Source organism: Taurulus bubalis (genome assembly GCF_910589615.1).
Source record: "Taurulus bubalis genome assembly, chromosome: 5".
NCBI classification, from domain to species: Eukaryota; Metazoa; Chordata; class Actinopteri; order Perciformes; family Cottidae; genus Taurulus; species Taurulus bubalis.
The window spans coordinates 29,042,544-29,114,632 of record NC_136593.1 but is presented as its reverse complement, the minus strand read 5'-3'; the positions used below and the strand labels follow the sequence as shown (position 1 = coordinate 29,114,632).

Here is a 72,089-nt window from a genome sequence, read left to right as displayed (position 1 = left end):
CTCATTCTCTGGGAGTGAAAGGGAACACGGGATGCTTCTCATCAGAGAGAATCCAGACCACCTCACACATGAAGCCATGCTTTCATCTTTCTTCTTGAGCTTCTTCTTCTTCCACTCTGCAGGATTTAATGCATTCACTCATCTTAATGTCGTGTGACGGCAACACGAGGCTGATTCATCTCAGTGTTCTGACTACGGGGAAACATGTACAGAGGGAGATTGAATGGATCTGCAGGAGCACACATTCACGTGATTTACATATTATTCATCTGAGATTGGGAGGTATTGTTACAAACTCATACACAGCAGATGCATGGAGATCAGAAGCAGGTTTACATGTCAGAGTGATAAAATATGATCAAGGTTCTCACATGTCAGGGTGCTGCTGCAGACGGGTTTGAGTCTCCAAAACGCTCAAGTACAAGCGCAGATTAAGAAATGTATTGTTTCAATTTCCTTGAAATACAAATTGACACAATGAGACATAATGAGCTATTTCCCTCACTTGTTCCACGGCTGCAGGAGGCTGCTGCCTCTCAAGGCAATAATGAAATAACAGGAAAAAGCACGCAAACTACATGATCACTCAGCTACCACAGCATTGCAGTGTTGTTGTTATTTTGTCCGTTACGTGTTGTTAATAATGGTCATTGATACACACGCCAAGCTCAGTCTGCTGCCGTTAGCTTCATGTTCAGCGTACAGACGTGTGAGTGTCTCTCTCTTCTGATCAAACATGCATCATTAGTTTATATTCACAGGCTCTGGTTAAAAGGTGAATGCTGGGTAGATGTTGGAGCTTCTATTTGAGAAAGACAGATTCTCATCCTGAACAAATAAATTGCAGCCAGAGATTATTTTGTAACTTCAAGGCAATGCACGGCATCTCATTTTGTAGAGACTAAATATGATTGATGCAGTTTTGAGTGTGTTCTTGTTTTGTAATTGGAGAGCAGCCTGTTCAGGTTTAAACGCTCCACACGTGTGACTGCTGTACATATCTGGTGAATCAAAAGCTGCCCGTAAAGCTAAAGTGGTCACCAGCAAACTGCAGGACTGATGACAATCGGTAGAAGATTAAAAAGCAGTTGACTGAAATTTGCGCCCACTGTGTTGAAATGCCACGGGCTGCTGGGAGTGAGAGCCCAGAGGATTGCATCACCTCCGGTGCAAAAGGCTCTCAGTAATGAGGGTGTATTAACACTGCTCTGGTTCATAGCCAGAATGGATCTGGTGTCCAACACTAGAAAAGCCGGCACTGAGTCCAGAGGGCTGGGACTAATATGTGATCACAAAGCTATGGACTGCTGAGTCATTCATTCACTGATAAAGAGCATTTATCAAGTAGCTAACATTATGTAAAAGGTTCAAATACGTAATAACTCAAAAGTGTTTTCATAAGTTCTTAATGACCGGTCACAGCTGCTTCCATTGCTCCACACGTTCTGTACATGTGACACAAAGTCAGCATTCCCAATGAACATCCAGACATGTGAGGCACAATTCACTCGTCACCGCCGTGCCGTTTCTTTATTCACCGCATGTTTCTGTGGAGCCCCGTTAGCCTCTGGAGCAAGGCGGTAAACGGAGAGCTGGTTAACGTAGCGCGCCGGCTCCTGCAGCGATGCCCGTTGACGTCTTCAGCTGAAATTACACCTGAAATGAAACAGGAACAGATTTATTGGAGCGCCAAGCCGTGTCCAGTGAACCAGGAAATGGTGGCAAGGTTTTTGCCATCATGTATTTTTTCCTGAGCGGTCAGTGAGATGACAGGCGGAGACGGAGGAGACAGGCTGTGATGAATCCTGCGGCGTGTGAAGATACTTTCCTCCTGAGAACACGTGTCGTGGTGTAATGTTCATGATGGGTCCTGACATTGCTGCAGTAAATGACATTGCATCAGTTGGCGGCGCTGCAATAGCTTTTCCAAACGAGGGATACATTTGTGTTGCGTTTCATTTTGTAAATCTTTGCATAATTGTTTTCCCTGTTGAGCATCCTGTGGTTCTAAAGCCAAGGCAGTTGTTATTGCACACGGTTCTGCATTAGGAGAGGGATTAGGACAAGAATGCTTTAATTAAAGCACATCTCTTTCCCCGTGTGAAGCCTTGGCACACGTTCAATACACAACACTTACACACTCCGGATGAAGTGTGCTCACACTGCTCAAGTCTCCTCTGTTTGAACCTGGAGGGTCCCTCCTCAGAGTGTACGCCTGCACGTCTTCTCCAGGTGTGGAAACACCCTGGTACCTGCTCCATCAACATGCTTAAAGGCTCGGCCACTGCAAAGGAAGTGAGGCGGGGTGAGCCACCTCAGGGCTTCGGGAGTTAAATCCCTAAAGATCGTGTAAAGGATTCAAAACAGAAATGATTGAGCCTGCGAGCGACTGTGGACATATTTTAAGCCTCACCTTGTGCATTAAAGCAGTTTTGTGATTTCCAAAGCTTGGAGCTCGGTTTAATATTCATAAAGAGCTCAACATCCCAAGATCTCGATGCACTCCAGAGTCAAACGGTAAATTGTGATTGGATGTGGTAAACAGAGCGTTGGGGAAAGGAAGTGCTGAGAGGCAATTTGCCTCATCTTCCATTTGCTCAACCTTTTTGAAATAGCAATATATGTTTAGAGTTCACAGGAAGTGTTGATGGTCCGAGGTGCATTTCACTGACGGACAGTTCTGAGTACTGCTATTAGCTATTAGCCGTTATCGTTTGTTCACATTGTTTGGAAAGATCAACAAGCTGTTTACCTCCTCCCCTCTGGGGGGCGCTACAGAGCACTGTGCACCAGCACCACCAGACACAGGAACAGCTTCTTTCCACTGGAGTCACTCAGACTCCTCCATCTGCACTACTCTGACTACTTTGTTGTCTTTAATGTCTCTTTTATATGTATCTTGTTTATTGTATATAACATACGATGAGAGCTACGTGAAACCAGAGTCACGCACGCACGCGCACACACACACACACACACACACACACACACACACACTCTCTGTCCTGCTTCATGTGCCCGTCCCCCCACGTGAACCACACCTTCCAGACTAAACTATGCTTATCTTCTCACTTTCCCCCTAAATACACCTGAAACATCAAAGTAAGGGTTTCTTTCATGTTTCTTTCAAGTTTACTTTCAATATAAATCGTTATGACTCATTTGTCTTGATTTTGAGTGAGCGGGTCAATATGACCCTGAGGCGTCTCATCTCTATTTATCTGCATCACCCCATGAAAAAAAAAAATTAAAAATGCAAACAAAATTTAGAAAAAAATATATGTTATGGTAGACTAATGCAATTTATATTTAGGTTTTTCCAATGCACTTCAAAAATTGTTTGAACATGTATTTTTCTTTAAAAGGAGTGAGTTATCCTAATTGAACTATGATCTATGGAGGGGTGAATAACTCCATTCCACTAAAACTGATTGCATTGTTAGTAATGGTGTTGGTGATGAGGTACAAACTATATTTATTAGGATTTGTTGGTTTCTGACAAGGTTTGGATGATTCAACACACACCGGGTCACATTGACCCAGGAACATCATGGCTGTACCTAAGAAACCAACTTAACAGGAGGGTTCATGTTTTCTTAACGTTTTTTAATCCTGTTTTCTCTGCATTATGTTTTGATGTTTTTAATGGTTTTATGTGAACAGCGGTTTTAAGCTCTTTGTTGCTGCTATGTCTCATGAACACAGCGAGGCAGCTGGGATGAAAGTGGTCAGTGGTGTTGAATCACATGTGTTTCATATTGGAATAGTTTTAGCCACAGCAATTAGTTGCCATACAATGTGCAAGTTGCAATTATTCAAATTGAAATAAACACAAGGAATGATCCGGTATAATACCTATAAGTCCAAGTCAAGTCATATAAAGTGACAGCAATTATTACTCATTTGCTTCCATCATTAGCTGTTTGCATGATTTTATGACAATCTTGAATCTTCTGCGACAAACAATGATAATACATCATAAACATCCATTAAATTTAAAATGTAAATCGTGTAATAATATTTCCCGTATTGGCCTATCGAGAGCAACGAGTGTGCGCTACATCCTCTGCTGATGCATCAATCTGCTGGAGAGCAGCTCTGCTGTCTGAGAGGTACAGCAGCGGCTGAATGTGTCAAAGCGACCTCAATAAATAATGGATGTCATGAAGCTTCTCTGGAAGCTGTCGGCTTTGAAATCCACTCCCGGGTTGAGACCCGCTCCCGGCTCGCTTCTTTCATTTTACATTTACCGGGTCCTGCTGCATAACCATCATCTCCAACACACACGTGTGTGTGTTGGAGATGATGGTTATGCAGCAGGACCCACACACACATCCAATAAACACACACACACTTTCACAGCTCATCTCTGGTGGAGCTGTCTGAGGCAGTTAGTGCTGCGCTCAGACAGCAGGCAGGTGTTGTGTCCGTCTGCAGACATCAGCTTCAACCTGACCCTCAGTCGGGCTGGAGAGGAAGGAGCCACCTGCAGCACCAAGAGGAACAATGAACAGCCTCTTGGACCAGGCACACGGGGAGAAATGAAGCGTTTCTCAAGGACCTCTAAGGTTAACTGGTTTTCTTTTGTAGCTGCGAATTGATTTCCGAGCTCTTCAAACGGTGATATATGTGTCCGCGCTCTGATGCCGAGGGAGGGAGCAGGCTTTTAGCTGCGGATGTCCCAAATGTCCAAATGTCTGAAGCTCAAACAAATCATGTTCCAGTATTACTGACACTGACAGAAGACAGCAGGTGCCTCGGAATGAAATACCTCATTAACGTCAGAGCAAACAAATGGATTCCATGGCCCAACATGATTCCTAATTCAACTAATATAAACCCGGGAGATTCAAAAACTGTATAAATATGTTCAAACTTGAATAAGAAACTTTCAAAATCCCCAGAAAGTCTGAAATGCATGCTGGGAGCTCCACATGCCGGGCTCTTCCCAGATGGATCAAAGTCAGCGGGATAAATGTCTCTCTTCCCTTTGATAATAATTAATTACACACTCAAGCAAAAACAAATGCCTACAGGCACCTTACATGTGAGCGGGTTGCACCTCTCTTTAACCACCAGAGATATAGAGCAGCATTTTCTCACCGTGTATTTTACTTTGTCCAAAGAAAACAGCAGAATTGTCTTTTTGCATGATTAAAGGAATCAGCAGCATTTCTATAAAAGAAAGAGAATTGCATGAAATGTTTAGCTGTGGAGACGTAATTTGTGCAAAATATAGACCCACAGAGACGAGGACATGGCAGAGCATATTCTCACTGCTCCATAATGTAAGAGCATCGTCCTTCAGCTATTGTGTGAACCCTCTGCTGCAAGGAAAGAGCACTGACACATATCACCCACCTCTCTGTCATGGGAAGGGGAATTATAAAATACTTACACAGACATATTGGTTATGATGAGGATTGGCTGTCGATGACTGTAAGCAACCAGTTGTACCACACCTGTAGTCAATTATTCTGTAAGCCTTGTTGAGTGTCCGAGGAAAAATATGAAAGTAAAAAGGTCTAACTAGTATAACCATATAATCATTTTCTTTTTCTATATAACCATTTGAATATATATATATCTATATATATATATATATATATATAGATATATATATATATATATATATATCTATATATATATATATATATATATATATATATATAGATATATATATATATATATATATATATATATATATATATATATATATATATATATATTAGACCACATAAAATTCATAGGACGCTATAAGTTGCTATGTTATGTACTCTTTTTGAATGAGATGTGTTAAATGTTCTCTCCTTTGTTAAGAGCATGCATTGGCAGTATTACTTAATAAGGTAGTGAAACCTCCTCTGTCCAACTCTGGTGACAGGAAGACTTATGTACTCTGGTGTATAAAAGAGGGGGTAGGAATGCATGCTTTTTGGGGGGGTGCCTGACAATTCTGTGCAGGAGTAGAGAAGAGAGAAGAGGTGTTTATTCACCAGCTAAAAACTTAACCCTTTCTTTAAGTTACTTAATATGCATCTTTACTAGAAAAGGAGAAACATCAGATTGGACCTGTCCCAGCCCTTAGGGGTGGGACAGGTCTCCAGCTTTAGAGTCTGGAAGAAACTTCTGCTATCAGGAGGGGGGTCCCTGGCAATTCTGTGCAGGAGTAGACAAGAGAGAAGAGGTGTTCACTCACCAGCTCTAAAAACTTAACCCTTTCTCTTAGTTACTTGTGACTTTTAAACTGTTTGATAGAATTTAATTTTTTGTATCTAAGATAAACTTTGAATTAAAACTCAGCCTAACCCTTTGGAAGGGACTGAAACCAAACAAAAGGTTCTGGTTCTTTAAAACAATTTAAACCCTCTTTCCCTGTCCATCCACTGTGAGATACAGAAGTGACGACTGAATCTACCAAAGAGACTTAAGGTAAGTATCTTTGGGTGAAGACTTTTGCAGTGTTTGTCATAATGATGAGATGGTGTCAAAATAGGTAGAGAGAAGGTATAGACGATATACGTACTCGCTTGATAAGGGTTGAGAGAAGTTACAGCCTACCGCAGGGGACCTAGAGCGCAAGCTGTAAAACACCCTCGACAAAACCTATAACTTAATTCGAAAATAACACAAAAACCTAACGATATAGCACGGGGTGAGATAAAAGAGCGAAGGCGTTATGCCAATATCGGATGAGGATTATCATTTCCTCCGGGATCACTAGGATAATTAGCCGACGGAGTGCCACCGAGTTAGGTGCGAGGTCTTGCCTTTCCTACTCTCCCCCCTACCCTCCTCTTTCCACCGTTCACGCTACAGCCTACACACATTACTACTAAAAGATATTCTTCTCATCTTGATGACCATGAGGATGTTACCGGTTAGGCACGTCAAAGTACTCTCTACACGGCTAACATGTAGAATCATCAAAGCAGGAAGAGTAAACAATAACTAACAATGGCTCCGTTCCAGTAAGTGTATCATAAACGCTGCCAGTGACTGGAAAGCAGTCGTCAGTAATGTTTTTAATTCCCAGAGTGCTTTTCTTGCTTTGACAAGTCAAAATGTCTGCAGAGGGAACCAGTGCGATGCTAACTTTGTGCACACACACGCGCACACACCTACCAATTAATGGATTATCTAAATGGTTACAGGTTAATTTGATGTCAATCAACAAAGTGATTCATGAACAACTGTTTCAGCTCTGCTCTCACCACAAGCATCACACTTTTTTGTTTACCGTTTTCATCTTTTGGATGCACTCTGTAGCTCGTGGTCGTGGCTAATGGTACGGCTAAGTCCCGCTCGCACAGAAACACATTTGTTTGTTTATTTGACAGAAAATATGCGCGTCAAAACAACTGTTGATGAGGCTGTTTGGCCTTCACTCTGTTTGGACTTCACACAGCTTTTCCACACATTCAAAATAAATTAAAATTAACTTTTCTTGTGATTACCTCATCAGTAAATACTGAAAAACATTGTGCTTTGCAGAAAATTAAGCAGCACTCAATTCTGCTCACGACCCCAGAGTTTCTTCCTGTCATACGCCATCAGTTGTGAATGTTATATTCAGTTGGCTGTTTAATTTAATTTTCCTAAAAACCCAGAGTCTCCCCATATGGATGGACCTGTACTTGTATAGCGCTGTTCTAGTCTTCTAGCACTTTAACACTACATGACATCATTCACCTACGGGAGCAATTTAGGGTTAAGTGTCTTGCTCAAGGACACATCGACATGAGCTAGCGGAGCAAGGGATCGAGCCGGCGATCCTCTGATTGAAGGACGACCCTGAGCTACAGTCACCCCGTGGTTTGACCCAACCTGGTTTGAGCCAACCTGGCACACACTGCTGAAATCATGGAGGGACAAGTGCAAAACAAGTTGAAACCAGAGCTGGCAAAATAACAACACTCCGCTGCATAACAAATTCCCTTCAAAATAAAACCACAGGATTTTTTTATTTTTTTTTTTCAGGCGACCCACTGCGACCCACTGAAAACGGGTCCGCGAACCACTGATCTAAGTGGTTACTGATTAATTTGATGTCAAAAAAAGTCTTCTTCATGTAACATGGTGCCCACTAGAACTGTACCGCTATACTAATGTACAGCGATCCTCACATGAGTCCTGTACCAGCCTGACTGACTGAAGGACCCCAGAGCATCAGCCCAGGTTAGAACCCGGGCCTCCTGTGTTCCAGGGTTAACCCTAGCCCACTAGGCCACCATGTCAGACAATTACATACATATATGTACAGGTATATATTTATCTTAGTTTTATTGTTTTTTATGAATTAGTTAGAGATAGTTATTAGAGTGAGTTCTACTAGACAGGACAACGGGAGGGTAAGGACCAACAGACTCCACCCTTCAGACGCCACCCTTCAGACGCCACCCTTCAGACTCCAGACTCCACCCTCCAGACTCCAGACTCCACCCTCCCACCTCCAGACTCCACCCTTCAGACGCCAGACTTCAGATTCCACCTCCAGACTCCACCCTCCAGACTTCAGACTCCACCCTCCCACCTCCAGACTCCACCCTTCAGACTCCACCCTCCAGACTCCACCCTCCCACCTCCACCCTCCAGACTCCACTCTACCACCTCCAGGCTCCACCCTTCAGACTCCAGACTTCAGATTCCACCTCCAGACTCCACCCTCCAGACTTCAGATTCCACCCTCCCACCTCCAGACTCCACCCTTCAGCCTCCAGACTCCACCCTTCAGACTCCAGACTTCAGACTCCACCCTCCCACCTCCACCCTCTAGACTCCACCCTCCCACCTCCAGACTCCACCCTCCAGACTCCAGACACCACCCTCCAGACTCCAGACTCCACCCTCCCACCTCCAGACTCCACCCGTCAGACTCCACCCTCACACCTCCAGACACCACCCTCCAGACTCCAGACTCCACCCTCCCACCTCCACCCTCCAGACTCCAGACTCCACCCTCACACCTTCAGACTCCAGACTTCAGATTCCACCTCCAGACTCCAGATTTCAGACTCCACCCTCCAGACTTCAGACACCACCCTCCAGACTCCACCCTCCCACATCCACCCTTCAGACTCCAGACTTCAGACTCCACCTCCAGACTCCAGATTTCAGACTCCACCCTCCAGACTTCAGACTCCAGACTCCACCCTTCAGACTCCACCCTCCAGACTCCACCCTTCAGACTCCACCCTCCCACCTCCAGACTCCACCTCCAGACTCCAGACTTCAGACTCCACCCTCCAGACTTCAGACTCCACCCTCCAGACTCCACCTCCAGACTCCAGACTTCAGACTCCAGACACCAGACTTCAGACTCCACCCTCCAGACTCCACCCTCCACCCTCCAGACTCCACCCTCCCACCTCCAGACTCCACCCTTCAGACTCCACCTCCAGACTCCACCCTCCAGACTTCAGACTCCACCCTCCAGACTCCACCCTCCCACCTCCAGACTCCACCCATCAGACTCCAGACACCAGACTTCAGACTCCAGACACCAGACTTCAGACTCCACCCTCCCACCTCCAGACTCCACCCTTCAGACTCCACCCTCACACCTCCAGACACCACCCTCCAGACTCCAGACTCCACCCTCCCACCTCCAGACTCCAGACTCCACCCTCACACCTCCAGACTCCACCCTTCAGACTCCAGACTTCAGACTCCACCTCCAGACTCCAGATTTCAGACTCCACCCTCCAGACTTCAGACACCACCCTCCAGACTCCACCCTCCCACCTCCACCCTCCAGACTCCAGACTCCACCCTCACACCTCCAGACTCCACCCTTCAGACTCCACCCTTCAGACTCCACCTCCAGATTTCAGACTCCACCCTCCAGACTCCACCCTTCAGACTCCACCCTCCCACCTCCAGACTCCACCTCCAGACTCCAGACTTCAGACTCCACCCTCCAGACTTCAGACTCCACCCTCCAGACTCCACCCTCCCACCTCCAGACTCCACCCTTCAGACTCCACCTCCAGACTCCACCCTCCAGACTTCAGACTCCACCCTCCAGACTCCACCCTCCCACCTCCAGACTCCACCCATCAGACTCCAGACTCCACCTCCAGACTCCAGACACCAGACTTCAGACTCCACCCTCCAGACTCCACCCTCCAGACTTCAGACTCCACCCTCCAGACTCCACCCTCTCACCTCCAGACTCCACCCTTCAGACTCCAGACTTCAGACTCCACCTCCAGACTTCAGACTCCACCCTCCAGACTTCAGACTCCAGACTTCAGACTCCACCCTCCAGACTCCACCCTCCCACCTCCAGACTCCACCTTCCAGACTTCAGACTCCACCCTCCAGACTCCACCCTTCAGACTCCACCCTTCAGACTCCACCCTCCAGACTCCACCCTCCCACCTTCAGACTCCACCCTTCAGACTCCACCCTCCAGACTCCACCCTTCAGACTCCACCCTCCCACCTCCAGACTCCACCCTTCAGACTCCACCCTCCAGACTTCAGACACCACCCTCCAGACTCCACCCTCCCACCTCCACCCTCCAGACTCCAGACTCCACCCTCACACCTCCAGACTCCACCCTTCAGACTCCACCCTTCAGACTCCAGACTTCAGACTCCACCTCCAGATTTCAGACTCCACCCTCCAGACTCCACCCTCCAGACTCCACCCTTCAGACTCCACCCTCCCACCTCCAGACTCCACCTCCAGACTCCAGACTTCAGACTCCACCCTCCAGACTTCAGACTCCACCCTCCAGACTCCACCCTCCCACCTCCAGACTCCACCCTTCAGACTCCACCTCCAGACTCCACCCTCCAGACTTCAGACTCCACCCTCCAGACTCCACCCTCCCACCTCCAGACTCCACCCATCAGACTCCAGACTCCACCTCCAGACTCCAGACACCAGACTTCAGACTCCACCCTCCAGACTCCACCCTCCAGACTTCAGACTCCACCCTCCAGACTCCACCCTCTCACCTCCAGACTCCACCCTTCAGACTCCAGACTTCAGACTCCACCTCCAGACTTCAGACTCCACCCTCCAGACTTCAGACTCCAGACTTCAGACTCCACCCTCCAGACTCCACCCTCCCACCTCCAGACTCCACCTTCCAGACTTCAGACTCCACCCTCCAGACTCCACCCTTCAGACTCCACCCTTCAGACTCCACCCTCCAGACTCCACCCTCCCACCTTCAGACTCCACCCTTCAGACTCCACCCTCCAGACTCCACCCTTCAGACTCCACCCTCCCACCTCCAGACTCCACCCTTCAGACTCCACCCTCCAGACTTCAGACACCACCCTCCAGACTCCACCCTCCCACCTCCACCCTCCAGACTCCAGACTCCACCCTCACACCTCCAGACTCCACCCTTCAGACTCCACCCTTCAGACTCCACCCTTCAGACTCCAGACTTCAGACTCCACCCTCCAGACTCCACCCTCCAGACTCCACCCTTCAGACTCCACCCTCCCACCTCCAGACTCCACCTCCAGACTCCAGACTTCAGACTCCACCCTCCAGACTTCAGACTCCACCCTCCAGACTCCACCCTCCCACCTCCAGACTCCACCCTTCAGACTCCACCTCCAGACTCCACCCTCCAGACTTCAGACTCCACCCTCCAGACTCCACCCTCCCACCTCCAGACTCCACCCATCAGACTCCAGACTCCACCTCCAGACTCCAGACACCAGACTTCAGACTCCACCCTCCAGACTCCACCCTCCAGACTTCAGACTCCACCCTCCAGACTCCACCCTCTCACCTCCAGACTCCACCCTTCAGACTCCAGACTTCAGACTCCACCTCCAGACTTCAGACTCCACCCTCCAGACTTCAGACTCCAGACTTCAGACTCCACCCTCCAGACTCCACCCTCCCACCTCCAGACTCCACCTTCCAGACTTCAGACTCCACCCTCCAGACTCCACCCTTCAGACTCCACCCTCCAGACTCCACCCTCCCACCTTCAGACTCCACCCTTCAGACTCCACCCTCCAGACTCCACCCTTCAGACTCCACCCTCCCACCTCCAGACTCCACCCTTCAGACTCCACCCTCCCATCTCCAGACTCCACCCTTCAGACTCCATCCTCCAGACTCCACCCTCCCACTTCCACCCTCTAGTCTCCACCCTCCAGACTCCAGACAAAAGTGTTGCACAATGATAATTGGATCCGCTCCTTTCCTTCGTGTTGGGACACGCTGAGCTTAGTGACTTAAAACATGCAACAGAAACACACAGCAGCACCATTATATGTGACATGCATTTCAAATCCATTTACACATCCACCCTGCATGCCACAGGGCACCACACACACACACACACGCACGCACACACTCATTAAAAGAAACACACTATGTACTCCTAAATATGTCCTTGAATACACATAATAAGTCGGCAGTTCTCTGCCAGCTGAGTAAACAATTGTGAACATAAACAAAAAAAGGTGCAAAAAGTGGAACAACTCTGCGAGATCCCTCCGCCTAATTGAGTGTGCGAGAGCCGCAGCACCTGCCTCGCGCCGCCTCTCCCTCCGCGGGGCCGCATCGTCTCCCCCGCAGAGCGAGCGGCGCCGCCGCGCCTCCTCCTCCCGCGCAGAGCTGCTGTCTGCGGCGCGGAGCGTCCCCACGCCGGCTCGTGAGCACATCCACACTGCGCGAGACAGCTGGAGCGATGCGCGCCTTCCGAGCGATGCTGAGGATGTTACAGTACGCGGGACTTTATGTCCAACTCCACGCAGCTCTCAGCGGCGGAGCAGCCGCGCTGCGGCACCGCGTCTCTGGGGATGAAGGTGAGTAGTTCATGTCTGGAGGAAGACTGCTGAGTTATGGAGAGGAGTGACTGGGTGGGGCTCAGAGAACGGTATCGTGGTGTATTTAATAAGGGGACAGTGCACATTAATAACAACATGTATGTTAAAAGTGTCAGAGTTAGTCAAGAGGCTGTTTTCCACCCGGAGTCCCGAGAGGCACGTGTTCAAAAAGTAAAACAAACCTAAAAACAGAAGTAAAATACAATATATAAGGATTATAAAATGTGGACGCTTTTACAATACGTGCACACAGCTAAAAAACAATGAAAGAGATGCAGAGATGATGGTCGACCTCGTGTGTTATTAAAGTGTATTCTTGTTGTTATAGATGTGGACTATATTGCAGTTTGACTGTTAATCACTGGATGTGATTATCTTGATAAGATCATGATTCGGGGTTAATTCAACTTAAACTTATGAATATTCTATCATGAGTCCGCATGACAGTGGTTGACTATAGGCTAGTTTATTTTCATATTTCAAGTGATAGGAAAGATGACTTATAAAACTTATAAAGAGCAGTAAAACACATGAATGAGTTTCAACCTGTTAGTTGGACAAAAGGTTGTCTTCAAGGTTATATTGTGTTATTTCTGAAGAATCCTTTATGAAAAATAATTGCTGTATATCTGTTATAATCGTTATTATAACGCTTCACCTAATAACCGCAACCTCACAGATTTGATTCGGCAATAGCAATGTCCTAAACGTCAGCGCAAATAAACTAATAATGATATAATGACGTCATGATGTCATGATACAATAAACACACGATGCATCCCCAGTGTACTTTACCAGATCAACAGTTCAGTGGGACTACTTTAACACGCTGATCAGATCAATCAGATTAGTGCATGGCAACAAACATGAGGCCCAGGTTTGGCTGACGGACACAAAATGCAAGTCAAGATGAACTATGAAGCAAAACCAAGAAGCCAAGGTGTGAGCCTTCAGGGCTCCGGAGACAAATCACAGCTCCTGAGGGTGGGCTTTATGAGGAGGGGAGGGATGCTCCTAGAGCTGAGACCAGGTTTAATACTATGATGAGACCAGGTTTAATACTATGATGAGACCAGGTTTAATACTATGATGAGACCAGGTTTAATATATGCTCCTGTAGATCTGAGACCAGGTTTAATGTATGCTAATGTAGAGCTGAGACCAGGTTTAATACTATGCTCCTGTAGAGCTGAGACCAGGTTTAATACTATGATGAGACCAGGTTTAATACTATGCTCCTGTAGAGCTGAGACCAGGTTTAATATATGCTCCTGTAGATCTGAGACCAGGTTTAATACATGCTCCTGTAGATCTGAGACCAGGTTTAATACTATGATGAGACCAGGTTTAATACTATGCTCCTGTAGATCTGAGACCAGGTTTAATGTATGCTAATGTAGAGCTGAGACCAGGTTTAATACTATGATGAGACCAGGTTTAATATATGCTCCTGTAGATCTGAGACCAGGTTTAATGTATGCTAATGTAGAGCTGAGACCAGGTTTAATACTATGCTCCTGTAGAGCTGAGACCAGGTTTAATACTATGATGAGACCAGGTTTAATATATGCTCCTGTAGAGCTGAGACCAGGTTTAATATATGCTCCTGTAGATCTGAGACCAGGTTTAATACTATGATGAGACCAGGTTTAATACTATGCTCCTGTAGAGCTGAGACCAGGTTTAATATATGCTCCTGTAGATCTGAGACCAGGTTTAATACTATGATGAGACCAGGTTTAATACTATGCTGATGTAGAGCTGAGACCAGGTTTAATACTATGATGAGACCAGGTTTAATACTATGCTGATGTAGAGCTGAGACCAGGTTTAATACTATGATGAGACCAGGTTTAATACTATGCTCCTGTAGATCTGAGACCAGGTTTAATGTATGCTAATGTAGAGCTGAGACCAGGTTTAATACTATGATGAGACCAGGTTTAATATATGCTCCTGTAGATCTGAGACCAGGTTTAATGTATGCTAATGTAGAGCTGAGACCAGGTTTAATACTATGATGAGACCAGGTTTAATACTATGCTGATGTAGAGCTGAGACCAGGTTTAATACTATGATGAGACCAGGTTTAATACTATGATGAGACCAGGTTTAATACTATGATGAGACCAGGTTTAATACTATGATGAGACCAGGTTTAATACTATGATGAGACCAGGTTTAATATATGCTCCTGTAGATCTGAGACCAGGTTTAATGTATGCTAATGTAGAGCTGAGACCAGGTTTAATACTATGCTCCTGTAGAGCTGAGACCAGGTTTAATACTATGATGAGACCAGGTTTAATACTATGCTCCTGTAGAGCTGAGACCAGGTTTAATATATGCTCCTGTAGATCTGAGACCAGGTTTAATACATGCTCCTGTAGATCTGAGACCAGGTTTAATACTATGATGAGACCAGGTTTAATACTATGCTCCTGTAGATCTGAGACCAGGTTTAATGTATGCTAATGTAGAGCTGAGACCAGGTTTAATACTATGATGAGACCAGGTTTAATATATGCTCCTGTAGATCTGAGACCAGGTTTAATGTATGCTAATGTAGAGCTGAGACCAGGTTTAATACTATGCTCCTGTAGAGCTGAGACCAGGTTTAATACTATGATGAGACCAGGTTTAATATATGCTCCTGTAGAGCTGAGACCAGGTTTAATATATGCTCCTGTAGATCTGAGACCAGGTTTAATACTATGATGAGACCAGGTTTAATACTATGCTCCTGTAGAGCTGAGACCAGGTTTAATATATGCTCCTGTAGATCTGAGACCAGGTTTAATACTATGATGAGACCAGGTTTAATACTATGCTGATGTAGAGCTGAGACCAGGTTTAATACTATGATGAGACCAGGTTTAATACTATGCTGATGTAGAGCTGAGACCAGGTTTAATACTATGATGAGACCAGGTTTAATACTATGCTCCTGTAGATCTGAGACCAGGTTTAATGTATGCTAATGTAGAGCTGAGACCAGGTTTAATACTATGATGAGACCAGGTTTAATATATGCTCCTGTAGATCTGAGACCAGGTTTAATGTATGCTAATGTAGAGCTGAGACCAGGTTTAATACTATGATGAGACCAGGTTTAATACTATGCTGATGTAGAGCTGAGACCAGGTTTAATATATGCTCCTGTAGATCTGAGACCAGGTTTAATACATGCTCCTGTAGATCTGAGACCAGGTTTAATACTATGATGAGACCAGGTTTAATACTATGCTGATGTAGAGCTGAGACCAGGTTTAATACTATGATGAGACCAGGTTTAATACTATGCTCCTGTAGATCTGAGACCAGGTTTAATACTATGATGAGACCAGGTTTAATACTATGCTCCTGTAGATCTGAGACCAGGTTTAATACTATGCTGATGTAGAGCTGAGACCAGGTTTAATACTATGATGAGACCAGGTTTAATACTATGCTCCTGTAGATCTGAGACCAGGTTTAATGTATGCTAATGTAGAGCTGAGACCAGGTTTAATACTATGATGAGACCAGGTTTAATATATGCTCCTGTAGAGCTGAGACCAGGTTTAATATATGCTCCTGTAGATCTGAGACCAGGTTTAATACTATGATGAGACCAGGTTTAATACTATGCTCCTGTAGAGCTGAGACCAGGTTTAATATATGCTCCTGTAGATCTGAGACCAGGTTTAATACTATGATGAGACCAGGTTTAATACTATGCTGATGTAGAGCTGAGACCAGGTTTAATACTATGATGAGACCAGGTTTAATACTATGCTGATGTAGAGCTGAGACCAGGTTTAATACTATGATGAGACCAGGTTTAATACTATGCTCCTGTAGATCTGAGACCAGATTTAATGTATGCTAATGTAGAGCTGAGACCAGGTTTAATACTATGATGAGACCAGGTTTAATATATGCTCCTGTAGATCTGAGACCAGGTTTAATGTATGCTAATGTAGAGCTGAGACCAGGTTTAATACTATGATGAGACCAGGTTTAATACTATGCTGATGTAGAGCTGAGACCAGGTTTAATATATGCTCCTGTAGATCTGAGACCAGGTTTAATACATGCTCCTGTAGATCTGAGACCAGGTTTAATACTATGATGAGACCAGGTTTAATACTATGCTGATGTAGAGCTGAGACCAGGTTTAATACTATGATGAGACCAGGTTTAATACTATGCTCCTGTAGATCTGAGACCAGGTTTAATACTATGATGAGACCAGGTTTAATACTATGCTCCTGTAGATCTGAGACCAGGTTTAATGTATGCTAATGTAGAGCTGAGACCAGGTTTAATACTATGATGAGACCAGGTTTAATACTATGCTGATGTAGAGCTGAGACCAGGTTTAATATATGCTCCTGTAGATCTGAGACCAGGTTTAATACATGCTCCTGTAGATCTGAGACCAGGTTTAATACTATGATGAGACCAGGTTTAATACTATGCTGATGTAGAGCTGGGACCAGGTTTAATACTATGATGAGACCAGGTTTAATACTATGCTCCTGTAGAGCTGAGACCAGGTTTAATACATGCTCCTGTAGATCTGAGACCAGGTTTAATACTATGATGAGACCAGGTTTAATACTATGCTGATGTAGAGCTGAGACCAGGTTTAATACTATGATGAGACCAGGTTTAATACTATGCTCCTGTAGATCTGAGACCAGGTTTAATGTATGCTAATGTAGAGCTGAGACCAGGTTTAATACTATGATGAGACCAGGTTTAATATATGCTCCTGTAGATCTGAGACCAGGTTTAATGTATGCTAATGTAGAGCTGAGACCAGGTTTAATACTCAGAGGTTGGGTTTCTTGTTGGAACAACCATCCTGTGGTGAGTTTGTTGCTCAATACTCGACCCAGACTGCATTAGACTTCTGGAGACTGATTTGTTAGTGATGAGCGTATTAGAGGATGATGCATCAGTGTTATTCTGATGAAACTCAAATAGTTGGTGAAGCCTGCTGTGAGATCGTGTTGTCTTTTAATTAAGGAAAGGAGGACCAACTAAAATATTAATGAGCCGTAGAACTATCTGGATGAAATGAGGGAAGGTGTTAACGGGAGGATTCAAACCCAATTACACAACATAAAGCCCACCTCACCGTTTTTGTAGACTTTCCTGAAACCACTTGTTTTGAGTATTTATGTTTGTGTGACTGATTCCAGAGGTGTCTGCTGTAGATGTGGCCATCCTTAAATATATCACTTTAAAACTGCTTCAGCCATTTGTTTTAGAATACATTTCCTGTTACATGTTTCTCACCGTCAGCTCTTTTAAGCGTCACTGTAACGCGTTTGTTACCGAGCAGTCGTACCTTTCTCCAGCATCTCCAGACAGATTTACTGTGTGATTAAAGTGTGCGATAACCACTTCATCACGGTGTCTCCAGTTGTCCCTTGAGACCTCTCTGCTTAGCAAGTTAGCTTGAGCTCGATCACCACAAATGAATGCCGCGTGCGCTGCTTTCAGATGGATTGACTGTCTGGGACAGGTTGTAAAATCAATTAGCATTTTCCCCAAGGAGTTCATTAAATTGGCAATAATCGTTGTGTTGTCGTTCCCGCCGCACGTCTCAGACTGGCCGTGAAGAAGAAAATGCCTCAGGGTGGAGAGGACATTACTCTGGAGAAACGAGTGTTCAGGTTTTTAAAAGTTGATGCAGAAAAAGCAGCAGGAGCCTCAGCAACAGAAGCAAGCGTTCCTGTGGTAAGTAATCCTCAGGAGATTGTGTTTTCTTCCTCTTCCTTCAATCGGCTCTTTGATCAATTGGCCGAGCCGAGGGGAGCTGAGCCGTCAAAAAAGAAGCACGCCGTGTTCTGGAGAGGCTCGTTGGATTCAGCCTGATTTATTTGTTCCAGATTAATGCCTCAGATTAAGGCCCCGGTGGCCCCGGTGGCCCCGGTGGCCCCGGTGGCCCCAGTGGCCCCGGCACCCCGTTTCCACTCAAGCTGAAGTGGATTAAATCACCTGCATAGCAAAACAATGAGTTTGGTGTGAAGCCGAGCGGCTCACTGTGGGCCACGCTGTGCCAAAGTGTCAGAGACTCACCGGCCACAGGGTCGAGTCTCACCGGGGTCGAGTCTCATTGGGGTCGAGTCTCACGGGGGTCGAGTCTCACTGGGGTCGAGTCTCACCGGGGTCGAGTCTCATTGGGGTCGAGTCTCACCGTGGTCGAGTCTCATTGCGTCGAGTCTCACTGGGGTCGAGTCTCATTGGGGTCGAGTCTCATTGGGGTCGAGTCTCACCGGGGTCGAGTCTCATTGGGGTCGAGTCTCACCGGGGTCGAGTCTCATTGGGGTCGAGTCTCATTGGGGTCGAGTCTCACCGGGGTCGAGTCTCATTGCGTCGAGTCTCACTGGGGTCGAGTCTCATTGCGTCGAGTCTCACCAGGGTCGAGTCTCATTGGGGTCGAGTCTCATTGGGGTCGAGTCTCACCGGGGTCGAGTCTCACCGGGGTCGAGTCTCATTGGGGTCGAGTCTCACCGGGGTCGAGTCTCATCAGCTCACCAGGGTCGAGTCTCACCGGGTTCGAGTCTCATTGGGTTCGAGTCTCATTGGGGTCGAGTCTCACCGGGGTCGAGTCTCATTGGGGTCGAGTCTCACCGGGGTCGAGTCTCATTGGGGTCGAGTCTCACCGGGGTCGTGTCTCACCGGGGTCGAGTCTCATTGGGGTCGAGTCTCACCGGGGTCGAGTCTCACGGGGGTCGAGTCTCACCGGGGTCGAGTCTAATTGGGGTCGAGTCTCACCGGGGTCGAGTCTCACCGGGGTCAAATCTCACCGGGGTCTTGGAGGAGTGAGCCGTGTTTGTGTGAGTTTTCCTTCATGTTCAACACAAAGCGATGAACATGTGTTGATGCGGTTTCATCATCAGTTCTGAGCTGTTCATTGTTCGTCTCCATAGCAGCATCCGTCCTGCTCTCCATCGTCAGCGCACTACTTTCACATGAGGGGGCGTGTTCCAGTTCATCAGCTTCAAAGAGTCTGGTCCTCTGGCCTCTGCCTGGGTCCTTAATGAGGACGGCCAGCCCGGCAGTTTGCATTGGCTTTCAATTTAATGGAGCTCCGGCTGTGCGTGAGGCCGACAGATTGTACAGTCGTGCTGCGCAGAGGAGGAGGCTGACAGCAGGAGAGTGAGAGGATGAGGAGGATGAGGAGGATGAAGCAACGCTCACCTCGAGGAGGCCACAGCACATTTTAACAATCTGCCACTTGGAACGCCACTGCTTCCTCTGGTGACTGCTGTGACCTGGTGATGTTTGTCCTGACCCGCGAAACATTTTGTCTGGTCCACTTGTTGAAATCATTAATACAATTACATTTTCCATAGAAAGAAATTAGGATTTAAAAAATACAGTAAAAACATATTTTATATTTATTTTAATATATATGTTAACTAAAGATCCCAATTTTTGCTCTTGTCTCTTTTAAATATAGATAAATATTTAACTATTTTCCATGTTTGGCTCGATGCAGAAAAGTGGGGCCTATAAATGTGGAATGCTTCTGCTGCTGCTGCTCGGGCCAAATCTTTCTCAGATAGCGTGTTGGTGACATTTGCACGTATCGACATGAGCTTCATTTGCATACACGTATTGAAGCATTGACCTGAAGCTCATTTATACTTTACAGCATTAGCTGCAACACTAAAACAGGGCCCATTGCACTCGGCTGCAGAACGTTATGACCGTGTTTGTGTCGGAGTAATGAACAACATCTCTTGAGAAACAGACTTGAGACAGGACGGATAGCGGGTGCAAACAATATGCAGTTCATGTTGCTGTCCGCTCTGCTCGGGGAAATGGGCAGTGGCAGGAAATGAGTTTTCTTTAATTGAGAGGATGGAGAACAGGACATGTGTGACGAGGTCCTGGTTAAATAAGCTCACTTAGACTCACTCTAATTGAAAGTTAAGATTAAATGGAATTACTTCGACCAAGGTGTAAGCGCTTCAGTTTTACGTCGGCTTCACACTTCATGTCGAGCATCAAGTGTGAAGTATGAAGTGCTGGAGCAGCGGCGCGTCTCCTGAAGACACGTCCGCCATCTCTTGAAGGGTCACAAGGGCAACGAACTCAAGCTAAACACAATGTTACCTTTCAGAGACCACATGGAGTCCAGTGCATTCTGGGAAATGGCTCAGAGTGCCGGTGTGTGTTGTCAGCAGCACAAGCTGCTTCGTAGACGCAGAAACAGCCTCTGAGTCTCGAGGGCGATGCAACATCTCTGGAGCAGACGGCTGCAGGCTTGATCACCGCTCCCTTCCTGTTGCATTGGTTTGGGTTTGTCAGTGTAATTATGTGTATTTCCACATTTGGTTATCGGCCGTCACTCCAGCCTAAACTGCTGCAGGATACTTCCCACAGCTGACAACGCCTGGCCCAGTGAGACAGTCTGTCAGTGGAAGGACTCACAACATATACAGGTATAACGTTTGACTCACTAGTGGTAGACTGATGAGAATACAGCATCTCGTGTTAAAACCATATCTTCTAAACCTGCACAACGTGCTGTAACCCTTCAAGGCGTTTCCCACGTTCACAAACACACCTTCTTCCTCTCGTTTGATATCTGAAAGCACCATTAAAGCTTTTTAAGATCAAGATGAATTCCTGCAGCAGTTCTTTATTACAGAAGCTTCTTGTTATTTCATCACTGTTCTCTGATTATTAAAGCCATTCATAAAGCGAGTGAAATACCTCTTCTCACAGGGGTTCTGTTCACGGCCGATTTACATTCACCTTGCTGATGCTCAGCTGGGTTTGTATGTCTCAGTATTTACTTTCTGCTCTTCAGCGCCCGGCGGATGAGACTCAAAGGGAAGTGTTGAGTTAACGGCCCTGATTTCAAGGTGGCAACTTTCAGGTGACAAATGTCCACATAAAGATTTTCAGTTCTTCCAGCTACCTCTGCCTCTCTTTGTCCTCTGGCTACAATACTTTGACATAACTGTTTGGCACAGTGTGTGCCGACGTTCCCAAATCCCTGATTTCATCTCAATTATGAGAAACTAAAGTTACTGTGGCAGCAGTTGTGTTTTATGTCTGATGGACCCTGCATTTAAGGAATTCCCTCGCTGGAGTATTACAGATGATTACAAATCATATATATATCTTAGGGCTGGGCAAAGTTGAACAAATTTAACTGATTAATCGCATGATTTTTCTGTGATTAACTGCGATTAATCACATTATGAGCCAAATTCAATAGTTAATAAAAAACTAGTGTATTGCACGCTTTTATTCTAAAGTAATGTTATCAGAACACTATAACAGGCACTCTGGAGCAACAGCAAGTTAACAACAGTATATAAAACAGTTTTCTTTTTTTCTGAACAGGTACCAGAAGAAACATTTTATTTTATCAGGGAACAACATAAACAGTCTGTTCTGTAGTAAGGGTCCCTGTGAGGGACAAGCCCCTCCTTCTTTTGTCATGCTCAGTAGTAAGGGTCCCTGTGAGGGACAAGCCCCTCCTTCTTTTGTCATGCTCAGTAGTAAGGGTCCCTGTGAGGGACAAGCCACTCCTTCTTTTGTCATGTTCAGTAGTAAGGGTCCCTGTGAGGGACAAGCCCCTCCTTCTTTTGTCATGTTCAGTAGTAAGGGTCCCTGTGAGGGACAAGCCCCTCCTTCTTTTGTCATGTTCAGTAGTAAGGGTCCCTGTGAGGGACAAGCCCCTCCTTCTTTTGTCATGCTCAGTAGTAAGGGTCCCTGTGAGGGACAAGCCACTCCTTCTTTTGTCATGTTCAGTAGTAAGGGTCCCTGTGAGGGACAAGCCCCTCCTTCTTTTGTCATGTTCAGTAGTAAGGGTCCCTGTGAGGGACAAGCCCCTCCTTCTTTTGTCATGTTCAGTAGTAAGGGTCCCTGTGAGGGACAAGCCCCTCCTTCTTTTGTCATGTTCAGTAGTAAGGGTCCCTGTGAGGGACAAGCCCTTCCTTCTTTTGTCATGTTCAGTAGTAAGGGTCCCTGTGAGGGACAAGCCACTCCTTTTATCATGTTCAGTAGTAAGGGTCCCTGTGAGGGACAAGCCCCTCCTTCTTTTGTCATGTTCAGTAGTAAGGGTCCCTGTGAGGGACAAGCCACTCCTTCTTTTGTCTATGTTCAGTAGTAAGGGTCCCTGTGAGGGACAAGCCACTCCTTTTATCATGTTCAGTAGTAAGGGTCCCTGTGAGGGACAAGCCCCTCCTTCTTTTGTCATGTTCAGTAGTAAGGGTCCCTGTGAGGGACAAGCCACTCCTTCTTTTGTCATGTTCAGTAGTAAGGGTCCCTGTGAGGGACAAGCCACTCCTTCTTTTGTCTATGTTCAGTAGTAAGGGTCCCTGTGAGGGACAAGCCACTCCTTCTTTTGTCATGTTCAGTAGTAAGGGTCCCTGTGAGGGACAAGCCCCTCCTTCTTTTGTCATGTTCAGTAGTAAGGGTCCCTGTGAGGGACAAGCCACTCCTTCTTTTGTCATGTTCAGTAGTAAGGGTCCCTGTGAGGGACAAGCCCCTCCTTCTTTTGTCATGTTCAGTAGTAAGGGTCCCTGTGAGGGACAAGCCACTCCTTCTTTTGTCTATGTTCAAACAGTAACATAAAAAAAAAATCTGAAACAGTTAAAGCATGTGAAGCAGCACCCACATCAATATAATGAACTGTGTAAGTAACTCAATGTGTTCTAAATGTATATATACATACATGTCATTACCAGGTTCCACATGCACCATGCTGTGCTCTACGTACTCAAGGAGCCTCCTACCCTCACAAACTTCACTTTACTGCAGTAACTTACTGAAGACTGTTTTAAAGAATGGAACCACTGCACATATTTGTGATTGGTTAGTTGAGATTTCAGGGAGAATGATTAGACTTGAAATTGATGAGAGAATTAACTTAGATTGTGGTCTTTTCATGTGATATGTTCAAAATAAGTAAACACTATTGAATCGTCCTCAAATGATTTGGCAAAGTAAAACAAAGGTTGGTGCAGTCTTAAACTGAAAGCTTCTGTCTCTAGCTCTCTCTCTCACACACACACACACACACACACACACACACACACACACACACACACACACACACACACACACACACACACACACACACACAGCTGAAAAGATACGGGTGTCTCCATGCTAATTAGCCCTCTGTAATTTAGTCATCCTCAAACAGCTCAAGTTCGCTCCGAAGCAGGAAGGGAGAGAGAGAGACAGACAGAGAGAGAGACAGAGAGAGAGACAGACAGACAGACAGACAGACAGAGGGAGAGAGAGGGAGAGAGAGAGAGAGAGAGAGGGGTATAGAGAGAGAGGATGGATGGATTGACCCCACACTGCCTCTCAGGCTGGATTTATCCTTCTCATTTTGTTTTGGACCTGAAGTGAGTCTCTTTGGGGCGAGAGCAGTTTGTTCATATATTTATGTCCTCCACCACATTGCTTTTCTTTCATTATTTCTCTCCCTTTCATTTTTAATGAGTCTTCAGTGGATAGCAAGCAGGCGCCTCTGTGTTCCCATGCCTCACTTCTATATTGCTTTCTGAGCAATATAGAAGTTAAAAATACATGTACTGACTTGCTTCTTCACACAGGGTCCCTGCCTCTACAGAAGTACTGCCTCATAAAATCTATACTTAGAAAAGGCCAAGCAGACGTTAGAAAGGAGACACGAGGCTGAGATGTCCTGACTCAATATCCACCTCAGAAGGATGTCATCATCTCTGCAGTCTGCAGGTGAAAATGCTCCATTGGCGTCAGCTTTTTGGTTGATTTAGCGTTCTACGAGGTCATGTGATTGATTTCTGGTGACGCTGATGTGATTAAAGTCAGGAAAACTTTTGGAGGTCTGCAGAGCAGACTTGTCAGACTGGTCAGACTGGTCAGACTGGTCAGACTGGTTAGACTGGTCAGGACTCGACGTCGCCACAGCACCAGCGTCTTGTAGTCGGGTTTCACAGGTCGAAGTCTGCAGATCAGACCGGAAGGCAACCTTAGATACCTAGAGATAGTACAGGATATGTATGCCAACACAAAAACAAGTTTAATGAAAACAAGCAGCTGGTGGCGATGCTAGAGAGGGAACTGTTCCCCTTTACTCTCAATTAATTGCATTTTAATTAAAAACCACAAAGTGCAACATACATAACCATTCAGAATCTTCAGCCATTTTTGAACAGACTAAGAGCTTTCATGCACAAACAAAAATAAGTAATTTCAAAAAGACTGAAATGACCTAACTTTAACTGATAATACACACTCACTGAATCTATGACCAACACTTTACTATGGAACAAATCACTGTCTGGAGGAGCAGCTTTTCCACACATTTAAAATAAATTAAACAAAAAGTGCAATTCAAAAGGATTCATATATATAAAATCAACTTGTCTTGTGATTACCTCATCAGTAAATACTGAAAAACATTGTGCTTTACAGAAAATTAAGCAGCACTCAATTCTCCTCACGACCCCAGAGTTTCTTCCTGTCATACGCCATCAGTTGTGAATGTTATATTCAGTTGGCTGTTTAATTTAATTATCCTAAAAACCCAGAGTCTCCGCATATGGATGGACTTGTATAGCGCTGTTCTAGTCTTCTAGCACTACATGACATCATTCACCTACAGGAGCAATTTAGGGTTAAGTGTCTTGCTCAAGGACACATCGACAGTGGGCTAGCGGAGCCGGGAATTGAGCCGCCGATCCTCTGATTGAAAGACAACCCTGCTCACCACTGAGCCACAGGCGCCCTCATATCAGGATGGTTTGACCCAACCTGGTTTGAGCCAACCTGGTTTGACCCAACCTGGCACACACTGCTGAAATCATGGAGGGACAAGTGCAAAACAAGTTCAAACCAGAGCCGGCAAAATAAAGACACTCCACTGCATAAAAAAATTCCCTTCAAAAAAATTCACCACAGGATGAAAAAAAAAAAAAAAAATCTTTTTAAAAAAATTTTTAAATTTTTTTTTCAGGCGACCCACTGCGACCCACTGAAAACGGGTCCGCGAACCACTGATCTAAGTGGTTACTGATTAATTTGATGTCAAAAAAAGTCTTCTTCATGTAACACGGTGCCCACTAGAACTGTACCGCTATACTAATGTACAGCGATCCTCACATGAGTCCTGTACCAGCCTGACTGACTGAAGGACCCCAGAGCATCAGCCCAGGTTAGAACCCGGGCCTCCTGTGTTCCAGGGTTAACCCTAGCCCACTAGGCCACCATGTTAGACAATTATATACATATATGTACAGGTATATATTTATCTTAGTTTTATTGTTTTTTATGAATTAGTTAGAGATAGTTATTAGAGTGAGTTCTACTAGACAGGACAACGGGAGGGTAAGGACCAACAGACTCCACCCTTCAGACGCCACCCTTCAGACGCCACCCTTCAGACTCCACCCTTTAGACGCCACCCTTCAGACTCCACCCTTTAGACGCCACCCTTCAGACACCACCCTTCAGACTCCACCCTTTAGACGCCACCCTTCAGACGCCACCCTTCAGACTCCAGACTCCACCCTCCAGACTCCAGACTCCACCCTCCCACCTCCAGACTCCAGCCTCCAGCCTCCAGCCTCCACCCTTCAGACTCCACCCTCCCACCTCCAGCCTCCACCCTTCAGACTCTACCCTCCAGACTAAACCCTTCAGACTCCACCCTCCAGACTACACCCTTCAGACTCCACCCTTCAGACTCCACCATTCCACCTCCAGACTCCACCGTCCAGACATCAGCCTCCACCATCCAGACTCCACCCTCCCACCCCCAGACTCCAACCTCCAGCCTCCACCCTTCAGACTCCACCCTCCCACCTCCACCCTTCAGACTCCACCCTCCCACCTCCACCCTCCAGCCTCCACCCTCCAGACTCAAACCTCCAGCCTCAACCCTTCAGCCTCCACCCTCCAGCCTCCACCCTTCAGACTCCACCCTCCCACCTCCAGCCTCCAGACTCAAACCTCCAGCCTCCACCCTTCAGCCTCCACCCTCCCACCTCCAGCCTCCACCCTCCCACCGCCAGACTCCACCCTCCAGACTCCCACCTCCAGACTCCAGCCTCCACCCTTCAGACTAAAGCCTCCATACTCCACCCTTCAGACTCCATCATCACAGGTATATATTTATCTTAGTTTTATTGTTTTTTGTGAATGAGTTATTAGAGTGAGTTCTACTAGAAGACGGAATGTCACCAGGACAACGGGAGGTTTAAGACCAACAGACTCCAGACTCCAGCCTTCAGACGACAGACACCAACCTACACCCTCCAGACTCCACACTCCAGACTCCAGACTCCAGACTCCAGCCTCCAGACTCCACCCTTCAGACTCCAGCCTCCAGACTCCAGCCTCCAGACTCCACCCTTCAGACTCCAGCCTCCAGACTCCACCCTTCAGACTCCAGACTCCACCCTCCAGACTCTACCTTTCAGACTCCACCATACCACCTCCAGATTCCAGCCTCCAGCCTCGACCCTTCAGACTAAAGCCTCCATACTCCACCCTTCAGACTCCATCATCACACCTCCAGACTCAAGACTCCCCATCCAGCCTCCACCCTCCAGCCTCCACCCTTCAGACGCCACCCTCCAGACTCCAGCCTCTACCCTTCAGACTCCACCATCCCACCTCCAGACTCCACCATCCCACCTCCAGACTCCACCCTTCAGACTCCAGCCTCCAGACTCCACCCTTCAGGCTCCACCCTCCAGACTCCATACTCCAGCCTCCAACCTTCAGACTCCACCATCCCACCTCCAGACTCCAGCCTCCACCCTTCAGACTCCAGCCTCCAGCCTCCACCCTTCAGACTCCACCCTCCAGACTCAAGCCTTCAGGCTCCAGACTCCAACCTACACCCTCCAGACTCCACCCTTCAGACTCCACCTCCAGCCTCCACCCTCCAGACTCAAGCCTTCAGGCTCCAGACTCCACCATACCACCTCCAGACTCCAGCCTCCACCCTTCAGACTCAACCCTCCACCCTCCAGACTCCACCTTTCAGATTCCACCGTACCACCTCCAGACACCAGCCTCCACCCTTAAGACTCCACCATCAGACCTCCAGACTCAAGACTCCCCCATCCAGCCTCCACCCTTCAGACGCCACCCTCCAGACTCCACCCTTCAGACTCCAGCCTTTAGACACCAACCTACACCCTTCAGACTCCACCATCCCACCTCCCGCCGCCACCCTTCAGACTCCACCCTCCACCATCCCACCTCCAGACTCCAGCCTCCACCCTTCAGAATCCACCCTCCAGACTCCACCACCCCACCTCCAGAATCCAGCCTCCACCCTTCAGACTCCACCCTCCAGCCTCCACCCTCCAGCCTCCACCACCCCACCTCCAGAATCCACCCTCCAGCCGACAGCCTCCACCCTTCAGACTCCACCCTCCAGACTCCACCACCCCACCTCCAGAATCCACCCTCCAGCCGCCACCCTCCAGACTCCACCCTCCCACCTCCAGCCTCCACCCTTCAGACTCCAACCTCCCACCTCCACCCTTCAGACTCTACCCTCCAGACTAAACCCTTCAGACTCCACCCTCCAGACTACACCCTCCCACCTCCAGCCTCCAGACTCAAACCTCCACCCTTCAGACTCCACCCTCCAGCCTCCACCCTTCAGACTCCACCCTCCCACCTCCAGACTCCACCGTCCAGACATCAGCCTCCACCGTCCAGACATCAGCCTCCACCATCCAGACTCCACCCTCCCACCTCCAGCCTCCACCCTTCAGCCTCCAGACTCAAACCTACAGCCTCCACCCTTCAGCCTCCACCCTCCCACCTCCAGCCTCCACCCTCCCACCGCCAGACTCCACCCTCCAGACTCCCACCTCCAGCCTCCACCCTCCAGCCTCCACCCTCCAGACTCCACCCTCCAGACTCTCACCTCCAGACTCCAGCCTCCACCCTTCACACTAAAGCCTCCATACTCCACCCTTCAGACTCCATCATCACACCTCCAGACTCAAGACTCCCCATCCAGCCTCCACCCTCCAGCCTCCACCCTTCAGACGCCACCCTCCAGACTCCAGCCTCCACCCTTCAGACTCCACCATCCCACCTCCAGACTCCACCGTCCAGACATCAGCCTCCACCATCCAGACTCCACCCTCCCACCCCAGACTCCAACCTCCAGCCTCCACCCTTCAGACTCCACCCTCCCACCTCCAGACTCCACCCTCCCACCGCAACCCTCCAGACTCCACCCTCCCACCTCCACCCTTCAGACTCCACCCTCCCACCTCCAGCCTCCACCCTCCACCCTCCAGCCTCCACCCTCCAGCCTCCACCCTCCAGACTCAAACCTCCAGCCTCCACCCTTCAGACTCCACCCTCCACCCTTCAGACTCCACCCTCCCACCGCCACCCTCCAGCCTCCAGACTCAAACCTCCAGCCTCTACCCTTCAGCCTCCACCCTCCCACCTCCACCCTCCCACCGCCAGACTCCACCCTCCAGACTCCCACCTCCAGCCTCCAGCCTCCACCCTCCAGACTCCACCCTCCAGACTCCCACCTCCAGCCTCCACCCTCCAGCCTCAAACCTCCAGCCTCCATCCTTCAGACTCCACCCTCCAGACTCCACCCTTCAGACTCCACCCTTCAGACTCAAACCTCAAACCTCCAGCCTCCAGACAGAAATATTGCAAAAATGATAATTGGATCCGCTCCTTTCCTTCGTGTAGGGACACGCTGAGCTTAGTGACTTAAAACATGCAACAGAAACACACAGCAGCACCATTATATGTGACATGCATTTCAAATCCATTTACACATCCACCGCCGGCAAGCCACAGGGCACCACACACACACACACACACACACACACACACACACACACACACACACACACACACACACACACACACACACACACACACACACACACACACACACACACACACACACACACACACACAGTGAGTCTCCCAGGATGCTGAACACCTGCCAGAGCCAGTGGGCACGGCTCCAGGAGATGAAGTGAGCCACTGAGAGCTGGAAGCATCTCTTTACAGCTCACACCAGAGAGCCAGCACACACACACACACACACACACACACACACACACACACAGATTGCCCACACAGACGGCCGCAAAGAGGAGGAAAAAGTGTGGAGGGGAACTGAATTAGAGGAGCAGAGTAGAGAACAGGATGTAGTGGTAGCAGCAACCTCTAATAGGGAGAAAGTAGGAATGAAAGGGCGATGGATAGAAACGGGAGGGGGAGTCGCAGTGTCCACAACAAGAGGGGGAGATTTGTGGGAGATGTTGCTGAGAGAGAGAGCTGAGAAGGGATTTAAAAAAGAAAGGAAGAGGTGGAAAAGTGAGAAAAATCGTGCGTTTGCAAAATTGGGGTCTTACTGGTTGGCGGGAGGAAAGTGCAGGAATGACCTTGTAGCTATGAGCCTGTCCGGCTGCTTTGGACTCCAGGTGTATTTTAGGACTCTCCTTGCCTTGACTTTGACTCAGCTGCTCTCCACCATTCCTCCTTTCGGCTCTACTGTGGTTATAAGTTGTAGACTGTTCTGTTGCTTACATTCAAAAGGGCATTAAGGGCTGATTTTATAATTATTTTACAAACAATTAAATAAATTGTGTGATAAACACAAATGGTGACAGATAAAAATGTAATTATTATTTGAGTACCGAAATCGTAGTCATTGTAAAGCTGTAACAGATTTTCCACTTAAAATGTATTCATGGATGATGTGACAATCAGCATTAGCAGATTGTGTCAGCTGGCTAGCTATGTAGGCTAACTTTAGCTTCATTTTAGATTTTTAAAACGATAATATTGTAAAAGAGGGATTTTGATTTTAAAGATTGAGGTAAATTTCCCCAATTCCAGACAACAAAACTACTAAGTGTACTATCTGATATCGTAGCATCCAGCTAGGATGGATTATTGAAGTATTGAATTGTTATCCTTTGTTTCAGTTAACCTTTTGTTAATAAAAGCCATGGATGGACATGAAGGCAAATGACAAGAAGTACAAGATGTAAACCTTACTTTAGTGTTTCAGTTTGACTCAGACTGAAGAGCTCGTCCAGTTTAACTCTTTCATTAAAGCTTCTGTAACTGTCAAATAAAATAATGAGGGCTGAAGTTGCAGTTCAACACCAGAGAGAGAACATCAAATACGTCAGTTTGATCACTTTACAGCAGTTTGATCAGTTTGATCACTTTATAGCAGTTTGATCACTTTACAGCAGTTTGATCAGTTTGATCACTTTATAGCAGTTTGATCACTTTACAGCAGTTTGATCAGTTTGATCACTTTATAGCAGTTTGATCACTTTACAGCAGCTTGATCACTTTATAGCAGTTTGATCACTTTATAGCAGTTTGATCACTTTATAGCAGCTTGATCACTTTATAGCAGTTTGATCACTTTACAGCAGTTTGATCACTTTACAGCAGTTTGATCACTTTACAGCAGTTTGATCACTTTACAGCAGTTTTCAGCAACGTAACGCTTGTAGTTTTGCCAGCCGGTTTAACAGATTATTGAAAGTATTTCCAAGTTATGTTGATGATTATTTATATGATCTGCGTTTGTCTTCATGATCATTTGTTCTCGTGAACGTCCGAATGATACGTCACTGTGGTGGCGGGGCGGGGTTGCGCTCAGCTGCAGAGGGAAGTGAGCGAGGGTGAGGTTCAAGGGAACAGGTGCCGTGATGAGGTAATCAGCCGCAGCTGGGGGCAATTGTGTGTGTGTGTGTGTGTGTGTGTGTGTGTGTGTGTGTGTCTCCCCATTAAAACAGGAGTAGCTGTAGCTGAAGCTGAAGCGACAGACAGCTGATCGGAGACAAGCCGGCAGGTGCGCTCAGGGGCGAGGCCGAGAGCGCACACGAGTCAGACAATAAAGCTTGTTGCTAACCAAATCCAGAGTGTGTTGCCTCGTGTGCCGCCCAAAACTCACGGGGCAACGCAGAGTCATTACAGTCGCTTTAAATGTTGCCACCGCAAGGAATTGTGGGTCGGCATTTTCCTTTCGTAAAGGCAGGTCCAGTGGTTCCTATGCTAAAGGAGCTAAGTTAGGAAGCATTGAAGCTCCTTTCCTTTGCATTTAGAAAATTTGACCGTCTCTTATCACGGCAGCCACTTAGGTACTTGAGGTCATTTCACTCAGTTAGGAAGGTTCCTCACCAAAAAGGACTATTCGACTGCAGCCCATATGTTCAAAACACATTATCACAAGGCATTGTGGGAAGTTGTGTCGCGCCTCTGTGCTCTTCATCGGGTGACAGCGACTCTTGAATGATACGATGCATAGAGGAAGAAAAAAAGTGAAAGAAATAACAGAAAAGAATATATATAAATAAGAGGCTTTACCTCTTCAGACACTCGTACAAAGAGCTGCTTCAAACAGGAAGTTCATGAAATATGCTTCAATTCTGCATTTTACCTCAACTTTACTCCCTTCAGGAAGTATTTTTTAATTATCATTCTTTGTTGAAATAAATGTGCGGTAATTGATTGAAGTGTTGATTCAGCCCGACTAAAAAATTAATTAATTTCAAGAAATAATTGTCTCCGCAGGAATGTTAACACAGGCTATGTGTTTATGTAATAACTGCTACTGTGAGCTCCTTCCTCATTGTACAGGTCACATTGCAGTTTCTTTCTGCAACCTTTAGCGTTCTCATACTCATCAGTTTTCCTCCGATGTTATTCCTGAATCGCTTGATGTGTCGGGTTCAGTTTGGTTGCTTTGTTGCTGCCGTCATTATTCCAGCTGTGATTACGCTCCACAGGAAACGAGTCCCACTGTGAGCACAATCACAGACCTACAGACCAGCAGCACAACAACATGCATCTGCTTCACTGTCTCGTTGTCTCTGAGTAGCATTTAGTTACATTTAGTAATTTAACTAAATGCTTTTTCTGTGAATGTTCATTTTGTGTCATTAACAATCCAATAAAGCCCGAACGATACCAGTTTATGAGAGCGGGAATACTGTTATACTCTGTGTGTGTGTGTGTGTGTGTGTGTGTGTGTGTGTGTGTGTGTGTGTGTGTGTGTGTGTGTGTGTGTGTGTGTGTGTGTGTGGTCTCTCTGTGTTTCCTCACTTTTCCGTCCATCGTTCTCAGCTCTTTTCTTCTGGACTCTCGCTTCGGTTCACCTCTGCCCTTGTCCTTATTTCCTCTCTTCTTTTCCTCTACCCTTCTTTCACTTCTTTCCCTTCTCACCCTTCTTGGCCCCAGCACGGCTCCATCCCTCCAGCTCGTCTCCTCCTGATAAATGTTTCCACTGCAGAGGTGCATGAAGGGCACGACAATTACAGATACGCCGCCTGACTTCTGTCTGCTGACCTGGTGTAGCCATGCAGCCTTAAGAGCACTGTGGTGCAGCTGAGAGGAATCCACAGACATGATGGATTATATACTTATTATATTATGGAGTATTGTCTCGACACACTTCCTGCATGAAACCTTTCACTGTTTCACGAAAGAGTTGGTGACACATTTCAAATCTCCAGAGTGAGATAATCGCTGATGTGTTTTATTCCCGTTGATCTTATTCTACACCACAATAAAGGAGGAATATGTAGTTCTCCTCAGAGAATTGTCGTGTGCTTTGTTTGATTGTTTACTGTATCTGCTGTGTAATTTTAGATTAATTGTAATGGCCCACATAATTTACATTGTTATAGTTACAGTAGTCAACATATTTGTTGAAAATATTATTTATACTCTCAGCCACAGTAATTCATATTTTCTTTATATGTCTTTACAGAAGAAAACATAGTTTAGTCTTCGTAATATTTCCTAAATAGTCTCATTTAAAATAAATGTGAGACTAATGGAGAGGATGCCTGAGACACATGAGTAGGGAATGTACATGACGTTATATATTTATTTATGTATTTTTATAAAATCAATGCACAGCTGCTCGGATGGTATATGTGCATTATACTTCCATGCACTATATTAACTATATTATAGTTCGAAGGGTCGATACTGTATGAATATTGCCTGCACTTCATTCCTTCTTCCTCCTGTTGTTCGAGGCTCAATGTGTTTTAGGAAAGCTTAGCGTCTTTATCGAGGTGCATTTTGCTTCTTCGCCCAGGAGAAGGATCACAACGTGTCCTCCCACTCACGCTGCATGCTGAGTCAGATGGGATGTGATGGAGAATGTAGTCTTACTTTGACTTATTGAGCATTACGGGAAGCCAAACGGAGGAGAAAGATGTTCTCTGTGTAGGTGTGTGTGTGTGGGATTGAAGTGTTATGACACTTCTAGATTACTACACTGGTCCAGCATTCAGCTCAGCTGCTGCACCATCGGAGGAGGGATGCTATTATTCAAACATTTTAATAGCATATTATCACCGTCTTGACACTTGAGCTTGCGACTACAGTTTCTGCAGAAAGACTCAGAGTGAAGCAAGCAGAACACTTCAGATGCAGCAACGCTTTCATCTCTCAGCTAGCACTGGCTCGTTGAGTGGATACCTTCTCTGAATGTCTCGCTGCTGTCTCGTAATGAAGTGAGATGTTGTCACTGAGCTCCCTGAGAAACAGACATCTTGAGGATTTGTCCTCCTGTCATTTCGGGGATCATCGTTTTCCCTAAACTTCAGTATGCTTGTATCCTCTCGCAGCTCTCTTTACGGAGGTGCCTCATGACATCACAACGCAGAGCGGGGAGGATGTGGAGATGGCGTGTTCCTTCCGCGGGGCGGGCTCTCCGTCGTTCCTGCTGGAGATCCAGTGGTGGTACATCAAGGAGCACAGAGACTGGCAGGAGAACACGGATCAGATCACCAACAACGTGAGCATTTAGTTTGATATGTGCAGGATGCTTGGATCCCAGTGAGAAAAGAGCTGCTTCTGTTTTAAAAGTAAATCTATATATTTGTGATAAGCATCCCAATAGCATCGCTAACTGGTGTGAAGGGATCATTTACAATATAGGGGCAACTGCTGATATACTATGAACACAAATAAGCCGCTTGAATGTGGAAAGGTCAATTGTATGAAAAAAAACAGTATTTTAGATAATGAATCATGACATAACATGCCATTTATAAGAATAACACATTATGGGTAATGCAGGGGTACATAGCTCACCAGATAGTCTGTAAGGATACAACAGTGCTGTAGATTATACATCATAAAGACGGCAAGACATCCAGTACACTTACAAATCAAAAATGTGTGTGTTGCTCATGGTTTAAAAGAATACATTTTAGTTTTTCATCCTACAAAATAACATGTGGGGTTTCCAGTAAAACAGGACAATATGGAACTAATTCCCCTTTATCTTTGAGATGCATATGGTTCGCAACATAATACATGACAGATATTGTCTTATAAAGAGGGTTTTTATTTTACTCAGCAACCCAAGCTTAAACTTTTCAGTCGATTCACAAAGTCCATTTTCTGTCTCACCATTTCCGTTTTTAGCAAATGAATGTATCTGGACAGAACGGAGTGAACTGAAGCTCCCTGTATGGCAGCAGGGGGAAGTTGCCCGTTAGCCACGGCAGGAACCCTCTGGCACGGAAACCAAGGGATAATTGCTGATTAGCATTTGCCAGCACTGAGGGAACAGGTCGACTCTCTCCAGTCATGGCGGAACTCAGGCTCCCCTGTTGTGCCTCTAGACACCATAATTGGCACTGTGAAATAAATAGATTTTCAAATTCTCTGTCTGCTGCATGCATAATTCATAACTATACCCAAAAGAATACCTCTGTGCCTCCGCATACACATATACACACACTCTCCTGCTCAGAGGCTTACGTGCTGGGTTGTAGAGAGTGTGCTCACACACACACATTTAAACATGCACACATAAGCATGCACACCCACGCACACTGTACATACAGCTCAGCCACCAGAGAGAAAACAGTACCAACAAAGAAGCCTTTTTAAGAGAGAAACACTGAAAACATCAAACATGTTTGTCCACAGCAATGTTTTGCTTTTGTGAGATGTTTTTAGAAATGTGCTTCTGTTGCTAATGCATTATCCATATTTCCGTGCAGGTTGAACCCCTGGAGGAAACTTCCAAAGACGGCACCAAAATTAGTGTGAGTTTGATCCTCCGTCAATAACAAGAAGACAGTATCAAAGAAAACTAGCCGATTTTTATGTCAATACAATGAATATGAGAGACATCCAAGCTTTTGCTGGATGTAGTTATATTATCCATTTAACCCATAAGCATAATGCAGGAGTTTAGAATGTTACTGTATGTTCACAGATGAAAAGCATCATGTCTCGTCCCCATCAGGTGGTGAAAGTAGCCGGCAGCAACATCTCCCACAAGCTGCGTCTCTCCAGCGTCAAGCCGGCGGATGAGGGCACGTATGAGTGCCGCGTCATCGACTTCAGCGGCAGCGTGGCACAGCATCACCGTGTGCACGCCCACCTGCAGGTGGCACCGGAGAGGAGCCCGGGGCCGGATGGCTTCACGCTACAGGGGAGCCCCTCCCTCCATGCCCACCACCAGACAGAGGGCCGGGAACTGAAGAGGAGGTCAGCAAGCAGCACCACTGACTGCAATGAGAGCTGTGGGCCTTAGATCTGTCTGCATGTCCGTCTAGAGATGGACTTCATCAGTCTCTTGAGGGACTTCATCAGTCTGTAGAAGGACTTCATCAGTCTGTAGAGGGACTTCATCAGTCTGTAGAGAAGGACTTCATCAGTCTCTAGAGAAGGACTTCATCAGTCTCTAGAGGGACTTCATCAGTCTGTAGAGAAGGACTTCATCAGTCTGTAGAGGGACTTCATCAGTCTCTAGAGATGGACTTCATCAGTCTCTAGAGAAGGACTTCATCAGTCTGTAGAGAAGGACTTCATCAGTCTCTAGAGAAGGACTTCATCAGTCTCTAGAGATGGACTTCATCAGTCTGTAGAAGGACTTCATCAGTCTCTAGAGAAGGACTTCATCAGTCTCTAGAGAAAGACTTCATCAGTCTCTAGAGATGGACTTCATCAGTCTCTAGAGATGGACTTCATCAGTCTGTAGAAGGACTTCATCAGTCTGTAGAAGGACTTCAACAGTCTGTAGAAGAACTTCATCAGTCTAGAGAAGGACTTCATCAATCTGTAGAAGGACTTCATCAGTCTGTAGAAGGACTTCAACAGTCTGTAGAAGAACTTCATCAGTCTAGAGAAGGACTTCATCAGTCTCTAGAGGGACTTCATCAGTCTGTAGAAGGACTTCATCAGTATAGAGAAGGACTTCATCAGTCTCTAGAGGGACTTCATCAGTCTGTAGAGAAGGACTTCATCAGTCAAAAGACGGACTTCATTAGTTTCTAGAGAGGGACTTCATCAGTCAAGAGACGGACTTTATCAGTTTCCAGAGGGACTTCATTAGTTTCTAGAAAGGGACTTCATCAGTCTCTAGAGAGGGACTTCATCAGTCTCTAGAGGGACTTCATTAGTTTCTAGAGAGGGACTTCATTAGTTTCTAGAGAGGGACTTCATTAGTTTCTAGAGAGGGACTTCATCAGTCTCTAGAGGGACTTCATCAGTCTCTAGAGAGGGACTTCATCAGTCTCTAGAGGGACTTCATCAGTCTGTAGAGAAGGACTTCATCAGTCTCTAGAGGGACTTCATCAGTCTGTAGAGAAGGACTTCATCAGTCTCTAGAGAAGGACTTCATCAGTCTCTAGAGATGGACTTCATCAGTCTCTAGAGATGGACTTCATCAGTCTGTAAAAGGACTTCATCAGTCTCCAGAGAAGGACTTCATCAGTCTGTAGAGAAGGACTTCATCAGTCTCTAGAGATGGACTTCATCAGTTTCTAGAGATGGACTTCATCAGTCTGTATAGAAGGACTTCATCAGTCTGTAGAGAAGGACTTCATCAGTCTCTAGAGGGACTTCATTAGTTTCTAGAGAGGGACTTCATCAGTCAAGAGACGGACTTTATCAGTTTCCAGAGGGACTTCATTAGTTTCTAGAGAGGGACTTCATCAGTCTCTAGAGAGGGACTTCATCAGTCTCTACAGGGACTTCATTAGTTTCTAGAGAGGGACTTCATTAGTTTCTAGAGAGGGACTTCATCAGTCTCTAGAAGGACTTCATCAGTCTGTAGAGAAGGACTTCATCAGTCTGTAGAAGGATTTCATCAGTCTGCAGAAGGACTTCATCAGTCTGTAGAAGGACTTCATCAGTCTGTAGAAGGACTTCATCAGTCTGTAGAGAAGGACTTCATCAGTCTGTAGAGAAGGACTTCATCAGTTTCCAGAGGGACTTCATTAGTTTCTAGAGAGGGACTTTATCAGTCAAGAGACAGACTTTATCAGTTTCCAGAGGGACTTCATTAGTTTCTAGAGAGGGACTTTATCAGTCTCTAGGGGGACTTCATTAGTTTCTAGAGAGGGACTTCATTAGTTTCTCGAGAGGGACTTCATTAGTTTATAGAGAGGGACTTCATCAGTCTCTAGAGGGACTTCATCAGTCTCTAGAGAGGGACTTCATCAGTCTCTAGAGAGGGACTTCATCAGTCTCTAGAGGGACTTCATCAGTCTCTAGAGAGGGACTTTATCAGTCTCTAGAGGGACTTCATCAGTCTCTAGAGAGGGACTTCATCAGTCTCTAGATAGGGACTTCAGCAGTCTCTAGAGGGACTTCATTAGTTTCTAGAGAGGGACTTCATTAGTTTCTAGAGAGGGACTTCATCCGTCTCCAGAGGGACTTCATTAGTTTCCAGAGAGGGACTTCCTCCATCTCTAGAGAGGGACTTCATTAGTTTCTAGAGATGGACTTCATCAGTCTCTAGAGGGACTTCATTAGTTTCTAGAGGGATTTCATTAGTTTCTAGAGAGGGACTTCATCTATCTCTAGACAGGGACTTCATCTATCTCTAGAGAGGGACTTCATTAGTGTCTAGAGAGGGACTTCATCAGTCTCTAGAGAGGGACTTCATTAGTGTCTAGAGAGGGACTTCATCAGTCTCTAGAGGGACTTCATCAGTCTCTCTACATCAGTGTCTAGAGGGACTTCATCCATCTCTAGAGAGGGACTTTATCAGTCTCTAGAGGGACTTCATCAGTCTCTAGAGAGGGACTTCATCAGTCTCTAGATAGGGACTTCATCAGTCTCTAGAGGGACTTCATTAGTTTCTAGAGGGATTTCAGTAGTTTCTAGAGAGGGACTTCATCTATCTCTAGAGAGGGACTTCATCTATCTCTAGAGAGGGACTTCATTAGTGTCTAGAGAGGGACTTCATCAGTCTCTAGAGAGGGACTTCATTAGTGTCTAGAGAGGGACTTCATTAGTGTCTAGAGAGGGACTTCATCAGTCTCTAGAGAGGGACTTCATCAGTCTCTCTACATCAGTGTCTAGAGGGACTTCATCCATCTCTAGAGAGGGACTTCATTAGTGTCTAGAGAGGGACTTCATCAGTCTCTAGAGAGGGACTTCATCAGTCTCTCTACATCAGTGTCTAGAGGGACTTCATCCATCTCTAGAGAGGGACTTCATTTGTGTCTAGAGAGGGACTTCATCAGTCTCTAGAGAGGGACTTCATCAGTCTCTCTACATCAGTGTCTAGAGGGACTTCATCCATCTCTAGAGAGGGACTTCATTAGTGTCTAGAGAGGGACTTCATCAGTCTCTAGAGAGGGACTTCATCAGTCTCTCTACATCAGTGTCTAGAGGGACTTCATTAGTTTCTAGAGAGGGACTTCATCAGTCTCTAGAGAGGGACTTCATTAGTCTCTCTACATCAGTGTCTAGAGGGACTTTGTTAGTTTCTAGAGGGACTTCATCAGCTACACGTCGCCACAGAGTCGGGCGTCACTGGACCTTTTGTGTGTTTGTCTGTCTCTCATATTGCTGTTTGAAAGCCAATGACGGGCACACTTTTATTATTGACTGTACATATGATTGTTTTCTTTTTGTTTTATTGTCTATGTGCTTTCCTCCTATTGCATGTTCATGTTCATGTCACCGTGTTTCTTTAATGTCTGTCTGGTCGGGACGCTTTCAATGGCCAGAACTTCTCCTCACAAAGTTAAAGTTCAGAATTATCATTGAAATATCATAAATACTAAATTAAGCTTTTTTTCATTCACATGAGAACTTTTCAAATTGCATTTCATGATTGTAATATTTGTTTCAACACTATTACACTACAATGTTTGTCACATTCCTTCCCCTCATCAAGGTCATATACATTCTTTTGCTGTTATCGAGAGGTTCCCTCTACTGTGCACGAGTACGTTCAGGTCTCCAAACCTTTGTCATAACTTTCTCAACCACAGTATAACTTGTTGTCCTCTGAATCTCATTCTCCTCTCCACTGTTTGTTGTAAGTGCTGCTGTTTGGTATCTGTTCTGTTCAATACAACCCTTTGAAAGGACTTGGCTCTTCTGTCCTTATTCTGGTATTCAGTCCTTTTCTGCATCCCTCTCAAACATAGTATAGGTTTTTTTTGCTTGTAAAAGTGTAAAATGGTATTCATTGTGTATCCTGTTCAAAATTATCTGAACAGAAGCCTCAGTTTTAATACTTGCAACTACTGTTTGTGGCCAGAAGAGGGCAGCACTTCCTCTAACTTGAGGACAAAGGATGCTGTCAACATACCATGGAAAGCTCAACCATCTATATATAGTTTGACACCCCTGCTCTAGAGACTGATGAAGTCCCTCTAGAGAGATAAATACCTAACAACACTGCCCCCGACGGTTCCTTTACCAAAGCCCTTAATGGATTGAGAGCAATGTCCACTGAACTAGCAGAACACTCCGGAGTAAATAACCCAGTAGACGAATGGATGACCAGCATATTCGGAAAATGGAAGGCTGTTTTCTTATCAGTGTTTCTCTCTCTCGTCACAGCGGGGGTAGTCCTGACCTTATGTGGGTGCTGTTGTATCCCTTGTATTAGACAACTCTGCCTGAAATGTATCACCACTGCTGTAGACTCTAAATTGCCCCCGCCATACCAGATGGCTTTTTTCCATGAAAGGGCCAAATTGTTAGAGAATGAACTAGAAATGGACAAAGTAAGAACCGATGACGATGGACCGGATAACCGTGATGAAGAACCACATTACCATTTCCCTTGAAGCAGTGGTTCTCAAACTGTGGCGCGCGCCCCTCAAGTGGGGCGCGGAGGTATTACAGGTGGGGCGCGGCGAGGTGACGCTCAATTTCTTTTTTTTTATAATTAAAAAAAATATATATAATCCTTTATTAATATACAGTGAGGAAATTATTCTCTACATTTGACCCATCCTTAGTAATTAAGGAGCAGTGTGCTGCACTGGAGGTTCAGGGTTTTGCTCAAGGACACTTCAACATGCAAACTATGAGAACAGGGATGAACCGCTACCTTGTGGTTTCAGGACGAACACTCTCTCCATGAACATGATAACTTTACACAGTACAAAAGTACACGAACATAAAACGTCATTAATAAATACATGGAGAAATGCCTGTACTTTCATGGATATGTTTACGTTACGCGTTAACAGGTTAAGCTGCGCATGCGCGACTCAACGATTCTTGGCGTTTTGCTAAAAGCCTCCGTGAGATCTTTTCTGCTGTTGCGTCTCTCAAAACAAAATATAGATCTAAGCTCAACATTGAGCATGAATTGAGAGCCGTATCAAAGCTACAACCCTGTTTTAAAAATATTTGTAGAGGAAAGCAGCTCACTGCAGTCACTAATACTGATACAAGGTGATGCTCACACATCTGCACTCATTTTGTTTTGCACAGGTTGAAAATTATTGTTTTTATCTTGAAAATATATTCAGTGCAAAGCAGGTTATTTGGAGCCACAATATGTATTTCTTTTGCCAAATATTAATTATTTTTTGCACAGATATTTATTTTATTTGCAATGTTCTAACAAAGTGATTCCACGTTATTAGTTATTAGTTTTTGTCTGATGGAGCGATCTGGTTTACTTGAAAGGGATTGTAATTTTCTTTACTCTATAATTTGAAAAGGCACGGATGGAGGAGTCACAAAAAGTTGGACCATTTTGTTACAATTTTGTTGGGGCGGTGGGGCCCGAACATTTTTCTTCCTCCAAAGTGGGGCCCGACAGAAAAAATTTGAGAACCACTGCCTTAAACACACCACATTTCTGCTAACTGTTGCATATCATCCATATATTCATACATTATAGGGGTGTGCCAGGATGATGCTTATATTTAGCTTATGCGCTTACATAAAACAGTCAGTAAGTAAGAAGGTTTTAGACAACGGATTGCATAACAGAAAAATAACTACTATATAATATAATAAAAAAAGAAAATCTATTATAATCAAGATACGAGCGATGCTCCCGGCCATAGAGTCTGCCATCCCCGCGAGCAGCGCCGCATAAAAACAAATATAAAGTGCATAAAAATACAACTCACCATTATGCCGAATTAGTGGGAGCCCTGCGCTTGTTTCTCTGCTAGGAGCCCGTCCCATCTCAGGGTGAAGGGAGACAACGAAACCCGAAGTGTGTTGTTTATGTCCAGTCTGGTCCGTGACTTAGTTGTGGTCGCTGTCAGAAAACCCCACTTCACAAAGATATGACGTTGGAAAAGGAAGCAGGGTCTTCAGTGCTTTTTTGGCGATCTCTGGATATTCTGCCTTGATTTTGATTCAGAACACCGGCAGAGTTGTTGTGTGGAATGTACCTTTAATGCCACCGTCATTTGCGATCTCCATCAGTTGATCTTCTTCTCGCACGGACAGCTCGATTCACCGGGTTTGTTCACAAATGGGTCGCAGATCCATTCTTTCGCAGTATGCGGTTCTTTTGTGGTTGGTAGGTATTATGATTTTTTTTTTTCATTCATTGTTTCTGTGCAGCTCGGGAGTTGGGGACCGCTGCTGTAGAACGTCTCCTCCATAGGTCACAAACAGGCACGTCGGCTCTGACCGGGGTGATTCATCTGACACCCACGGCACACCACTACAGTGTATCTACAGGATGGTGTTCAACAAATGCAACACACTGATTCTAACACTATTTAGGAACACTGGTGACACCATTGCAGCTGTACGAGGTCTGTCGTTGGTGTCAGACAAAGGACGGACCTCGTACCCGGAGACGCGATCATCATCATCATTGTCATCAGTGTCAACAGACAACGGTAGAGTAGTGGGGGTCGGTGACGGGTTGCAACTCCACTGAGACGGAGAGGGCGGTGGGGCAGGAGTGGTCCATTCCGGGGGTGCATTTGTGTTTTCACCGTCTAAAATATCTATATTTAAGACAGGGGTCTTCCCAGTAGTAAGACCCTCCTCTGTCTGCCGTATCTTGGGCCGTGGTGCGTCCACAGATGTATCGTTAGGTATACGGCCTGCAGACATACCTAGAACGCGTCTGATCGGGTCTCACACAGATAACACGGAGACGACATCTTGCTTTGAATCCACGTGAACACCAACAGCAACAACAGAAACAATAGCGATACACAGTAAATTCCCCAGTGTTAAATATGCATTGTCAAAGTATATGAACTCTTCCAGAGATATTACAACAACGTCAAGAGTAGTGGCTACCAATGTATTGCCCAGTGTTGGTGTAAATAATCGGAGTTAAACTTTTCAGTGTAAAAATGCTGTGTCAAAGTACATTGACTCTTTCAGAGTAATACAACAACAGCCAGGGTAAAACAAACCCAAGTGTGATATATTTGTACACTGCTACAAGACATAGTACTCTGTACTCTGTGAGGCTGCGCCCACCTCCTTCTCCTCTCAAACGGATCAGGAGTCTCCTCACTGCGCCATCTTGCACTTCTCCAAAGACTGTGGTACGTTTCTCTAAATCACTTCTGAAACCCCATTTTGACATTTAAGCTGCAGAGAATAAGTAGAATACCCTTATATGGTTGTTAAACATACACTACAGTTGTTTTTGTCTTAAAATACTGAATAGCAGAGAGCTAACGCGACCTAGTTGAAGGTTAGCTTAAATGTGCTGCACATGTTAAGCCAAAATAAGGCTAACTAGCTAACATCAAACTCGACAATGTGGGCAAGAGAGCTCAATGTGGAAGATTGACAGTGTTGTATTGTTTTAATGTACAGAGGACAGTAAAATAGCAAACACTGTAGATGCTCCTTTGACTGCATGGGATTAACTTTAAAGCTAATTAGTTTCATATGAATCAGTTACTGCATATAATCATTTCTTTTTTGTCCAGTTCAACTGAATTATCATTTTTTAAAGTAACATGAGTGTTGTATTGCCGTCTGCTGACATTCAGTCCTCTTTAATGTGTTTATAGCTGCAGCGCTGCTCCTCAGGCTGCTGAGGATACGTCAGCCCTTCCAGAAGAAGGCAGAGGAGCATCAAGATGCCAAATAGGTAAGTTGTTGTGTAAAATGTTTGCTGTGAGGAACTTCCTTTGGGGATTGCCTCATTTAAAAAAACAATGTCAATCTTTGTATTTCGGTCATTTCTTCAAGATCATTTCATATTTCATGAATATCTACCTATTTTGAACTGCTGGTTCTTCTGGCCTAAAACAAATCAATAAATATATATTTCTACCATCAATGCAGGTGTGTCTGTATGCATGTGTGGGATTCATTGTCCTCAAGTTAGAGGAAGTGCTGCCCTCTTCTGGCCACAAACAGTAGTTGCAAGTATTAAAACAGGCTTCTGTAAAAGCAACACAGCCATTCAAGTGTTCAGATCATTTTGAACAGGATACACAAACCTGAATGATAATGAATATCATTTTACACTTTTACAAGCAGAAAGACCTATTCTATGTTTGAGAGGGACGCAGAAAAGGTTGTTTTTCCATCCACAACATGTAATAGGTTAAAATAAAGTGTGATTTAACCTCACAGTTCACATTAAGGACGCATACGGATCCACAAACGTGTGAGTTTGTTCCGCCAATAGTACTAAAATACAACACTGAATGCCAGAATAAGGACATCTGTTCTGTATTGAACAGAACAGATACCAAACAGCAGCACTTACAACAAACAGTGGAGAGGAGAATGAGATTCAGAGGACAACAAGTTATACTGTGGTTGAGAAAGTTATGACAAAGGTTTGGAGACCTGAACGTACTCGTGCACAGTAGAGGGAACCTCTCGATAACAGCAAAAGAATGTATATGACCTTGATGAGGGGAAGGAATGTGACAAACATTGTAGTGTAATAGTGTTGAAACAAATATTACAATCATGAAATGCAATTTGAAAAGTTCTCATGTGGATGAAAAAAAGCTTAATTTAGTATTTATGATATTTCAATGATAATTCTGAACTTTAACTTTGTGAGGAAAAGTTCTGGCCATTGAAAGCGTCCCGCCCAGACAGACATTAAAGAAACACGGTGACATGAACATACAACTAATGCACATGCTCATATGTACAGTCAATAATAATAAAAGTGTGCCCGTCATTGGCATCCAAACAGCAATATGAGAGACAGACAAACACACAAAGAGTCTATTGACGTCCGACTCGCGACCCACGGGCCAATTGCGGCCTGCGGGATGATATTTTGTGGCCCCCTGCTTGACATCAAAGTTTAGTGTTAGTGAACAGTGATCACATGCACCTAATGCAAATGCTACTTGCCTCATATGCAAAGAAAAAGGTTCCGTTTTAAAGGAATATAATCGTAAGCGTCATTACTCGACTAAACACGGAGAACAGTATGATAAGTACCTGGGAGACAAGAGGAAAAAACGAGCCATGCAGCTTCAGAAAAGACTCGCGTCTCGGCAAAGTCTTTTTCATGAAGTGATGTGGTGAGTGAGTTTATCGCCAAAGCAGGAAAGCCGTTCACTGAAGGCCAGTTTCTGAAGGATTGCATGTCGCATGTCGCTGATATTCTGTGTCCAGAAAAGAAGAGCTTGTTCAGCAATATCTCTCTGTCGGCAAACACGTGGCAGCGCGGATTAACGAGCTGTCGAGTGACATCTATGTTCAGTTACGTGAAAAAGCCAGAGGTTTCACTGCATACCCTGTGGCGCGGGACGAAAGCACAGACAAAACCGACAATGCTCAGCTAGCCATATTCATAAGGGGTATTAATGAGCAATTCGCAGTGACGGAAGAATTGCTGAGTTTGTGTCCAACGCACGGTCGCTTGAGCGAGCTGGTTTACCTGGAACAGACTGGTGGGCATTACCCAGGATGCTCAAAACGGACAGGTAGCACTGGTCCAAAGGAAGTTAGAGGAGAAAAATGCAGATCCAGCAGTTGTTCTACACTGCATTATACACCAACAGGCACTGTGCAGTAAATGCTTGAAATATGAACACGTCATGTCTGTCTCCTAAAAATTACGTTCCCTGAGAACTGATACGCATTCTCAATTATGTTTGATCAGAAACGTATCTCGTCCCTGATTATGTTTGTGTTTGACGTATTACAAATACGTTTATAATCGTGTGTTTGTGTTATTGTTTTCTTTAGTGTCTTTTTTAAAGACACGTTAAAGACGGCACAAAACGAGATGTTGGAAGGCATGCTGTTGGTATATGATATGTATGTAACCCAATTTGTGTTCTGGCTTTAGCAGTGCCGTAACGGAAACACATGAGGCCCCCCTACAGAATAACCCTGAGAGGCCCCCCCGATATGTAAGGGATAATGTATTGTCCGGCGGTCATTATCCAAAGATAAACAAACAGGTATGTGAGAGAGTGTGTCCGTGCTCTTTTATTTTTCTAGACAGTCCTTGCCAATCATTTATTCTCGTAGTCCAGGCACTGTTTTGGCATGCAGATCTTCTCTCACCAAAAAGCCAACAGGGCTCACAATATATTCTGTCAATTTTGGGGGAGTAACACAGCCATCTGCGTTGTATCTTGGTTCCTTTTTTTGACACTCTATGATAAAAATCTTTAGAAAAACATCTCCCCTTAAAATGAACCTTTCCATGTCAGCATCAGTAATATCCACCGGGAAATGTGCCCGGTCACCAGGGTAAAGTGTAGTATTAGAAGTTTCATCTGACTCTGTCACACGGCTACCCGAGGCCTCCTCACTGCAGCCTGGCTCCTCACTGCAGCCTGGCTCTTCACTGCATCCTAGCTCCTCACTGCAGCCTGGCTCCTCACTGCAGCCTGGCTCTTCACTGCATCCTAGCTCCTCACTGCATCCTAGCTCCTCACTGCAGCCTGGCTCCTCACTGCAGCCTGGCTCCTCACTGCAGCCTGGCTCTTCACTGCATCCTAGCTCCTCACTGCAGCCTGGCTCTTCACTGCAGCCTGGCTCTTCACTGCAGCCTGGCTCCTCACTGCAGCCTGGCTCTTCACTGCAGCCTGGCTCTTCACTGCATCCTGGCTCCTCACTGCAGCCTGGCTCTTCACTGCAGCCTGACTTCGCTGGACATGCAGAACCTTGGCGCACGCCTGGCTCTCCCTTATCCTCTGTCACAGAATATGATTTAAGTGTCAACGGTGAATGGAACTTTTATTTTGACGGCCACAGAGATCGGGAAGCAAAGGAAGTTTGGAACGTACACAAACCAGGCATCGTTCACATAGCAACTGTCAACTGTCAAATAGCAAACTGTGAAGACCCATCCCCCGGTACTGGGGGAGCGTCTCAAGATTAAGTTTTCAAATAGTCGTATGAACCACAAATGAGTTCTAATACTTGTATTATTTTATATCATTTTTTTCAGAATTTTCTTGTGAAGAAAATGTATATTTTCAAAAAAAAAACTTTTATAACATATCTTGATCATAACTATGAACATCCAGCATGATCTACTTAAGAATGGCAGAAAAATGCTTTTCGAGCGGTTTCCGACATGTTCAAAATGTGTGCTTCAGACCCTTACCAAGGTCTCACATACTAATACACCCCTTGTTAGAAAGAACAGAGCCTAAAGAACCCGAATATGTAATGAAACCACACAAAAACAAAGTGTCGGGGTCATTTGAAGGCTTTTCAGGGGGAAAACTGTGTAAATCGGTTCAAAAATGAAAAACGTCAAAGTTCTATAAGAAAACTACATTTCCCAGAAGCCAGCTCGGGCGCATTCTCTTCAGTAGACTGCGCATGTGCCGTCTGAGGTGGATCAAAGATCGTCCATTTGGCAGGGGCAATGCTGGACCCAGAAATGTAAAATAAAAAAATCTCCGACGGTTGACGGAATTTAAAGTTCCTTATAGGTGGCTGGTAAGGATGTAGATGGCGCCGTTCGACTCCTACATGCCCACATGGTCACGGAGATGTGTGTATTATTGACATTCGTTGTTTTAAAGGATAGTTACGAGCGATTTTGTGAAACGTTACTTGCGCCGCGAAAAGTTGAGAAAAAATAAAAAAATTTAAATTGCCACGCGAGGCCCCCTGTCCATGCGAGGCCCCCCCCCCCCCCCCGCGGTGCGGGGGCTGCAGGGGTCATCTCTACGGGCCTGGGCTTTAGAAACTGTTTGTCAATCAGCATCGGAAATACACGAGGGCAAAGGGCAAAACTGCCCCTAAGAAAATGCCCCCATAATTTCCTCTAATAATTATGATAATTTAATGAACTTAGAAATGTAATGAACTTAGAAATGTAATGAACTTAGAAATTAGAAATACGCCGTCCACGTTTAAATCAACCGTCTGGACTTCCTGTCACTCGTAGCGCCGCTGCTCTCACAGCTGTTGCACAACATGCGGACACGCCGCTGCTCAAAGACGTTAGAAAAAGCATCAAACTGGCTGCTGGTCCTCTAGCAGCGCTGGAAGCGGCCGCCATTCAGACGCACTTCCTCGCGTGACATCCACCTAGCTGTGTGGCTACGGATAATATTATAAACCCAGACACGAGGGCGTTTGACGTTCCGATGTTTTTGGGATTTCCACAACAAGTATACAGCAGTGGTTATTTCCATGGTGGAAGGCGTAAATGAAACCTGTACGGAGATAAGCCCCGCCCCCTCCTCGGCGCATCCCGCTCAATGACAACATTGATGACATGTTGGTCAGTTTGTCTGCTTGACAATCACATCTTGCTGCAATAACAATGATGGAAGTGAGATGAAACTTGATCTTCTTAGATACAATATGTTGACGAAGTTTTCCTTTGGGGACAATTTGCGATGAAAAAAAGGGAATGAATCGCAATACTCAATATATCGCAGTATAAAATAGAATCATGAGACCTCTGGTGATTCCCACCTCTAGTAGGTACAACGTCATTAAGGTAACAAAAAATCAATAAATATAATTTTGAATTATAAAAAAAGAAAGAAAAAAGTTATAATTGTTAATAGTTGTTTAAAAAATGTAATAACAATGAATTACCACAAAGAAATACAATTGAATATGATTGTCTGATTTATGTTTTCTGTTCTCTATTGTTAAAAAAATCTAAGAAACACTTTGAATCTGTAGACTACTGCCTAATAGTCTTATTGTTGCCATTTGATGACAATTGCTCATATACTGTAAGCCTAAATAAGTATATTTATTATTTTGAACAAAGGTTGAATGTTATTTCACAAGTTTCAAAAAGTGCCCCTGGATTTCAGTCGGTGGGGGCAAAATTGCCCCCTAAAGAATATGTAAATTTCCGACCCTGTTGTCAATCAATGTTGTTGTTTTTGTTGCATCATGTGTTTTACCTGTGTTAAGATGAGATGCTTTTATTTTGAAGGCAGCTCGCGACTATAAAAAGGAAGTCTCATTGTATGTCAAAATCTACGGAAAATATGGATAATTTTTTTATACAAATTAGAAACAGTAACGGTATTAGCACTCCGCGGAAGAGGCACAAGGTTAGTTAAAGTTATAATAACTGTGTATGTTTTAAGGAAATTGGCGTGAGTGTTGGCTCTCTGTGTGTGTGTGTGTGTGTGTGTGTGTGTGTGTGTGTGTGTATGTGTGTGTGTGTGTGTGTGTGTGTGTGTGTGTGTGTGTGTGTGTGTGTGTGTGTGTGTGTGTGTGTGTGTGCTATTAATGCAAACATAAGTATCGTTTTTGTGCCTTACGTTGGTTTTGGGAATTTATCAATGCATTTGAAATCATCAGTCAAGTACAGGACTGTCTTTCAAAGGGTATGATATATGATAATAATAATAATAATAATAATAATAATAATAACAATAATAATAATAATAATAATAATAATAACATGTCCTTATTATGTCAAAGTGTTGGAATACATGTTAAATATTTAACTGCAAATGAGTAATGCGTGATACGTTTTTTTTGCATTGAATCATACTGGGATTAGATAGCCCTACCAAACAAAAATGCCACCAGCCACCGCTGGTTATGGACCTTGCTTTCCTAGTGGACTTTATTTTATATTATATTGTAATTGTAATGTGTTCCTATTGCACTGTGTGGATTGTTGATTGTTGTTGTTTGTCCAATGTATGCACCACCCGCCACAACAACTTCCTCGTATGTGTAGCATATCTGGCAAATAAATGGTTCTGATTCTGACAACACAGGAGCTGAACATCCTTAACACTCTGGGGTCTGGGGTCATTTTCTTGATTTTACGTCATTTTTAAATTTCTCTTTTTAAAGTCACTTGCATATGATACATACATACAAAAATTACAGAAGAATCTCAGCTATCTATATAATGAGGCACCATTGTCCCAAGGCACAAGTGTAAAGAGAAAATATGACTAAAGCTGAAAAATGTAATCTTGATTTTGGAAATGTTTCATATTTGTTGTGAAAACATAACTTTACTCATGTGGTATATTGGTTTTGGTGATGGAAATTGGTTTACCAAAGGTCTTAGGTTCACAAAAGCAGTGGAATATATGAATAAAATCTTAAACACATGTAGATAAATGTAAAAAAACAAATGTATTATTATATGGTGGGGGTGATGAGCTGTGGCTGGCTTTGAGGCCTGCTATGGTGATGTGTTGGCAGGCAGACAGACTGGAGACTGCTGCAGCTGCATGTTGTCCTCTGGACCCTCGCAGCTGTGAATCCACCAAATACATTAATACAAGTCAGTATGAGTTCACTGAAATAAAGTTAACGGTGGTAGAGACAACAGTTGATTACCCACCGTTCATAGCTGTAGTCAGCTATCTCCGTTAGCTCTCGTTAGCTCGCTCCGTGTTAGCAGCACCTAACATGACAGAAACACTACTGTAGTAACGATTAATGGAGGTCCAACACTACTGATCGCACTAAGTTCACTGTAAGAAAGTTAACGGTGATAGAGACACCAGTTGAGTATGCACCGTTCAGTCGTAGACACGGAAGAGACATCCAACACGGCGCTATCTAGTGACGCGAACGCTACAAAGCTATCGTCAACAAACACACGTTAGTTACGGTCTTACAAACACATAATGGAGGTCCAACACTACTGGTCGTACTAAGTTCACTGTAAGAAAGTTAACGGTGATAGGGGCAACAATTGATTACTCACCGTTCAGTCTCACAGAAACGCTGTAGCCAGCTATCTGGCCCGTTAGCTCCGGGTAGCTCCTTGTTAGCGAATCTTTCAGGCACTGGAGCTGCGCCGTCTGTCCCCTCCAATATATTTGCTCAGGACTCTTTGCTTGGCATCTTTTGACTCACACTGAAGCTTTGCACACGTCGTAAGACACGTCCATGTACAGATGCTCAGACGCGGAAGTGGAAACCATATCCGCCAGATTTGAAACCATATATCTGTGACGTATTATTGTGATGATATAATTTTATAAAAAAAACTTAAACATCTGCCCGGCCGCGTGGACGCGAGCCCCGCCCCCAAAGGGTTAACCTGAAGCTCCAGGGCCCTGGTCAGCTAATCACAGCAACTTATGAAAATGTGAAAGCCTTCTCCACAAAACTCAGCTTTCTGCAAAACATCTCAGCCATTTCACAACATGCAGATCTCTTGTGGATGAGGGCACAGCCTTCAGTGGTGAGGAACATGCCTCTGCTATTGAAAACCTACTGCAGGAGTTTGATCAGCGTTTCGCTGACTTCAAGGCACGCCGTGACACTTTCCAGCTGTTTGCAGACTCCTCCTCAGCGGATGTGGAGAATCCCGAGTATGTTGGAAATGGAACTTATTGACTTGCAGTGCAACAGTAATCTAAAAGCTAAAGTCAGAGGCACAAGGAAAACCAGACATGACTGGACAATTTATGAGAGAATTGTCTCCATCCTTCCCTGAGCAGGCAAAAGTGTTCAGTCAGGTGATGTGCCTTTTTGGAAGCACATATGTGTGAGAAACCTTTCTCGACTATGAACTTTAATAAATGCAAGTACAGATCCAGGCTTAGTGATGCCCATCTTTAAACTGTACTCAGGGTTTCCACTGTGACCTGGATCAGGGTTTCACTGTGACCTGGATCAGGGTTTCACTGTGACCTGGATCAGGGTTTCACTGTGACCTGGATCAGGGTTTCACTGTGACCTGGATCAGGGTCAATGTGGCTCAGCTGTGTGAGCAGAAGCGCTGCCAGGTGTCTGCAAGAAATATAATAAAGTACAAATGTATTCAGGGATTGCATTTGTTGGTTTGGTGCAGTTTCAATAAGTGATTTAAAAAATATATATATGTGTGTACTGTTAAAAACTAATATAAATATGTATAGAAACATCTGGTTGCCTTTTTTTGGTAAGTATGACGAAAATATGTTATGAATGTAAAACTAAATAAATAAGTAAACTTTCAGAAATATTGCGCTTTCTGTGTGGCCCTCCTATGAGATCACAATACCAGCGGTGGCCCCAGGCCAAATTGAGTTTGAGACCCCAGTCTTACAGTCTCATGGCGATAAATTGCAACCAGTTGCATATTTCTCCGCAAAACTCGATCCTGTCGCTGCAGGTTTACTACAGTGTCTCCGCGCGGTAGCAGCTGCAGAGAAGGCTCTCACAGCCTCTCACAGCCTCTCGTGACATAGTGGGTCATGCTCCACTAACTTTACTGGTTCCATATTCGGTTTCGTTAATTCTCCTCGAAGAGAAATCTTCTCACCTTTCCGCAAATCGTCTCAACCTTTCCGCATCTTTTCCGTACTTATGTTATCACAAGTGTCACGCTGCAATGTTTTTAACCCTAAATCTCTTTTTCCAGAACTTGAGGATGGCATAACTGTTTGGCAGAACTCCAAGTTCCGTGCACTCCTCGCCCAGACCTCTGATACTCATTTGTCTAACCTTGATTTCATTCTCGAGGGTGATGAGTCTGAATCACGTGATCCGTCCACAGGAGATAATCATATTGGTTTTGTTGTTAATTCAGATTGTGCCACCTTTTGTATATGGTTCTCTTCCTCACCATTTCTCTACACAGGCAGCCGAATTGGTCGTTTTAACCCTCTGGAGTCGGGGGTCATTTTCGTGATTTTACATAATTTCTTAAATTCACCTTTTAAAGGCACATGCATATTTTACCCATGTTTTACATCTAAAATTGCAGAACAATCTCAGCTCTCTATATAATGAGGCACCATTGTCCTAAGGCAAAAGTGTAAAGAGAAAGTATGAAAATGTTAACTTAACTTTACTCATGTGGTCAAGCTGAACATCCTTAACCTGGGCCGTATTTCTCGTACCTGGCTAAACAAAGTCAAGCAAATGTCCTAATCTCCATCTTAAATTAGCGAGATGATTGACATCCGGCTATCTGGGTTTCTTCACGGCTGATCCGCGCTGAAACGTCTCGTTCATTCTAGCCAGACGTCAGTCATCTGGATAAATGCGCCGCTCCTCTTCAGAAGGGATAATAATGGAGCACTGACACCATGATGTTCTAACAGTACAATGGACAATAAACTCAGAGGAACCTCTTTTTATTTCTCTGCTGAGAAGCAGGAGATGATCATGAAGGCATATGAGGAAGTCAGTACCGTAGTCATTCACAGCAGACGCGTTGCAAATATTCCAACGTTTTTGCAACATTGTTGCCGTGAACGCAACTTTAACTCCGCCCCCGCTGCGAGACATAAGCGTCTAAATATATCAGACAAGTTAAATGCGTCAGTGTTGAGAAAATGTATCGGCTAATTTGAAGTGCTTCATCACCCAAATCAATCAGATTAAATTTAAGAATGCATATATACTTATGAGGATATATGTACTGTATGCACATATGAATCATGTATTATATGTATATACATGTTTGTGTAGATTACCATATAACTAGGAGTTTGAATATGTGTATGGGCGGATCAGTATGTATGAATTATTCATAATCAGAAATTCAATCAATTGAAGCAGTGAAAATAAATTGTGTGTGATTCTCTGTATTCTCATCACGATCACCTTAATCATGTTCTACAATAATGATATGTATGGTGTACTAATAACACTGTCAAATAATTATGAGTGCTTTCAACACATCCATAAGTTTCTTAAGAGCTAAATAAACTTAAGAACAGCGGCATGCAGCGGCTGACAGTCTGTGTCTGAGACGATCAGCTGCGCCTGTGGTGATCAATGTCCGCGGCTCGAGAAGCTCTCTAAATAAATTATTTCTTGCCGGCAAAATCTATATCGCCGCGTACAGGAAGTCATGATGAGGTAAAGGATCCTGGCGATCTGAAAGAACTCTCTCCCTATAAAACTAATATAACTAATATCGCTCCTTCATCAATGAGGAAGGGAGCTGCCTTTTTTGTCCGGTGGGAGTGTCCAGCTTATCCAGTGAAGTTCAGTAAGCCTGCCCGGGAGCAGGTTTACATGTTTGGATGTGTTGCTATGGTGATTCATCTAAGCTTGCTTCGAGAAACCGAGAAAGCCTGACCTACGTCATATTATCCTGACAATTAGCCGCTAACTCAGTAACCAGGTACGAGAAACAGGGCCCTGAAGCTCCATGTGAAAGCCTTTTCCACGAAACTGAAATTATGGAAAACTCAGCTTTCTACAAAAAGTCTCAGTCATTTCACAACATGCAATATCTCTTGTGGATGAGGGCACAGCCTTCAGTGGTGAGGAATATGCCTCATATATGTATATACATATATATATATACATATATATATATACATATATATATATGTATATATATATATATATATATATATATATATATATATATATATATATATATATATATATATATATATATATATATATATATTTGTGAGAAACCTTTCTCAACTATGAACTTTAATAAATGCAAGTACAGGTCCAGGCTTAGTGATGCCCATCTTGAAGCTATACTGTAGGGTTTCACTGTGACCTGGATCAGGTTTCACTGTGACCTGGATCAGGTTTCACTGTGACCTGGATCAGGTTTCACTGTGACCTGGATCAGGATAAATGTGGCTCAGCTGTGGCAGAAGCGCTGCCAGGTGTCTGGCAAGAAATAGAATAAAGTACAAATGTATTCAGGCATTGCATTTTTTGGTTTGGTGGAATTTCATTAAGTTATTTTACAAAATAAAATATATTTGCACCGCTGGTTGCCTTTTTTTGTTAAGTATAACGAATATATGTTATGAATGTAAAACTAAATAAATAAGTAAACTTTCAAATATATTGCGCTTTCTGTGTGGCCCTCCTATGAGATCACAATACCAGGGTGGCCCCAGGCCAAATTGAGTTTGAGACCCCTGATCAACAAGCAATGTGTGTGGTTCACCAGAGCTTTGTGTACATTATATAGCCCAAACCTGAATGCTCTGCTATAACTTATTGTGAGAAAATGGAAAATCCAGAAAAAAAGTATTTCCTATATTTTAAATACAAAATACAAGTATTGTATTTTTTTTTCATTTTCTGGCACCAGTATTTTGTATTTTATTTCAATACATTTATTTGAGGGGTATTTTGTATCAAAATACATTTTGATGTATTTATGCCCATCTCTGCTGGTTAGTTGGATTATTAGGCTACTTTTTTTGTTTGTTTGATCTTTTCACATCAAATATCAAATAATAACTTTTAACTATTGGACACCCCAGTGGAACGATAACATAACAGTCGACTTGAGCTGCACCCAACACTCACCTCTCACCTTAACCACGACACCCATGGGTGCACTCTGCTCCTCGGGGTCAAAAAGTTCACGCGTCCTTTTTCTTTGGAAACCATCGTCCTGACGTCACGATACGGTCTGTGGTGAATCAGCAGAGGATGCGCGGAGGCTCGCGTACGTGCGTGCGTGTGAGTGCGCGCGGGAAGAGGGTGCGTTCTGCGTGGCGGAGGGTCGCGTCACGCCCACCCTCAGACCTACAAATAAGAGCGAGACAACGGGGAGAGGTGACAGACACACTTCCCTCCGAGGCGGAGCACCACTGACAGCACAGACGCAGCAGCAGCATGGCGCAAGGTACGTGGGACTACTTTCTCTAGATTCTCTAGACTACTTTCTCTAGATTCTCTAGACTACTTTCTCTAGATTCTCTAGACTACTTTCTCTAGATTCTCTAGACTACTTTCTCTAGATTCTCTAGACTACTTTCTCTAGATTCTCTAGACTACTTTCTCTCTGTTTGTAGTAATAATGAGAAGTTAATGATAGGAAGGGCAGCTCTCACTAAACTGTGAGCATGCTGTAAACATTACATTAGGTTGTAAATATGTGTGACCTTTGTGTGCAGAATGCTGAAAGAACCAGACTGTTGGACATTCTATAGCAGAAAAGCCATACAATGTGTACTTTAAGGTGTGCGTATTTAACAGAAAATAAAACCTGTGACCTGGAACAGGCTCGTCTGAAGTCATGAAAGAAATGCGTTTGCCATTTTTAATATTTAATCTTCATGGATTAACCGCACGCTTGTTTAAATGTATTTACAAAGCATTTTGTTTCAAATTTAAAGTGTCTGATGGAGCTCTGGAGTCAGCATGGGTGTTACCTCATTTAAAAAAAAATTAACTTACATCCTGCTTTGACCTCGAACTACAGGTCTATTTCAAAACTGCCTTTTTTTTCGAAAATAGAAGGTAGTGGCCGGCCAATTTACTTCTGCACTGGAGAGGCACAATATGTTTGATAAATTCCAGTCAGGGTTTCGCAAACAGCACTCGACTGAAACCGCTCTTCTCAGGGTTTCAAATGACTTCTTAATGTCATCTGATGCAGGTGACTGCTCTGTTTTAGTGCTCCTCGACCTCAGTTCTGCGTTTGACACCGTAGACCACAACATCCTGATTGAGAGGCTACATGATTGGCTGCATATCTGGCACAGCGTTGGAGTGGTTTTCATCTCACCTTGCTAACAGAAGTTTTACTGTCTCGTGGGAGAATTTGAGTCGGACATCTCTCCACTGTCTTGTGGGGTACCGCAGGGCTTGGTCCTGGGCCCTCTGTTATTTTCTTTGTATTTATTACCTCTGGGACAGATCATTAAAACCTATAATGTTGCTTATCATCTATATGCAGAAGATATCCAACTCCATGTCTCCTTTAAACCCAGTGAGGCCTTCAGGTTAACCAGCCTGCTAGAGTGCGTAAATGCTATTAGAGACTAGACAGCAGTAAACTGCTTTCAACTAAATGATAATAAAACGGAGGTTCTAGTTATTGCACCTGATGATGCTGTCCCTATAATCAAGCAGAGCATTGATCCACTCTCCTCTGCTGTGCACCTAAACCTGCGTAATCTCCCCATGTGAAGCAGCTGTCCAGATCCTGTTTCTTCCACCTACGAAACATTACCAAACTGAGATCTGTTTTATCTACGGTTGAATTGGAGATGATCATACACACTTTTATATCTTCACGTATCGATTACAGCAACGCACTTTTTTCTGCACTCAGTAAATCTGCTATTAACCGGTTGCAGGTAATTCAAAATGCTGCTGCCAGATTACTGACGAGGACAAATAGACGGTCTCAAATCACCCCCATCCTCAGGTCTCTCCACTGGCTCCCCGTAGAGTATAGGATCCCTTTTTAAATCCTCACCCTCACCTACAGAGCACGACACGGTCAGACCCCTTCATATGTGGCTGAACTACTTCGCCCTGCAAACAGCCTGCAACCTCAGGTCCAACCAGCTGAACCTCCTGTCCGTCCCACTCACTCGTCTAAAGACCCGAGGTGACCGAGCTTTTGAGGCAGTAGCTCCTAGGCTCTGGAACGCTCTGCCTGCACCTCTACGGTTTGCTGCTTCGGTGATGTCTTTTAAAAAACAACTTAAGACTCACCTGTTTACACTGGCGTTTGTTTTAAAAACCTGAAATGACCAGCTTTAATCTGTTTTTATTTATTTATTTTTCACTACTTGTTTTATTGTGTTTTTTACTCCTCATCTATTAATGTGCTTTTTACTGTTTTTTTTAAACTGTACAGCACTTTGTGACCTCTTTTGTCTGCGAAATGTGCTTTATAAATAAATATATATATGATATTATTATTATTACCTACAAGACTCAAATCTCCTTTCATTTCTGATGGGAGCATATTTATTTTTCCAGGATTCTAACAGTGTTTGCTGCACAGTGACCAGCTGGTTTCATGACCTTATTAGGCTCAAGCTGCCCTCAGTGAGACAGCCCTCTGTGTGGGGCATCGTTGGTAAAGTGGGCGTGTCCAGCGTTCAGAGAGCAGGGTCAAGGCTGAGGAATCTTTGTCCATAAGTCTTATATTAGAGAGTTGTGCTGCTAAAAGTTCTCTAACCCAACAAAATAAACTGCAAGCTGCAATAAAATGCATTCAGTTTGCTTTACGTCCCACGTGTGCAGCGTCTGCTCACACGACTGCTTCACCTTCAACCACATGCTGTTGCAATGTTCAGGGAACAAATCCAAAGAGATTTTCTTTTACATCAATTACAAAGCTACACAAAAACTCCACAGAAAGCATGACGTCATTTTCCCATTGCACCGTCAGTCTGTGTGTGTGTGTGTTGGACATTCATGTGTTATTAATCTTTGGACTAGATTTCACATTCTGCACGCTGAGGGTCTGTTTTATTGGACCTCTTGCTATGAGGTGCCAGTACAGTAAAGCTGCTCGCTCTTCAAAGGAAGAAAGTGAAGACAAACGTCTTGGACACGAGTGAGATGGAGAATTTATTTCTTCAGCTGGTTCCTCAGTCTGTTCATCTGTGCTCAAATACAAAGCTGATATTTCTTTGAATTTGGCACAGATCAAATGTACAAGCTGAAGGACTTGAGAACATGCAGGCTGAGCCCAAAGCCCTCATGATGCTCTGCCGACAGTCTGCAGCTGTCCTGCTGTACAGAGCGGCGCCATCTTTAAAGCATTAGCCCCAATTAGTTACACTAACAGGTCTGCGTTTAGGACCTGAACGGCATCAGAGCTATTCTATTAGATTCTATTAAATATCCCTCATCCTATACACAGCTTTTGCTTTACAACCTGCACTTCATCAACACCATGCTGTGGCATTTCAAGTGCTCCGTAAACATATACACTATCCCTCTATTAAATTAAAATCAGATCCAAGAACAGTGCTGAAACGATTGTTCTGTGAGATGTGTAATAGATGTGTAATAGATGTGTAATAGGGCTGTGTGTTAAGCCTTTTCAATGCCCTCTCTTCCTGAAAGCTCTGGACATTGATCGCTGGAACCTGGAGTGCGAGTTCAACAACATGGACCATCGCACCGACCTCAACGGTGTGGAGCGCCTGGTGGTGAGGAGAGGCCAGCCGTTCTCCATCAGCCTGTTCCTTCGCTCCGAGGGCTTCCAACCAGGACTCAGCTCTCTGGACTGCATCGCGGAGACCGGTAGAGACACATCATTTACAACTCATTTTCCTCTTGCGTTGTCCCTGCATTGTACTGCATGCAGAGTTCCTTTAGATGTGTATGTAGGTTTCTGTTAATGTTTTTAATTTGCACTGCATCAGGACATTTGGAAAAGTGCAGTCCAAAGCTTTCTTCCTATTCAGGACGTCACACTTGAACCCACTGTGTGTTTTTGCAGACATTATTTTCTTGTGAGTTCAGAGATGAGAGGGGAAGGGAGCGGTGGTGTTATTTCCCCGTGTCAGAGTCCCTGCTAATGGGTTTCAGCCGCTGTAAAATGTTCTTTTGTTTTTTCTATTGTCAACCTCACCGCCTCCCTTTTATTCTCTGGGTGTGAGTGAACTTAGCTGTTATTGTTGGGAGCCTCACATACTGTATGCTGATGAATTTGCTGTCAACCCTATTAACACAGAAAAGCATCTGTCTCTTTTCCTCAGTTCATATTTAGATATCTTCTCATGCAGAGTATGATAAGACAGCTGCTGCTTGCCATTTAATCCCAAACAGGAAGTTCTGCTTGCCAACAGGAATGCATGTGTAATCATAGATAACATCGTCAGCCTGTGAAAGTCAAATGTGTTTTAATGATTCAAAGTTGCAACTTTAATCTCACCCAATGAGAAGGAAGCAGCCTTTGGTGGCTTCACCGGGTGGAAGATGTGAAGTTAAGACACACAGAAACACAAACGATTTCAAGTTCACGTGATTTACCAGAATGCAATTCTGAACTGAGGGCCCACAGGGAGACTGAGGTCCCAAACAACTGGTCATCATGAAACGCCATTACACAGTTGCATGAGACGGGATTCCAGAGATGTTTGAACTTAATTGGAGCAGGGTTGTGAAAACAGTGAACATGTTTCCATTCCCCAGACTCAAATGTTTCAGGCTTTTCCCACATGTGATCTCACCATGGTGTCTCGTACATGTAGGTCCTCAGCCCTCTGAGCAGTATGGCACCAGGGCCTCCTTTGGTCTGTCGGCCAACATTGACGCTTCCTGCTGGAGCGCCGCGGTCACGAGCCCGCCCGGGGAGATGGCGGCCCTGTCCGTCTGCGCTGCTCCGGACGCGCCTATCGGCCGCTACACCCTGACCCTGGGGCCATCGTGCCGGATCGAGTTCATCCTGCTCTTTAACCCTTGGTGCACAGGTGGGTAAACGGAGCGTACGTCAAGCTGTCATGGCGTGGGTCTTGTGTAGTGATCTGAGGCTACAGAGTGCTTTTACTCCCATAGAGGGCAATGGTAGTTGTTTAATGTAATAAGATACTGATTTTTAAGCAATAGTTCAGAATTTCTAACAGCCTAGAGTTTAGCATAAAGAATAGAAACATGGTAACCTAGGCTAACCAGCTTCTGAATGTAGTTTAATAATGCATGTACAGATAAGGGAGCAATACTGATCTTCTTACACATATATATATATATATATATATATATATATATATATATATATATATATATATATATATATATATATATATATATATATATATATATATATATATATATATATATATATATATATATATATATGTTCCACTTAGGAGGAGAAGTATGAGGACATTTATTGTGTGGCAATGTGTCTTGGCAACAGGAGATGCAGTTTATATGGACAACCAGCAGAGTTTGGACGAGTACGTCTTGTCTCAGGATGGAATCATCTATCGAGGCAGCTACAAACATCCCATACCAACTCCCTGGAACTTTGGCCAGGTACCAACACCAACACTGACGCTGTCAGCCGCACTTCATCTCACGCCCACAGAGTGGTGAAGGAATATGAAACACTATTCTGATAACAGCAACATATCCACTTGAAACAGGCAATAACTTTCTGATCTTTTGACACTACAATGAACTGAGGTATTTATATCTGACCGTCTGGGTCTGATGAAGGGTGAAGAGCGTTCTCCTTTGCAGCCGCTTCTTTGACATCTGATATACAGTTTGATTAGTTTCAGGGTTCATACACATCTTGACCAATGGATTTCCATGACTTTTCCATGACCAAACATTTAGTGAAGTCTGAGTGTAAACAGTAAAAAGTGAGTAAATGTAGTATTTAAACTAACAATGAGAATACAAAGCATACAGTAAACCTTAAATGACACAAATGAATGAGACAATAGTTTGATTAAAAGGATAAACATTTATATAGATGCCTGTATGGATGCCTGCTTATGTTTTGAGTGTCTTTCTTTTAAAAGCATATTAATTATTTCAAACTCAGCGTAAATGAACGTCATGAACTCATGAATATAACACATTTACATGACTTTTCCAGGCCTAGAAATAACCATTTTAAAATTCAATTTCCCGATTTTCCATGACCGTAAGCCCTGTAGTTTGGCATTAGCGGTGCAACGCGTGTGCAGCGATGGAGCTTCACAGCATGGCGCAGTTACACATGTACTGTCATGTGGTGGCACCATGTCTAACCTTGAGTCTCTCTTTTGATGATGATTATTATTGTCTGTGCAGTTTGAAAGTGGAATCCTGGACGTCTGTCTGAGGATTTTGGATATGAATCCTAAATGTCTGAAGAATCCTGGCAAGGACTGCTCAGGGAGGAGAAATCCCATATATGTGTCCAGAGTGCTTAGTGCCATGGCAAGTTATATTCATCCTCTTTACTGTTTTTATTTGCATGGATAGGTTTGTGTGTACAATGCCGGTGATGTTATTTTAGACTTCCTATGAAAAACACATGTTTTACACTCCTTTCCTTTGCCTGTCAGGTGAATTGTAACGATGACAAAGGGGTGTTGCTGGGGAAATGGACCGACGGCTATGAAGGCGGGGTCAGCCCCTTGTTCTGGAGGGGCAGTGTGGAGATTCTGCGCAATTGGGACACACAATCCTGTCAGCCCGTCCGCTACGGACAGTGCTGGGTGTTTGCTGCAGTGGCCTGTTCAAGTGAGATAGGAGGCAGTGGAGCTTGGTGGTCAATCACCGGAAAACACATTTGATTGGTCTCAAACAGACTCAACATAACACCACATCATCAAACACACAGTTATGATTTATTTCTACATTTTGCAATGGCAAAACTCACGTCTGTTGTGTTTATTCCCCGTTAGTCTCCAGAGCCCTCGGCATCCCCTGCAGAGTCGTCACCAACTTCATGTCAGCCCACGACAACAACAGCGACTTGGTGATTGAACGCTACATCAACGAAAAGGGAGATCCCATTGAGCCCAAAGAAGGAGAGCCCAGAGACAGCGTCTGGTAGGAGGCTCTTTATGGGCACGGTCTAATACCAGGGCCGTTTAGTAGCGATGCACTTTAAATGTTTTAACAATACACTCTGGAGAAAAAAAAGCTGTACACACATCACAAGGAGGACTACTGTGAATTATTTCAAAGTGAGAGTAAGACATCTAGAGTAAGACATCTTTATTATCTTGCCTCCCATATGGCAATGTGACCACATATTAAATGAAATATTTCTTATGGAATAAATAAAACAGTATTGAATCAGATTTACTTACCAATACTGTAGTTTGGAAGATCCACTGATTTAACTATTGACTATTTTTCCATACAGTTTACAACATTTTAATCCTGATAGTAGAAATGTAAATAATACAGAAACATCTGCAAGTTTTGGTAATGAAGTTAAAAATAAAGAAGTCTTTATAGATCAAACAGAAAGTGTATGAACCCGTGATGGAGAGTATCGTATCTGTAGGAACTACCACTGCTGGGTGGAGAGCTGGATGACCAGGCCGGACATCACATCTGATTTTACTGGCTGGCAGGCGAGTGACCCAACGCCTCAGGAGAAAAGCGAAGGTAACGGACCGTCAATGAGCCCATGAGGCCTTGTGTGACCGAGGCACATCCTCACCCTCATCTCCCCTCAGGAGCGTACTGCTGCGGCCCGATCCCCGTCAGGGCCATCAAGGAGGGCGAGCTCACCTTCAAGTACGACGCCCCGTTTGTCTTCGCTGAGGTCAACGCCGACGTCGTCACCATCAAGAAGAAACCAGACGGCAGCACATCCAGAGTTACCAGCACGACGGTGGTGGGCCAGACGATCAGCACGAAGAGCGTCGGCAGCGACGCCAGAGAGGACATCACTCATCTGTACAAGTACCCCGAAGGTAGAGAGCACTGCTGCATATACTGCACATGTAGATACACATCACAGGAGCTGGTGCTATCAATAAATATAGGATATTATTACTGAAACTATATACAAACCTCCTCCTCTTCCAGCCGCTAACATCAAGGTCACTTGCTGGGTAAATTCTTACATGTCAGTATTTGTGTTAATCTTGATGCAGTTTTTTAAAGAGGTTAGGTTTAACATGCAATTTATCAGGTGAAATGTAGAGAACTGACATGCTTTTGGATGCCAGATTCTTCTGAAGCTCCAGTTGTCCACTGTGTGCTTTTGTTGCTGGTATATTTCCAGGCTCTGATGAGGAGCGGAAGACTTTCCAGAATGCCAACCACCAAAACAAGCTGCTCCAGAAGCAGCAAAACCAAGGCCTCGACCTCGCCATCAAAGTGACATCGGACATGAGGAAGGGCTGCGACTTTGACGTGTTTGCTGTGGTTACAAACAACACTCCGAGTGAGAAGAAGTGCCGCCTGGCGTTTGTATCCCACGCCGTGTCCTACTACGGCTTTGTGGGAGATGAGTGTGGTTTAAAATATCTGCCTAATGTTGAACTCTCCCCAGGAGCAGGTGAGCCAGGTCACAGCGAGGCGTTCACATGTGGATACTTTGTGCTCCCTGTGAGTCTGTAACATGTCGTATGTGTTCTTCCAGAGCGGCGAGTTCCACTCAGGCTGAACTACTCTAAGTACGGTGGCCTGCTCACCGAGGACAACTTAATCCGTCTCGCAGCTCTGTTGATGGACAAGTCCTCGAACGAAACAAAGCAGGCAGTCAGAAACATTGTCCTGGACAATCCTGAAATCAAAGTCCGAGTGAGTACCATGAAGTGCAAACTAGAGATATAGACCTGGGACAACGTTTCACTAAGGATGCCAACACATTTACAAACGTATTATCCAATTAAATGCAATGTCAAAGTCATAACAAGCCCTGAACATGTATAGAAAAGTGAAAAAAGACCAATGGTATTTGTATCAGGATGAAAGTATTGGAACACCAACACCTGTTCCCACATATGAACAAAGCCAGACCCAACACTAACTTTGGGTAACTAACACCTGGATGTGATGGCGCTCTGCAGATCCTGGGCGAACCGAAGGAAAATCGAAAGCTGGCTGCAGAGATCACCGTCCGAAACCCTCTGCCGGAGCCGCTGGAGAACTGCTGCTTCAGCATCGAGGGGGCCAACCTCACGGCAGGAAACGTCATCTCTGAGAGGTATGAGCGCCGGAGACGATCCTTCTTTACTCTCAGAGATCACCAACTGACCGGCCATGCATCTAGCAAATTACTTGAACATTTTCTCTCCAAGACAAAAAAAGCAGGGAACAATATAAAATGCTTCACAAGGACAACACACAGGCCTCTCGTGTCCTCATTTATGGAATGGAAGAGTTTGACATGTGTCATTGTGTTTTGATGTGTTTTGAAGATGTGGCATGGCCCTGTAGTCAGGACAGAAGCCCTCTGGTAAATAAAAAAAACACAGTCCAGAGGTTCACTGGAGCAGACAGAACATCTGGACAGAATACATCTAAATGCCAGTGAGACGGCTGGTTATTGCTCAACAATAATCCCTCGATGATTTAATTGAATTAAACCAAAGTAAGGAGAAGCCAATCAATGACTTTAATCCTGACGACATGAGTCAGGCATGGTGTGTCTGCCAGATGTGTTTTCATGGCAGTACAATAGATCGGACAAAGAATAATGAAACTGTTATTAAAGAATACTTATTTTGTATAACCTTTAGTCCTCTGCTGAGCTCAAATGATGATTTGCATCATCTCCATAGATAGTCCTATGTCAGTGGCAATTGATTATCTAAATATTTATGCGATCATACAACAAAGTTTTTTAATATTTACCTTCCAGGCTGGGCTTCTCAGTGGGACCCGGGGAAGATGCCAAGGTGAAGATCTACTTCACACCGACCCGCTCTGGGCTGAGGAAGCTGGTGGTCGACTTCGACAGCAACAAGTTGTGTCACATCAAGGGCTTCAAAAACATAATTGTTGGAAAATAAAGCCTTTCAACCTTTACAGTCCAACAATAATACTGTTACTCTGAAGTCTGAACTGTTCACCGCTTAGCTCCCTGTATATCCGTATTGCTTATTAATGTATATCTATCTTCATTCAGAACCATAGATATGTGAATGTGAACGCTTTGTACTCATTAACCCCCCCCCCGTTGTCCTCGGTGTCAAAATGACCCTCGTACGAGTGTATGTGTGAATATCCCTCGCGTTGTCTTGGGGTCAAAATGACCCGCGTACGAATCAACGTCTCCCCAACCATATCTCTTGTCCCCAGGGGTCCAAATGACCCAGAGTGTATTTCCACATCCTCCCGCGGTCCTGGGGTCAAAATGACCCGCGTACGAGTGTATATGCAGTGTTGGGAGTAACGAGTTACAAAGTAACGGATTACAGTAACAATATTACTATTATAGGTAACGAAGTAAAGTAACGCATTAGACTCAAAATATTGGTAACTTCACTACTTTACTAGACCTCAGCTTTCCTGCGTTACCCAAGCCATTTTTACCAGTCCGAAAAGTTCTCTTTTCGTGGCGCGCGAGTCACACGACACTTCCTGCATGAACAAGCTTCTTAGCTAGCGCTGCTGCTGCTACTGCCCGCGACCCCTCTGCCCAAGTCGGGTGTCGAGTCTGGTCCCGCTACCTTCGGTGGTTTTCGGGGAGCTAGCAGAAGTTAACAGAGAGCTAGCAGAAGTTAGTGGGGAAGTGACGGCGCGCTAGCAGGAGCCCCAGCCGGCTACAGCGGGGAGCTAACGGGGACTCTGACCGAAGGTAGTAGCGGCTCGTAACCCGACGTTTCGCTGGCAAACAAGGAATTGTCACAGGCCATAATATTCTCGCCTCCGTTCGTGGCTTGCATTCAGTCGATGTGTCTGGACATGTTTGTGTCAAAGTACGAATCAATGCCAGTGGCCACGTATCTTCCATTTCTATAGACGATATTGGAGTAGACTGTGGGTTTGTCATCTACCACCGCCGCCTTTTTCGTCAAGCCCGAGACGTGATGCTCGACGCTCTCAGCGGCGGTGGCGGTGCGGTGGTGGCGGTGCGGTGGTGGCGGTGCAGCAGCGGCGACGTCTGCTTTCTGAGAACGCCGCCGCTGCTTCCGTTCGCCGTTGCGGAAGAATGCGGAATTGTCATAAGCCGGTATATTCTCGCCTCCGTTCGTGGAGGACATGTCTGCGTTCTGTACTGGAAATAATATTCTAAGTCTCGGGGGGAGAGCCTAAACGTTACAATCAATATCCAGAACAAAGAGAATTTCTCTGGACAAGACAAAATGCCTCTGTCAATTTATTAAATGCTTGCAAGCAGGGAGAAAACCTCAACAGCCACGAATCACCAATGCCTGTCAGGGTCCTCTGGCCCAATCCTCCATTTGACAGTCAGTTATATACTTTTCAAATGACCATCCTCTTAAGACCCATCCCATCTCTCATTGGTTCCCACTATGCCACATGTGATATACATTCAACTGTGTGTTCCACGTCACAATATACATTGAAGATCTTCCACGTGTCTTGTATTTTGACTTAATCCATATTATAGTTTGAACCAATCCACTGTCTCCACATATATCAGATCCTGCTTAGAAAGATGACAGTGTCCTTTCATCAGCACATTCGTCAATCGATTCTGAGTGATATGTACCTTTGACCCTGGTAGTCAGCATCTTAGAGTTCCTATCAGCTGGTATGAAGTTGAGTACCATCAATTCCTATTGTATCAGTTTCTCCACGTCTTACTTGCAATTACTCATTGTCTGAACATACACATTATTAAACTCATGTTCAATCAAGGAATGTATATTAAAATACAGCATATACATATTTTCCCATTACATTCCACTCTTTTGATTAAACAGTAATCATTATCATTGCAAAAATATGTATTACAATAGCATAACTTCTACTCATACCATTCAGGAGCATCGTCAGTGTCTGTGTCAAAGTCAACTTCATGTTCGTCGTATTGGTGTACAGGATACAAATCCTCTTTCCGTCTGGTCATGGTAGTCAATGGTTGATACAGAACCATCTGTTTAGTCATCATGTTAGCTACCATCCTTCTAAGCATGGGAATCACGCAAGTCATGAAAATTAATAAAACCACTAACACAAGACAGATTGTGATTACAGTGCTTCGCCAAGTGAGCCATAGGCCGGTGAGAACATCAGGTGGAGGTATCTCATCTTTTGCCATTGCTTCCTGTAGGTTAGTCATGTTCAACATTGCCTGATGAATAACGCCACCATCTACGTCATTCTCTGGAATAAACATACAACAGTGTTCACCCACGATAGCACACACACCCCCTTGGGCTGCTGTGAGTTGGTCCAACACCATTCTGTTCTGCATAATCATTAGTCGCATAGAGGTCAATTCTTCGCGGATTCCTTTCACTGCAGCTATAGTCATATTTACAAAGCTTTTGAAACATGTTTCAATACGCAAAATATTTTTCGCCACTCCTACCCAAGGGAACAGAGCCCACATTACCTTCTTACTTGTCCCTGCATGTTTAAACTCACGTGGGACGTTTGTACCAAAAACTGAATCGTGGGGTTTAAAATCTGAATAACGATATTTGTCTGCCTCGCGTTTCATACGTGTGGGTGTGTCCTTCGTTGTGGTGGAGATGATAAATGTGTGATACGAACAGGTGCACATACTCCGTCCCAATCCGGTGGGAGAGTTACATACGCTGAATGGTCACACAACCACCATCCCTCTGTAACAGGATATGTTCCATTCTTTCCAGGGACCGCGGTTCGGTATGCTGCAATACAGTCGACACCAGTAGAGCAATTGAATGGGTTGGTGGCCCCGTACTTGAACGCAAAACAGGACCAAACATTAGTTTTCCAGTAATCGGGAACTGAAGTAACCTCATGTTCTGCTAATTTTTGACAATGTGTCACGTTATGTCCTATTATGTCCACACATGAGGGACGATAAGCAGGGTGTACGGCTATATTACAATCAGGGTCGCTGGTTATTTCACCCGTTACAATGATGTGTTCGCAGTTATCAAGCCTCAGACGTCCTACTGGAACGGTACCATTCCTGGCATAACATGTTTTAAACCGTGTTTTTGGATCTATGGACACCTGGGTCACAAAAGATGAGGTTGATGAGCTATTGCCACTGAACCGTTTAACCACGTGTCGGTCGTCACATTCGGGTCCCTTAAGGAGATCCCAAAATGAGAGCCCATTGTGGAATCCTTTAATAGCCAACCCAGAGAAACATCCTTCAGATGGGCCCATTTCAACAGCTGAAATGAGAGGCTGACGAGAATTAGATGGTATCAGAGAACATACATAACAATTTGTAACATTAGCTTCTTTTGCCATGAACTCTGCGTATCGCCACCACATGTTCAGACTAAGGATTTTTTGTTGTCATGCCTCTGTCAAGCCAGCTATCTTCCAAACTAACACCTGCCAGTCTCTTGTGCCGTTTTAGTACCGTTTCGTTGGTAGTCATGCTGTCGTTGTGTGTCATTGAGTTGATTTGGTCTGTGTCAGTTGGGTTGTTCCGTCTGTTTCTTATGTCCTGAAAGTGTAGCCGTGCCCATGGAAAAACAATAAGAATAGAGATTATTAACAATAAAAACAAAGTTCCTCGTGTTCCACACACACTCTACGAAGTGGACTCCACGGTCGTTGTTGCACCATGTTTTTCATCCAGTCTGTTTGCATGAAGTTCACCCAAGCAACTGATCTTGTGCAAAAGATTTTGCTTGTGTCAGCACCTGCTAGGTTTCCACACAAAAAACAAACAAAAACAGTCACTGTCCACTATTCTTCTGCTCAAGCTTGTAATCCGTATGTGATCTTAATCCGTATGCGGCGTTCGGTGAGTCGCTTTCTCGTTGGTAGTTGTCGTCACGTCGGCTCCACTGGTCAGCTCTACATCGGATGGGGTCGGAACCTTTTTGCAGTGCGATGCATGTATCCAGGTGGCTCTCTCTGCAACTTTGAGTGTGGTGTGAATGATGAGTCTTTCACGACCACAAAGTCACCAGGCTATAGCTTGTGCCAAGGACATGTGGCTTCCCCTGCTTTCTTGTATTTAGACAAAGCAGAGATTCGTTGCACACAATACGTTCTCGCATAAGGCAGTGAATGGGAGAGGAGCCTTTGCCGGTCTCTTAAAAATCTAAGCAGTAGAGTTTTTAGAGAAAAAAAACCTTGCACTGCTGCCGTGTTACCTTCAGCATATTACTTGACTGGACAATGTATAGCTGTTTGATACAGGCAAAAGAAACTTCAACTTATTCAGACCATATGTCTGTTATACTTAACAGTACTTTTACCTTCAGCATATGTTCAAACTGTGGAACCTGTTGAGAATTTTTTAGTGAATCAAATTATTTTTTATCAATTTGTTATCCATTAGACAACCATTCCACTCTTTTTGTCGCAAGGTATCCTACCCATGCGACAACCCAGCACATCTAAAGAAAAAACATTTAGGGAGACAAGGTTTACCACCAGATTTGAGAAATATAAAACGACCAATTCAGCTGCCTGTGCAGAGAAATGTTAAGGAAGAGAATCATACGCAAATGTGGCACAATCTGAATTAACAACAAAACCAATACGATTATGTCCTGTGATGGATCACGTAGTTCAGATTCATCCACCTAGAGAATGAAATCAAGGTTAGACCAATAAGTATCAGAGAGATTCAGACGAGGAGTTCACAGAGCAGTTCATGCCATCCTCAAGTTCTGGAAGAAGAAATTTAGGGTTAAAACATTGCAGCGTCTAAACGTTATGTTCGCATAACTGACAATATCTCTAAAAGGCTTTTTAAGCCACAGCACGGAGACAACGCGTTTGTCCTGCTGCGACCATATCTAGCTTACTCGAAAACTATGCTACAGGACGAAGTCTGTCATCATAACTTCGACATATGAGGAGAGACCTTTACCATGGATTAGGGTGCAAAGGAAAGTCTCCAGAGGAGCATATCTGTTGCTGCACAAAATGTAACTTGGACAGACTAGCTTCATGTCCTTCAGTGACAAGGTGTTTCAAAAAGGTCACCGTCTTTGCTCCCCCCTGTTTCTGTGTGGGGGAGACTAATTTTAATTGGTATATGACACCCATGTGGTACCTTGAGTCAACACAAAAGGCTTCAAGCTATCTCTAAGGGGGCCTCTTTATAGAGGGCAGGTCACTCACCATAGTCCCGATGAGACGAGCATATGCACATAGTCCACTGTTAAAACTAAAGAAAATCAAAATTGACAAAAACATGTTGCATCCTAATGATACTTAAGACAATTTTTTTTTTTAAAAATGTGTACGGATTTGGAATAGTGGCTCCCGGATGACTTCTGCATTAATTGCCTGTAAGTCCTGAACAAACCTCCTGTAACGGTCCGATTACGCAAGGACCCAAAAGCACGACTCCGGAAGACAGAGATAAAGAATATAAGTATTTACTGAACAGGTAACACACAGGGAGAGCTAGGTTAAAAAACACAAGACAATCTGGCAGGGGACAAGTGCAAGTGAGGGGACCTAAGTAGTGAAGACTAATGAGGGGATGTGCTACAGGGATGGGCCAGGTGCAAGGAATGAGGGCTGACGAGGAGGGAGTGACTGATGAAGGGGGCGTGCAGCAGGATCTGAAATGACAGGACAGTTAGTACACAGACAGGAAGAAAATAACTTAAAGAAAAGTGTGGCGCTGAACCGTGACAGAATCCCCCCTCTAAGGGACGGCTCCTGACGTCCCAAATGGCCCCCACCCCTACATCGGAGGCGTCCACCTCCACCACAAACTGTCTCTCTGGGTCGGGGACTTGCAGGATGGGGGCCGACGTAAACCGGGCCTTCAGGTTCTGGAAGGCCTCCTCAGCCGAAGGTGACCACCGAAACTGCACTCTAGATGAGGTAAGTGCCGTGAGTGGGGCAGCCACGATGCTATAGCTGCGGATAAACAGCCGATAGAAATTGGCGAACCCCAGGAATCGTTGCAGCTGCTTACGCGAGTCAGGGATGGGCCAGGACATCACCGCTGACACCTTGGCAGGGTCCATCTGCACGATCCCCTGTCCCACGATGTAGCCCAGAAAGGAGACAGAAGAGGCGTGAAACTCGCACTTCTCTGCCTTCACAAACAGGGAATTCCTCAGGAGGCGTTGGAGGACCGATTGAACATGGTGGATGTGCTCCTCTCGGGACCTCGAGAAAATGAGAATGTCATCAGGGTAGACAAATACCTGCTTGTTCAGCATGTCTCTCAGCACATCGTTCACCAGTGCCTGGAAGACGGCTGGGGCATTAGTCAGACCGAAGGGCATCACCAGGTACTCATAATGTCCAGTGGGGGTGTTGAAAGCTGTCTTCCACTCGTCCCACTCTCAGATCTGGACCAAATGATAGGCGTTACGTAGGTCTAACTTGGTGAAGATGGTAGCCCCTCGCAGCAACTCAAAGGCAGAAGAGATGAGTGGGAGTGGGTAGCGGTTCTTGATGGTAATGTCATTGAGGCCCCTG

The 72,089-nt window shown here is 44.8% G+C and overlaps 2 protein-coding genes across 2 annotated transcripts; both read left to right on the top strand.

Moving 5' to 3' along the window:
• Positions 1 to 12,673: 12,673 nt before the first annotated feature.
• Positions 12,674 to 36,378, top strand: vstm2lb (V-set and transmembrane domain containing 2 like b; the record flags this gene model as incomplete). The annotated part of the gene is made up of 4 exons (XM_079218834.1): positions 12,674 to 12,791; positions 34,451 to 34,620; positions 35,840 to 35,884; positions 36,088 to 36,378. The coding sequence occupies 4 exons, from the start codon at positions 12,674 to 12,676 to the stop codon at positions 36,376 to 36,378; spliced, it is 624 nt and encodes a 207-aa protein (XP_079074960.1).
• Positions 36,379 to 55,994: 19,616 nt separating this feature from the next.
• On the top strand, positions 55,995 to 65,554 carry LOC306737132 (protein-glutamine gamma-glutamyltransferase 2-like; the record flags this gene model as incomplete). The annotated part of the gene is made up of 14 exons (XM_079218833.1): positions 55,995 to 56,004; positions 57,598 to 57,720; positions 59,196 to 59,375; positions 60,329 to 60,547; positions 60,994 to 61,112; positions 61,881 to 62,009; positions 62,138 to 62,315; positions 62,480 to 62,627; positions 63,091 to 63,194; positions 63,266 to 63,505; positions 63,820 to 64,095; positions 64,180 to 64,340; positions 64,610 to 64,746; positions 65,404 to 65,554. 14 exons carry the CDS (start codon positions 55,995 to 55,997, stop codon positions 65,552 to 65,554), a joined length of 2,175 nt encoding a protein of 724 aa, XP_079074959.1.
• Positions 65,555 to 72,089: the final 6,535 nt, after the last annotated feature.